This window comes from Lynx canadensis, chromosome E2 (genome assembly GCF_007474595.2).
Source record: "Lynx canadensis isolate LIC74 chromosome E2, mLynCan4.pri.v2, whole genome shotgun sequence".
Taxonomy (NCBI): Eukaryota; Metazoa; Chordata; class Mammalia; order Carnivora; family Felidae; genus Lynx; species Lynx canadensis.
This window is the reverse complement of record NC_044317.1, coordinates 45,822,561-45,894,649: the sequence shown is the minus strand read 5'-3', so window position 1 is coordinate 45,894,649 and position 72,089 is coordinate 45,822,561. Positions and strand designations below refer to the sequence as shown.

At 38.6% G+C, this 72,089-nt stretch overlaps 2 protein-coding genes and 1 long non-coding RNA gene across 5 annotated transcripts in view; all 3 read right to left on the bottom strand.

The window, feature by feature from the left end:
• Nucleotides 1-15,428, bottom strand: part of LOC115502511 (zinc finger protein 420-like) — a 19,468-nt gene extending 4,040 nt beyond the window's left edge. For 2 of the 3 annotated variants that reach the window (XM_030297959.1, XM_032591447.1), the window contains exons 1-4: nucleotides 15,232-15,428; nucleotides 9,894-9,976; nucleotides 8,016-8,142; nucleotides 5,307-5,402 (exon numbers count right to left, since the gene is read on the bottom strand). In XM_030297959.1, coding sequence (XP_030153819.1) covers nucleotides 5,307-5,402; nucleotides 8,016-8,142; nucleotides 9,894-9,902 — 232 coding nt within the window. In that variant the 5' untranslated portion in view covers nucleotides 9,903-9,976; nucleotides 15,232-15,428. The remainder of the gene's footprint in view (nucleotides 1-5,306; nucleotides 5,403-8,015; nucleotides 8,143-9,893; nucleotides 9,977-15,231) is intronic. The other variant, XM_032591446.1, reaches the window with a different exon arrangement.
• An 8,785-nt stretch (nucleotides 15,429-24,213) lies between these two features.
• On the bottom strand, nucleotides 24,214-48,117 carry LOC115502523 (zinc finger protein 573). Its single transcript, XM_032591475.1, has 3 exons — nucleotides 47,922-48,117; nucleotides 46,741-46,839; nucleotides 24,214-26,129 (listed from the first exon to the last, which is right to left on the bottom strand). Exons 1-3 carry the CDS (start codon nucleotides 48,088-48,090, stop codon nucleotides 24,418-24,420), a joined length of 1,980 nt encoding a protein of 659 aa, XP_032447366.1. The 5' UTR covers nucleotides 48,091-48,117; the 3' UTR covers nucleotides 24,214-24,417.
• Nucleotides 48,118-49,487: 1,370 nt separating this feature from the next.
• LOC116737810 lies at nucleotides 49,488-61,187 on the bottom strand. The gene is made up of 3 exons (XR_004343006.1): nucleotides 61,112-61,187; nucleotides 53,793-53,858; nucleotides 49,488-49,673 (listed from the first exon to the last, which is right to left on the bottom strand). It is a non-coding gene; the product is annotated as an uncharacterized LOC116737810 (long non-coding RNA).
• Between the last annotated feature and the right edge of the window lie 10,902 nt (nucleotides 61,188-72,089).

Genomic DNA, 72,089 nt, shown 5'->3' with positions numbered 1-72,089 from the left:
CCTGGGTGGCTCAGTCGGTTGAGTGTCCGACTTCGGCTCAGGTCATGATCTCATGGTTTGTGGGTTTGAGCCCCGCATCGGGCTCTGTGCTGACAGCTCAGAGCCTGGAGCCTGCTTCAGATTCTGTGTCTCCCTCTCTCTCTCTGTCCCTCCCCTGCTCGCGCTCTCTCTCAATAAGAAATAAACATTAAAAAAATTTTTTTAAATAAAAAATTTAAAAAAAAAAGACCTGTAGAGAGGAGTGAAAACCTTAAAAAGTAAACTACATTAGGGTGAGTTTCTTGCTATTTTCTTTTTTCTTTTTCTTTTTTAACATTTATTTATTTTTGAGAAAGCGAGACAGAGCACGAGTGGGGGAGGGGCAGAGAGAGGGCATTAGGGGTACACAGAATCCAAAGCAGGCTCCAGGCTCTGAGTTGTCAGCACAGAGCCTGACGCAGGGCTCGAACTCACGGATCATGAGATCATGACCTGAGCCGAAGTTGGCCGCCCAACCAACTGGGCCACCCAGGTGCCCCTCTTGCTATTTTCTAGATCACAACCTTGCCACACAGGAGGGGCCCAGTCATACTGGGGCAAAAAATGGGCTGTAAAAGCCCTGACGTATTTGTTGCTACAATAATCATGGCAGGAGCACCTGGATGGCTCAGTCAGTTAAGGTTCCAACTTCGGCTCAGGTCTTGATCTCCTGGTCTGCTGTCCATGGGTTCGAGCCCCACGTTGGGACCTGTGCTGACAGCTTAGAGCCTAAAGCCTATTTAGGATTCTGTGTCTCCCTCTCACTAGCCCTCCCCAACTCTCACACTCTCTCAAAATAACAAACTAATATTTAAAAAAAGAAAAAAAGAATCATGATAAGGAACACTACCAAACTGGAAAGTGAGAGAAGAAAACATTCTGAAAAAGCTTAGCCTAAACCTGAATCACACATGCATGAGAAGGACACAAACCAGTGTAAGCAAAGCCTCAGACAATTAAACTACTGCCCATAAACAGGACAGAATATATAGTCTAAGTTTTATTGCTTTGCTAATTTGCTAAAATACAGTAGCAATATCCTACTTACAATAGAAGAACCAGGCCAGTCAACAAGGAAACAGAGGGCTTGAACAACACTCTAAACAAACTGAACCTAACATACGTGTATATTCTGTACACAACGGCAGAATACACATTCTTTTCAAGTACACGTGGTACGTTCTCCAAGATACACCACATTAGACCCAAATCAACTATCAACAAAATTTAAAAGATTAAAATGAGAGTGTCTTTTCTGATCACAAAGGAACAAAATTACAAATAACAGAAGGAAAAGTAGAAAATACACAAACATGTGGAAATAGCACACACTTAAATTAGCAATAGAAATTACATGGGAAATTAGAAAGTATCTGAAGATAAATGGAAATGAAAACAATATACTGAACCTTATAGGATGCAGCAAACCCTGTGGTTTTCAGTCTGTCACCACTGGGTATGATGTTAGCTGTGGACTAACACAGATGGCCTTTAATTTGGTGAGGTAGTTTCCTTCTATTCCTGGTTTCTCAAGTGTTTGTCATGAAAAATATATTTTGTTAAATTCTTTTTCTGTATCAATTGAGATAACCCTGTGTTTTTCCCCCTTCATTCTGTTAATGTGGTGTATTGCATGCTTGATTTTTATATATGGCATCATCCTTGCATTCCAGAAAAAAACTCCATTTTCATATGCTGTTGCATTCAGTTTGCTAGTATTTTTGTTGAGAACTTTTGCCTCACTTAATATGCATCATGAACATTGATCTATGGGTTTCTCTTCTTGCACTGGATTTGTCTGGCTTTGATAATAGGGTAATGCTACCCTCATAAAGAAAATTTGGGAATGTTTCTTCTTCCTCTTCCAATTTTTGGAAGAGTTTGAGGGGAAGTGGTGTTAATTCTTTAACAGGGTTATTTTTTGTTATTTTTTTCTTTCCAAGTTTTTAAGTTATTTACCATACAGTATTCTATTCTTAAATGTAGAATTTAATTATTCAACATATGTACACAACACCTGGTGCTCATCACAAGTGCCCTCCTTAGTACCCATCACCTTTCTAACTTATTCCTGCCCCACATCCCCTCTAGTAATCATCACTTTGTTTTCTATAGTTAAGATTCTGTTTCTTGATTCCTCCCACCCCACCCCACGTTTGTTTGTTTTGTTTCTTAAATTCCACATATGAGTGAAATCATACAGAATTTGTCTTTCTCTGACTTATTTTGCTTGGCATAATACTCTCCAGCTCCATCCATGTCATTGCAAATGGCAAGATTTTTTTTTAATGTTTATTTATTTTTGAAAGAGCACAAGCAGGGGAGGGGCAGAGAGAGGGGAACAGAAGGTCTGAAGCAGGCTCCATGCTGACAGGCTGGCAGCAGCAAGCCTGATGCGGAGCTCAAACTCATGAACCATGAGATCATGACCTGACCTGAGCCAAAGTCAGACACTTAATTGATTGAGCCACCTAGGTGCCCCTCATTCTTTTTTATGGTTGAGTAATACTCGTGCGTGCGTGTGTGTGTGTGTGTGTGTGTACACCACATCTTCTTTATTCATTCATCAGTCAATGGACATTTGGGTTCTTTCCATGATTTGGCTATTGTTGATAATGCTGCTATAAACATTGGAGTGCATGTATCCCTTTGACTTAGTATTGTATCCTTTGGGTAAATACGTAGTAGTTCAGTTGCAGGATCTAGGATAGTTCTATTTTTAACCTTTTGAGGAACCTCTATACTATCTTCCACAGTGGCTGGGCCAGTTTGCATTCCCACAGTGTAAGAGGGTTTCCCTTTCTCTACATCCTAACACTTGTTTCCTGTGTTAATTTTAGCCACTCTGATAGGTGTGAGATGATATCTCATTGTTGTTGTTTTATTTGTATTTCCCTGATTATGAGTGATACTGACCATCTTTTCACATGTCTGTTTATTTTTGATTACTAATTCAATCTCTGTACAAGTCTGTTTAGATTTCTATTTCTTCATGATTCTGTATTGGTAGACTGTATATCTTCAGGATTTCCTTAGGTTACCCAGTTTGTGGGCATACAATTGTTCATAGTCCCTTCTTTCATTTCTGATTTTAGTTGAGTCCCCTCCTTAGTCAATCTAGCTAACATTTTCTCACTATGGTTGATTATTTTGAAGAACCAACTCTTGGTTTCATTGATTTTTTCCTATTTTTTTTCTATTCTCTGTTTACCTCTGCTCTACTCTTTATTATTTTCTTTCTTTTGCTATCTTTGGGTTTAGTTCGTTCTTTTTTACCTAGTTCCTTGAGGTATGAAGTTAGGTTTTTAATTTGAGAATTTTCTAATTTTTTTGTTTGTTTTAATAAACAAGTTTACTTACTTATAAATAAGTTTACTTACTTATTTGGGGGGAAGGGGCAGAGAGAAAGAATCCCAAGCAGCTGCCAGCATAGACCCGACACAGGGCTCGATCTCATGAACCATGATCTGAACTGAAATCCAGAGTCAGACACCTAACCAACTGAGCCACCCAGGCGCCCCAAGAATTTTCTTTCTAATGCAAGCTATAAATTTCCTTTTTAGTACTGCTTTCAACGCATCCCGTAAGTTTTGGTGTGTAATAAGTTTTGAAACTAGAAAATATGAATTCCACTTTCTCAATTTTCAAGATTTTCTGACTATTCTAAATCCCTTGCATATTCACATGAATGTTATGATCAGGATGTCAGTTTCTACAAATAAGCTGATAGGATTTGGGGTAGTAATGCCATTTTAACAATATATTTTTAAAATTTTAATGTTTATTTATTTTTAAGGGAGAGACAGAGTGCAAGCAGGAGAGGGGCAGAGAGAGATGGAGACAGAAACTAAAGCAGGCTCCAGGCTCTGAACCGTCAGCACAGAGGCCGACCCGGGGCTTGAACTCACGAGCCATAAGATCATGACCTGAGCTGAAGTTGGATGCTTAACCGACTGAGCCACCCAGGCACCCTGCCATTTTAACAATATTAAGTATTCCGATTTTAAAAAAATGTTATATGAAATGAAAAAAACATAAATCGGAATTAGAAAAACTGAGAAATGAAATGATAGAGCTCAGGAATACAGCAGAAATAAAGAAAAAATGATTTCAGAATGATTTCAGAACCTATAAAGAAAAAACTCCCAGTAGATTAATATTAGGATAAAACTTTTTAAAATAAAAATTAAGAAAGGAGAGCCTGGGTGGCTTAGCTGGTTAAGGGGATGACTTCAGCTCAGGTCATGATCTCACATTCAAGCCCCACATCAGGCTCTGCGCTGAGTCAGAGCCTAGAGCTGCTTCAGATTCTGTGTCTCCTTCTCTCTCTGCCCCTCCCCTGCTTGTGCTCTCTCTCTCTCAAAAACAAATGTTAAAAAAAATTTTTTAATATATTAAAAAAATAAAAATTAAGAAATACATAAAAAGTAAATGAGAGAAAGTGGAAAATCATTTAATGTTTATTTTATCTAGATTTCTAAGTCTCATAATTAGTAAGGTTTGATTTTTGAACATTGAAGATAACAAAAAATTTAATCAAATCATATCTTTAGAAATAATCTTAAAAACAACTATAATTTTTCTTAATGAATCACAACACAACATGATATGATCCCCCATAACATACTGACTTTGTTTTGTTAGTCACTATTCAATAACTCTGCTCTGATCTACCTGCTGCTTGTGAACAAACAACAGTCATGTTTTCTTTCAGGCCTTTGCATTTTGTCTACTCTTCTTGGAATGCTCTTCCTCTTATACTCAAATGGCCTGGGCCTTACCTTCCACATCCTACCTCCTCAGAAAAGCATTCCTGACCATCTTACCTTAATTTGTCTTGTCCTTAGTTTCCTTGACACTGTATTTCACTATGTGATGTTATGTACCTACTTATTTGTTTATATGTTTATTTTATGTCTTCCCTAATACACTATAAATTGCATTTCATTAGCCAGATATAGGAATGCATTTATCTTTAGGCAGTGAAGCCGTATATATAAGTCCAAGTGCACAAGAGGATCTGGAGAACAGTTGAGTCCAAAATACAGACGAAATGGTGCATGAGGAAGAAGGACAGTGCCCATTACTGAATTGGGAGGGAAATATGACAAGAGTAACAAAGGGAGTGGTTAAGGGGGTAAAGATGAAATTCACTGGGTAGCTAGCTCATGCAGAGCATAGATTTCCTCCCTAGATCACAAGTATGTTCTCCAACATGGAGTTTTCCAAGGTCTCTCCTTAACCACTTAGCTTTTACCTACACAGATATATTCCTTGCTCATACTTACCTGTACACCATCTTTTTGTGTCCTCCCTCACAACCATCCAGGGCTCTTTTCTTTGCTCCAATAATGTGATCACATCTGGCTTAGAAATGGAATGTTCTGCTTACAAAGAAAAAAAATGCACATGATATAGAACAAAACATTGCTTAGTTAAAATTATAGTAATCGGGGTGCCTGGGTGGCTCAGTCGGTTAAGCATCCAACTTCGGCTCAAGTCATGATCTCATGGTTTGTGGGTTTCAGCCCCACATCAGGCTCTGTGCTGACAGCTTGGAGCCTGGAGCATGCTTCAGTTTGTGTGTCTCTCTCTCCTACTGTCCCTCCCCACCTATGCTCTCTCTCTCTCTCTCAAAAATAGTATTTAAAAAAAAGAGATGCTTAAAAAATTATAATAATAAACTAAAGGTCAAAATGATGTTGAATAAGATTTTTGAGAAGAGAGGGTAAAGGAACTAAAGAACAAGAAATCAGGTATAATAAGTTTTGTTTTGTTTTTTAACATATACTCATAAATCCTCTTTTTCTTGAGAGAATGCATAATACCATAGTTTACAATACAGAATCTGGAGCTTTAGTTCAGTTCCTATCTTTGCTACCTTCCACCTATGTCTGACCTTGGGAAAGTCACTTAAACCCAGTGCCTTACTATCCTCGCTTGTAAAATGGGAATAGGGCTGTCAGGAGGATCAAACAAGTTGATACATATGTGTAAAACACTCAGAGTGTTGCCGATTATATACTAAGAACAATGTTAGCTATTAATATTTTACTGATATTGCTGTTTTTCAAAGAGTACACAAGAAGGGCTCTCTGTAGGATATTCTTTCCATTTTAAATGTAATGTTCACAGATTACAACTTTCAACCACAAAACAAAGAATTTCTTATGAAATAGAGTGTGTATGCCTCAGTTTTCAATGAATTCCATTTATCTAATGCACCACTATTTTGATTGTAGAGCTCTTGGGGTGCATGGGTGACTCTAAGCATCTGACTTCGGCTCAAGTCATGATCTCATGGTTTGTGGGTTCAAGCCCTGGTTGGGTTCCGGGATGACAGTGCAGAGCCTGCTTGGGATTCTCTCTCTCTCCCTCTCTCTGCCCCTCCCCAACTCACACTTACTTACTTTCTCTCTCTCTCTCTCTCTCTCTCTCTCTCTCTCTCTCTCTCTCTCAAAATAAATAAAATAAACTTAAAAAAAATTGTAGAGGCCCTTTTAGGGCAATGAGAGCAATTCAGGACCCTGTGTCAAGCTGATTTCCCTGCAAGTGGGTAATAAAATGTAATCTCTATAGACATTCTGAGCATAAATAAATAGGAAAACTGAATCATTTAACAATGGTTATAATAATAAATGCCAGAGAATTCTAAACAAGATCCTGTTCATAAAGAAAAAGAGGTCACTGCAAAGGAGGTATGAGTATCACTAGACAGAGAAGATGAAGATGCTGTAGGGGCCAAGGGCAGACCATCCCGAAACATGCTACTTTGGCATACTGGTTATTTTAAAAGTTAAATGCAAGGCTCCTGCAGCCAGTTGAACATATGACTCTTGATTTCGGCTCAGATCATGATCCCAGGGTCATGAGATGCAGATGTGTCAGGCTCCGGGTTGAACATGGAGCCTGTTCAAGTTTCTCTCTCTCCCCCCCCCCACCTTTCTCCCTCTGCCCCCTCTCCTGCTTGCATGCATGCTCTCAGTCTTAAAAATAAAATAATAATAAAATTTTAAAAAGGGTAAATGTAGGGGCGCCTAGCTGGCTCAGTTAGAGCATGTGACTCTTAATCTCAGGGATGAATTCAAGTCCCACACTGGGTATGGAGTCTACAGAAAAAAAAAAAAAAGGTTAAATGCAAAAATAACGCTATGATCCATACTTAGTCTCCAGAAAGCAAGAAATAAATCTCCTAATGGAAGGTACCCTTTCTGTATCAGAAGATAAAAAGACATCCTTATAACAGATATAGGGAATTCAGACCTCACAAGGCTATTATGAACAACCCTTGTTACTTTTTTTTTTTTTAATGTTTATTTTTGAGAGAAAGAGAGTACAAGCAGCAGAGGGGCAGAGAGAGAGAGACAGAGGGAGAGAATATCTGAAGCAGGCTCTGTACAGCACAGAGCCTGACGTGGGGCTTGAACTTATGAACTGTGAGATCATGACCTGAGCTGAAGTCAGAAGCTTAACCCACTGAGTTACCCAGGTGCCCCGACAACCAAATACTTTTTACTAATTTACCACCCCAGCCCAAATTCAGTTTAGAATTCCTTACTAATTGAAACTCTGAACATAAGTTTTCTTTGTCCTGTCAATTCTTCACAGGTTTGTCGTCTTTCTCTAAAAAGTGTAAAAACTGACTACTTTCATCATTTCTTCAAGTCTCAGTTTCATTTTTGAGACTCTGTGTACACATAATTAAACTCTGGTTTTTTCTCCTGTTAATCTGTCTCACATAAATTTAATTCTTAGACTAGCTAGAAGAATCTTGAAGCATAAAGGAAAATTCTTCCTCCCCAACGTTTAATGGAGCTACAATTTCCAACCTGACAAAACTCAAATCATTTATTTCTTTGCAAAAAAAAAAAAAAAAATAATAATGATAACAACAAAGAAATGTATCTAGTTTCCTAAAAGCAACCCTGAAAGTCATAGTGGGGAAAAAAATGCCTATTTCTAAATTATCTTAAATTACTAGAGGCTGATGAACATACCCAATGAGACCAAGTTATCATAGTTCTCCATCATCACATCCCGGTACAAGTTCTTCTGAACAGGGTCAAGATATTCCCACTCCTGCTGAGAGAAGTGTATGGCCACATCCCTGAATGTCACAGATCTCTGAAACGGCAAACCCATGTATTAGTGGGGAAATTAGAGGAATATTTTGAAGATGGAAGGAAAAGTACTATATTGCAGAAAGAAAGCAACATAGCAAATATGTAGGTTAAAAATATGTAATACAGGAGGGGACTGAAGCAGAATATATACATATTTTTGAAGAAGCCTGCTGGAATAGACCAAATTTCCTGGCATATTCTTAAATATCTGAATCATTTGAGAATAGACAAAAATAATAATCATTGACTATTAAATCAAATAGTGAATACAAGCATAATGTTTTTTATCTGTCACATAAATTCTCAGTAAACATGAGTTGAAGAAAATTTTTGCTTTTTAGAGAAAATTTAATCAAATATTTTTCAAAATGTAGTATGAAGTCTCAATTTTAGAAAACAGACTTTGTATAAAATTAAGAATTCCCTCAAGTATTAAATTTTCATTATTTCAGATCTTACCACAAATATTCTCTCTTGTTTTGACAAACCCATGTACTTTCTGGCACATGACATAATTCAGGGACATACTGGATTTAATCATTTATACAGGTAGGATGCATTACATTTGTAAGGTCTTCCCCAATTCTGTGATTCTATGTTCACCTACTACTTATGACATATAGTTTCTTCATTGCCATCTACCATCTGTCACTGAACAGCTAGCTTAGCTGAGTATGGTAGGCAGCTTCCATTTACGTTACCAGTGATCATCATCTAGTATTTATGCCCTTGTGTACTCTCCTTCACGTGTGTGGGCTGAGCTGAGTGACTTGCTTTTAATAAATAGAATATGACTAAAGTGACGAAATGTTATTTCTGATAGATTCCATATTGCTTGCCCTCTTTGGATGTCTCACTTGATCAACTAAGTGTGGCCTCCAGGCAACAGCCCATGAGCAACTGGATCCTGTCAAAACCCACTTGAGTGAGCTTGGGAGCAGATACACCAATGTTAGCCTTAAGATGACTTCAGCCCTGACCAACACCTTGATAGCCTTGTAAGAGATCCAGACAGGAGAATCCAGCAAAGCCATGTCCAGATTTCTGAACCACTGAAACTGTGAGATAAATGTTTACTGCTTTGAGCTGCTAAGTGTTGGGGTAATTTGTTACATAGCTAATAGATAACTAATACATTGAGTTAAGAATACTTAAGAAGGATGAATTATGCAGATGTCACCTAAATTTAGTATGTCTCATCCAACAACAGAAGAGTCTTCATATTTATCTCTAGAGATTTCCTGCCAAGGTCTATGACCAAATTTGCAAATCACAATCATATACCAATTCAAACCAAATTATGAGATTTTACTCTATACTGAGATTTAAGTCCTTTGATACCAAATTTCTATCCTATCTACCTGGAAATCCCAAATCTGGAAAATTTCAAAGTTTTCTCATGGATGGTCAAATACAACCATTATTTCCATTTGACCACACTATCGTGCAACCTCACATAACACAAATCTGTACCTCAAAGGGCATATCTCCTTTACTATTCCATTACTGCCCTTGATAAAAGAATGAACACTTAAGACATGTTGAATAACTCTGCAGTAATAACATGAACACTGGTTCGTTTAGAACAGGTCGCATGGAAAGGATGCTGGGTAATTTAGCATCACATTTCACCAGAACAAAAGATGGGTAAAAGGTTATTGGAGAGGCCTTTTCTTGGTAGTAAACTCTAGAAAATGTAATGAAAATACTCACATGACCTAAAAAAGGTCAAGGGAGGAAACATCAACTTACATGGGCCATGGTTTTAGGCCTACAAGAGTGGATCAGTCTTCAGGGTTCCTCTAACAGAATAGCACAGATCCAGAAAGCCAGAGCTGGGAGAAGAGAAAGATCTTAAGACCAGTTTTGCTTTAGTGTTCCCAACAGGACATAAACTAATGTTAGGATCTCCCACTCCAAGTTCCAAATCTACTTTCCAACACACACAATTTGGGTAGATTGGGATTATAGATAAGGTCATTTCCTTCCCCAAATCCCAGGGGTCTCTGATGAACAAAGTCAAGAACAGAAGCATATGTGCATTAAAGTCAGATGTGCACATATCAGCAGTTCTTTGGCCACTGCATCACTCTGGCGAGACAGATGCAGACCTAAGAGTGGGCAGTGCAGTCTTGCTCTGAGCAGATCCTCTTCCTTCTATTCTCATCTTCTAAGCCCTATATCATCTTAATGAGAACCTCTTTAGGAAATGGGTAAAGTTGGTTAAGACACTGGAGATGGAAAGTCAGTGTTCTGTACTCTAAGCCTAGAAAATCTTACCAGTTAAATAAATGACAAACCATCACTGTATTACAATACCAAGTAGACATCAAATGTGAAGTTGGGTAAAATATTTAAGGATATGAGAAAATATTCCAGATATACTGTCCAGAATAATTAGATTGGGGTGCCTGGGTGGCTCAGTCAAGTGAGCGTCTGATTTCAGCTCAGGTCATGATCTCACAGACTGTGAGATCTCACAGACTGTGAGTTCAAGCCCCACGTAGGGCTCTGTGCTGATAGCTTGGGGCCTGGAGTCTGCTTCGGATTCTGTGTCTCCCTCTCTTTCTGCCCCACCCCCACGCATACTCGATCTCTCAAAATAATAAACAAACATTAAAAAAAAATTTTTAAAACAGAATAGATTGGCCAATATAATTATTTTTTTAAATATATGAATACGTCAATCAGTGTAGAGAAAAAGTGATAGACAAATTAAAATCAGTAGATTAAAAAATCTGGAAGGTTATAAAATATTTTAACAGTGTTTATCTTTTTATTTTGATCTTTTTATTTTTAAATTAAAAAATGTTTAATGTTTGTTTTTGAGACAGAACTTTAGCAGGGAGGAGGGGCAGAGAGAGAGGGAGACACAGAAGCCAAAGCAGGCTCCAGGCTCTGAGCTGTCAGCACAGAGCCTGACACAAGGTTTGAACTCACAAACCAGGAGATCATGATCTGAAGTTGAACGCTTAACCAACTGAGCCACCCAGGCACCCCTTGTTTTTTTTTTTTTTTAAAGCTTACTTCATAATTACTGTAACAATGACCACAGGTTAACTTGAAAGATATGTGTATTCTTCCTTTACTTGTTAACAGGAAGATATCCAAAAAGAAAATTAAAAAAAATCATTTGTTATCTAAATTTAGACTGTCTTACTGAACAGCTTATCTTTTGTCTGCTTCCTTTGGATCTCACTATTTAAACTCATGTTATCATTTCTTCTCAGGCATGAGGGAGTTCTGTCTAGAAGATACAGGAACCCATCTCTGTGTAATCTCTTGTATGAATTGATGATCTCAATACAGCTTTATTTCAGGTCTTCTTGACAGAAGGGTTTATTTGGTTTATAAACCTGTCAGCTAAGCCATCATATCCCCCAGACAGCTGCTGCTTTGTGATATCCTATTAGTTTTACTGTGCATCTAACAAAATTAGAAGGAAAATGGTGAATATAAAAGTCATAGCACAAAATCCACTTATTACCATAGATATTTCATAGAATCTGTATATTTTGTTTATATCCTGACTGTTGCTGTAGATAGACTGGTGTGTCTTCCTGTGAATTCACAAGGCAGGTCACCTAAATCTAGCTAGTGGTCTTCACCACACACTGCCTTACAATTATTTCTATTCAGATTTTACCTCATTTTAGATAATAAGCATTTTAAAGGAAGCAACTATGTCTTTCCAATGATTACCCCAAATCTTACAATTTCTAGGTCTAGCATATAGTAGGCACTTAATAAAAGTCTGATTTTACCACAAAATTCCATTTCTAGGAAAATTTTTAAGGAAATAACTATAGCAGTATGTAAGGCATGGTGCATCAAAGAATAATTTTTGATAACCAAAAATTAAAAACATAACTATCTCATAGAAGGCAACAGGTTAAACATATTATGGTCTGCAATATGGTGACATACTGTGGCTTCATTAATAATCCATATGAAATAATGGAAAACAATACTAAGTCAGTGAAGAAGGCAGGTTTTAAAAGGTTTGCGTAATGTAGCAGATATCCTGTTGAAATTAAGAACACTAGCTCTGTTGTCAGATTTTAGGAATTGAAAATGAGCTTTAAGCTGTCAGAGTTAATAAAACCTCAGTGCCTCTGTTGATTACAAAATCAGCAAAGAAAAGTTAAGAATATTACCTACTACAGGGGTGCCTTGGTGGCTCAATCAGTTAAATGTCTGACTTTGGCTCAGGTCATAATCTCACAGTTCGAGTCCGGCATTCGAGTCCCAACTGTGCTGACAGCTCGGGGCCTGAAGCCGGCTTCAGATTCTGTGTGTGTCTCCCTCTCTGTCCCTCTTCCTGCACATGCTCTGTTTCTCTCTCTCAAAAGTAAATAAACTTAAAAATATATATAAAAAATGTTTAAAAAAGAATATTACCTACTACCTATGACTGTTCTGAAGAATAACAAAGCAATCCATATTAACACTAAAAAGTATAACAAGATGGCTAATGTAAATTATCAATCACTACTAAAGATCAAAGTCATTATATTACCCTTAATCCATTATTATACATGGAAGTTAATTCTGCTGCATCATGTTATTCTCATAGAAAATTTGTGCTTCTTGGGCTTTCTCTTTACTTTTAAAAAATTTCAGTTTCTATCTTTGAGAAAAAATAATTCTTCTTAATAAAATCATGAGTAACATAAGAGAGACAGAGAGATTACCAGGCAGGAAAAGACAGTATGTTTCTTTCCTCACTCCCTAGCTGCTATATAAACACACACAGGTGTGGTTTATGATGCTGAATGGAGTTTTTCTTGCTCTCTCTAGCTATTAGGGAGTGATAAAGGGTATATATTATTATATATATATCTATAATCGGAATGTGATAAAATGCAATCATAACAAATGAGTGAATCTTATTCTGCATAATAGGGGGACTTATATTACAATCTTTATTTTCTGTTATAATAACTACCTTTGGAAATATTATTTGTACTTGCCAGACACTAAATTAGAATTTAGTGCTATTTTCTCTGTAAGTAACCTTAAATCTCTAAATTATTATGATCAGCACAGGAATTTTGACTTGCTCTATCTCCGACCTGGACCAGTTCATCCCTCCTTAGGGAACATGGTGGTCTCCCATTCCTGGGAGGTCACATACTGATGCTGAAGTTACTGCACACACCCTATGGGCATGACGCACTACAGGACAGAACTACTGGGCTGAAGTGATCCTCCTAGCTCAGCCTCCAAAGTACTTGGGACTATAGGCACGCACCACTGTGTCCAGCACTAAATTATTAATTATGAAAGTATGCATTATTTAGTAATTTGGTGCTACAAGATTTTCAGTAACATTTGTCATATCTAAAAGGTGAAAATTTAATGTTATTCAAACATGGAGATCCCTGGCATTTCCTCCTCCCTAACAGAGGTAAAAGGAAACCCATGATTGGGCTAGATTTGTTTTTCAAACTAAGAGTAGGACTCTGCCTCTTTTGTTTCACCAATTATGTTTTGTCAAAACAAAGCCACACAGAAATGTTCACACACACATAATAAATTGGAAACACATACACCAAAATATTAAAAGCGATTATTTCTAGGCAGTAAGATTAAGGGTATTCTTATTTTCTTAAATTTCTTAGGACATTAATTTCTTTTGCAGTAATTCTGCATTTATTCTATCATCATAAATACAACATAAAGATATTAGAAAGTATTTAAAATATTTTAAGTCACTGTTATGGCAGATGCTATATTTTCATCGTTAAAAAAAATCTGTACATATGAGGCCAGCTGTGAAAAAAGTGATTGAAACAGCCACCATTTACCTGTTCTTAAATATCCTGTAGCTGTACTACACTGATGTAATCAGATATATTTCACTATAAAGATTTTTCCATTAACAGAAGGGAAATAGGCTTTGCAGATTAATAAGACTATGTATGTAAAGTAGGCAGGAAAGTTGAGTACGGAGAAGTTGTCCAATAAATATGACTATATACCTTCCATTATTCTCTGAATAACCAATTAAAATGTCATTTTGGATACAATCTTCCCAAAAGGGTTTTACAAAATTCTATTTTTAATTTTATTTTAATTATAATTTAACTCTAATTTCAATTTCATTCTATTTTAATTTTAATTCTATTTTAAAATTTTCTTGAATACTATTATCCATAGCTATGAAGATGGTTTAATTACTTAAATCTTTCTTTATAATGACTAATTCTTATAAACAGAAATTGTATTATCTGCATAATACTGTCTCACTGATGTCATGTGCTTTCTTAACCACTCCCATTCTCTTGATCAATCTCTTGATTTGTGCAAAATCGCCACAAGGTATAACAAAATTGTTCTTTTTGATTCTAAATAAAACCAGGTCTAAACCTTTTGAATCATGAAAATGAAAGTTTCCAAATATATGCAGCAATTATCTACAGAATTTCAGGGAGCTGTGGTTCCCTCGACACCCATAGATACAAAGGACGCCTGGTTAAGAACTCCTGTTCTCGGACACTTGAATTCTGGCTCAGTCTCTTGTAAACACACGTCACAATAAATTTCACGTTTTCGTTGCTTAACTACAAACACCTGAAGGGGAATAATCAGAGTCACCACAATGCTGAGCATTTCTCTTCTACTCTCCATGGCTACACCTGCCGTAACCTCGTACAGATAAACAATAAAGCAAGAGCGTCCACAGCTGGTTCTTGCCTAGAAGACTCAGAGAATGCGGACATTCTCAAACATGTAAACGAACCCCGGAGAACTCCCAGGAAGGACAGTCCCAGGAAGCAGCCGCAAAACTAGAGCCACGGTGTGTGAGAGACACTCACCACAGAGCCACCACAACCCAAGCTCACACGAAGGACACGCATCCTTACGTCTCCGTCACACGAGGGCACCCACACACCTCTCCTGGCCTTACCCTAGTATGCACCCCCAGCTCCGCCTCCCACATAGACACACTCGCTTCCCGTCTTTCTCACAGGGATACAAGCACCCTCCCCTGCTGCTCAAGCACCCACAAGCCTGAGCCCCGGGAAGACTCAGCCCGCGCTCCCGGCTCCCGTGTTCACAGCGCCTCCCGCAATCCCACTCTCACCTCCGCTCCCCGTCCACGTGGGCTCTACGCTACGTCTTCACAGCCTTTTCCGTCGCGACTCATGCCGACTTCTTCCTCAGACGGGGCCGCTCACGCGCGGCACGCAACAAGAGACATGCAAAGGAGCCCCGTGTCCAAGTTACCACACCGACTGTGGGAGCCGGAGAGCAGGGTCATTAAAAGTCCCGAAGTAAAGCGGCCCGCCCCCCGCCCGAGCCCCGGAGACTTCTGGGAACGGCCGCGCGGCCCGGGCGTGCGCAGGCGCAGATCACTGAACTGCTGGGGCCCCGGACCTGAGGTTGAGGGCGTGTTCTGCGCTGGTCCTGGCGGGGAGAGGGCGAGTCCCTGATGGTCCTGTACCAGGGAGTTTTGAGAAAGGGTGTGCGGAGCTCTTCCCTTCCGAGGCCTTAGGCCTGTGTGTGAGGATCCGCCTTGTAGAATCGGCGACGTGGCCCTGAGGACCGTGGCGTGCTTGCATGGGTGTGAACATCTGAACGTGGGCTCATAGTCTAGCCAAACTATGTGTGTACGTGTGTGTGTATACGTGTATGCATGCTCAGGTGTGTATCTCTCTACTAAAACCTCATTACACCTGAAATGTCACAGGTACTATTATGTTTCCATTTTAGAATTGAAGCTTCTGAGATAAAAGGAGGTTACATACTGTGTACAAGTTATACAGTTTAGTGGCAAAGTTTTGTTTCCAGGTGAGATAACGTGGATAATGTGAGGCTGTACTGTATAATGCCTTTTCTTTGTAGGGAAAGAGAGAGTGAACTTGGGTCCTTTTAAAGACTATCCAGAAAAAAATACTTTATTCACGTTTCACAATATTGTGCCCACCAGAAACGGACTTTTGTGACAGGGAATTTTTTCATCCCTTTCTGTTGTGTTGTGAATGATGTCAGCTTGACCGTAAAGAAGCCCATAGGTGAACTAACATCTTTAACTTGTGTTCCTGGTCATGAGAGCCCATTGAAAAATATTTTCCGTCTCAGGCAGACGGACAATAAGATAAATTTTGGCTACAGACTTAAAAAATCTAGAAAGAAGGCGCTATCATAAGAATCAGGGTTGTGTCGGGGCGCCTGGGTGGCTCAGTTGGTTAACCGGCCGACTTCGGCTCAGGTCACGATCTCGCAGTCTGTGAGTTCGAGCCCCGCGTCGGGCTCTGTGCTGACAGCTCAGAACCTGGAGCCTGTTTCAGATTCTGTGTCTCCCTCTCTCTGACCCTCCCCTGTTCATGCTCTCTCTCTGTCTCAAAAATAAATAAACGTTAAAAAAAAAAAAAAAAAAAAAAGAATCAGGGTTGTGTCCATATGTATTTAGAATCATAAGTTTACCAAATGGGAAATATAAAGTTAGTCAAAGGATGCCCAAATTTTATCACTATTACATATTTGAAGTATTTTATCACTATTACATATTTGAAATATATGTGTAGCAATTCAAAAGGTATTAACACGTTTAAAAAGGTAAGCAACCTTTCCTTATATTTATTTATCTCAGTCATACGGTAGCTCACGTTAGAGTCTCCAACGTTTTGATTTTGTTGGTGTGTATCCTTCCGGGGAAGTTATTTTCACATACAAATACTCACATTTACTATAAAATGTATATATGTATATACATATATACACACACAAACACATATACATAATTTCAAGTACATTTATATGTTATATGCATATACGTTTGTATTTTTCTTCACACAAATGTGTTTCCAAATCAGTACATAGTGTCATAATTTCCAACAGTTGCCTAAGGGCGCAAAGTATGGCTACACCCTAATTTAAGAAACAAGTCTTCTAAGTATTTTAAAGAATTTCCTTTGTTAAAAGCAATACTCTAATCAGTATTCCTACATATACATCAGTTTGCTTATTTTTAGGTTGATATGTAAATTAAATTCTCAAAAGTGGGTTATGTAAATTTTGACTTGTGATGTTGACAAATTTCTCCTTAACATGACTGTACCATTTTACATTTTCGCAGTAATGTATGGAGTATTTATTTCCATACTCAACACAACTCATTTTGCCTAGTTCTTATTCTAATGCTCCACTTTCTCCAAGCCTGAAAAAGCATCTATTTCCTTTGAATCAAGTTCAGTGAGGTTTCTACACCTGTAATTTTAGCCTCATACGTCTTATAAAGAGGACAACAGTGTAATAATATTTCTCTTAAATCTGTAGACTCAGCAAAATGAAACTTCAATCAAAGACCTATTTCTAAGATTATTTTAGGTAGCTCAACTTCAGACAACACATAAAAACTAGGCTGAGGACAGGATTTAGCATCTCTATTTGAAGTTTGAGTTTTATAAAAATCCTACGCAGTGTGGGCACAGAAAGCTCATGAAACAGTAGTACAAATGAGTAGGAAGGTGTTTTTTTTGGCCTCCTCCTCACTTCCTTGGTGACAGAAGTCCCACCCTAGGGTTCTGGAGATGTCTGAACACATGATATCTAGACACTGGATAAATGAGATTGATAGCAGTTTATTAATCATATATCCTCACATCCCAGGGAAGGACGACACCATATACCATGGGGGTGGCTACACTAGGGAGCAGAGTAAACCAGCAGGGGCTGTGGGAGACTGATTTTGTAGCAGCAAGATAGGTGCCCCTTATTTCCATGGGAAGATGTGATTGGTTTGCTTGAATAATTTTGTGGGCTAGTAGGGAGGTGAAAGCCATTAGGTTGAGGACTAGGGTGCCGCTGATCCAGCTAATATCTGGATTACCTGGCTGAGAGCTTTTCCTACTGACTGGGGCATCTCTGGTTAGAGCAAGGGAACTCATGGGTAGGCCTTTGGGGGTCCTGTGAGGCTAAGACATTAAGATATTAAAGATATTAAGACAACAGGTGAAATTTTAGGCCTTAAAATACAGAATAAAGAAGGAAGAAACATGAAATATTTGCTCTTTAGTAATTTCATTATAAAAATTAGTTTTTCAAAATTTGGAACTGAAAAGCAGATTAAATATTCATAATAAACCTGTACTATAAAAATCAGTATGATATTTTAGAGTGTTTTTTCCAATTAAAAAAATTTTTTTAATGTGTATTTATTTTTAAGAGAGACAGAGTGCAAGAAGAGGAGGGGCAGAGAGAGAGGGACGGAGACACAGAATCCAAAGCAGGCTCTAGGCTCTAAGCTGTCAGCACAGAACCCAATGCGGGGCTCAAACTCACAGACTGAGAGATCATGACCTGAGCCAAAGTCAGATGCTTAACCAATTGGGCCACCCAAGTGCCGCTTTTCCAATTTTTTGTTGTTGTGGTGGTAAAACAGACGTAAAATTTACCATCTTCACCATCTTTAGAGCACAGATCCCTGAAATTGACCAAGACTTCAACTACATCTTCAGTAGACTCCAGAGCTAGAAAATCATCACATCAGACAGATTCTGCCAGTGGAATTGTTCAAGTGGAGGGACAGATTCCTGGTGCTTTCTACTACAGAATCTTCCCAGAATACTCTAGTATGTGCATTGTAAGGATTTTTTGGCGTGCGTTAAAAAACAAAAACACCTATCAGTATGTAACATCTGCTTTGGCTCTCAGTATCCTATGTTACTATATCTGATTACCATTTCTTTTAATAATTTTGGACAGGGGTGCCTGGCTGGCTCAGTAGGTGCAGCACGCAACTCTTGATTTTAGGGTTAAGTTCGAGCCCCACATTGGGTGTAGAGATTACTTAAAAAATTTTTTTTAATAGTTTTGGACAGTGAGTCTTGAAATGCAATCACAAAGGGAATCATTGCAGGAGGGAAGGCCTGGAGTTCTAAAGATTTTAAGAACTCTGTTCAAAGTCAAAGAGAACCTACTCCTCTCTTATGTCAATTCTATTTTTTTTTTCTTTTACCCCTTTTACTAGTTTAAGTATAAAAGAAAGCCAACAATGAGTAAAAACCAAAAGATACTCATGGATTGCCACATCTACGTGATTATCTTTTCTGGAAGGGGCATATTATCAAGTCATGTTAAACATCAAGAGAACTAGATCTCATCAAGATTACATTCTGCTAGCTGGTTTACTTACTTCTTCCTTGAGCACCAGATAACAATGTGAGACTCAGATGCCTCAGTGATTGCTGGAATTGGAAAAAAAATCACCTGGAACCAAAAGGGGATATAGGGTAAATTCCATAACACTTTCAGCTGCAGGGGAATGAACAGGACAACAGACAGAAGCTTTATTAGGTTGATTTCAAGGTATTTGCCCAGCCCAGACTTCCACCATAGGGATAGTGTTCCAAGCATAAGAATTCCAAATACTTCTAAGTCATTTTGAAAATCTATTACTTATTTTGAAAATACAGAATCAGATATGTGGTTCTTCTAGATTAGAAACAGGACAGTTAACAGCAAAGCTTTTATACAGTTTGCTGAGGAAAACTTTGGTTCTCCATACCTTCTTAAAGAATTCAAAGCTGCAAGGAAACTCAATTTTCTTGTGAATGTCCACAACTGCTAAAAATATAGGAATTTTCTCTGATCGAAAAGTTGGAATGGCAAACAATGTTTCATGTTGATAAAAAGCAAAACAAGGAAACAATTCAGCAGCTGTCTGGCTTATATCATGACTAACACATGGGAAATATTTCTGTAAAGAAGATCTGGAAAAGGATGTAGCAGCGAGACCAGCATCAATATATGCGAGACTCTACGCAGGGACTTCACCTGTTTTTGTTTGTTTGTTTAGACAAATGTGGCATGCATGAATTTATATAGAAATCCTAGAGATTTAGGTACTAAGAAACTGAAGGAACCAAAAGCAATACAGAAAAAAATCCAAATTTAATGTATTTGTCTAAGACCAAGTATAGATGGTTTCAATAAATGACCTTTCTACTTCTTTGAAGAATAGCTTCCTCTTAAAACATAAAAATGTTCACACACATATATACTTCAAGTAAGGCATGGGCACTGAACCAAAAATTATGATATATTTAAATAAAAAAACTCTACCAAGACCAAAACAAAAACGTAAGCATTGTTAATATATGGGTTTATAACACTCAAGACTTCTTTGTCCTAGTTAAGTCTAACGGTCTGTAATTCTGCATTGAATCCTGCATACATTTTACAAATAGTATATAGCACATATAGTTTGTAACCTGATTTTTCTACTGACTTTTTTTCTGAGACATTTTCCATGTCCTCAATAATTTTTTTTCCTATCATTTCTTGCCTGGGTATTTTATAATGTATTTAAGCAATCAAGTGATTTGAATCAGAATGCTGAAAACTGCGATTGTACAATAAAGGATTATCCAGCAGATTCAGGGTGCTTAAACACTCTGTATTCCAAAGACAGACCTATGTTAAGGAAAACTGGCCCTTGACTGGCTTCTGGGAGAAAACCTTTGAGTCCCTGGAATAGTTGCCTTGATATGCTGTACTGGTTTGACCAGATAATTAATACTAACAATGCAAATTAGGGTGAATGCTTGCTTTTGTATGCCCAAAGCCCTCAGCCAGCATTGTCAGTTTGACCTCTGAGGAACTGGAGATTGAGAAGCTCAGGTCAGTCATGTGGGTACTGCCATGTCTACAAGAGCCCTAGTAAAAGCCAGGGACACAGGTTCAGATGAGCTTCTATATTTGGCACTAAGCGCGTTATCACACATAATTGCTGGAAGAAATTAGCACATCCTCATGTAATTCTAATAAGAGGCGACACCTAGAAGCTGACCTAGTGCCTCACAGACACTGCTCATCTTTTCCCTTTATTTAATCATTATCATTCACTCTAATAAACTTTAGACTTAAGTAGAGCAACTTTTCTAAATTTTGAGTCTAAATCATGAGTCCTTGTAGCAAATCATCAAGCCAGCAAGGTCTGAGACCAGTGGCACACCTCCAAAGATTACTTTCATCTTCAAATCACTAAAATGTACTTCTAGACGTATTTGTTATGCCCAGAATTCGTGATCCCCAAAGACCACCAGGGAGCTGAGTCCGATGCAAAAGCAAAGAGCCTTTATTCAAGCTAGCTCGAGCTCAGTCTCCTACCTGCACTGACGCAGTGGTGAGATGCCGGAGAGAGCGAGCGAGTTTCAAAAGCACAAAGGTTTTATTGGGGTCTAGGGGCAGTTGGTGAGGTAATGGCTGTGGCCTCAGCCGATTGGCTGGGGGTCGTGGCCTCCACTGATTGGCTAGGGAAGGGTCGGAGTCCTGTTACGCAGGTTGCCGGCGTGTTTTGATCGGGAAGCTACTCAAGGTGGAGGACACAGAACAAGATGGAGTCGGCCGGTGTAGGTCCACCCTTTGAGTACTCCTTGCTTTTCACAGGGAAAATGTTTGAAAGAATGCTATTTTGATTACTATCATCAAACTCTAATTCTTTATTTGTATCCACTGTTGCTTTATATTGGCTGAGAGTTTGTTAGTTTTCTAGCTTTGTACATTGAATGCTTATTCATCATTTTATCAATTTTACCAAGCCAGCAAAGTAACACGCATTGAATAGGTTTTGGAAATAGATTAGTGAACAGAAACAAAGTTCTATCATTCATTCTCGGCTCCCCACATGCCTTGAATTTCCAAAGAATAGGAGACTGGCAATTTCCCAACTGATACATGGGACTTTGATTTTCATTCTTCTGGCCCTAACTTCAATTTAAATTTCCCATTACTTCAGGGCATATACATGATATTATAAACTTTGAAAAGGAAGTGACAAAATAGATCTCTACGGTAGCAACATCTACCAGTCACCATTATAACCATAACACCTTGCCTCCTTGATACTGGAAAAACCCAACACTAATATACTTTTTAATGCATCACCTATGTAGTATCCTTGCCAAAAATTTAGCTGAAAATTCCATGCACGTTGTAGGCATGAAAAAATTGAGATTCCTATTTTTTTCCCTTGTCATTGTTTATTTATTTAAAAAAAATTTTTAGGGGCGCCTGCGTGGCTCAGTCGGTTAAGCGTCCGACTCTGGCTCAGGTCATGATCTCGCGGTTTGTGAGTTTAAGCCCTGCGTCAGGCTCTGTGCTGACAGCTCAGAGCCTGGAGCCTGTTTCAGATTCTGTGTCTCCCTCTCTCTCTCTGACCCTCCCCCGTTCATGCTCTGTCTCTCTCTGTCTCAAAAATAAATAAACGTTAAAAAAAATTAAAAAAAATAAAATAAATTTTTACAGTATAATTACCATAGTGTTTACAATTCTATACATTACTCAGTACTCATCATGATCTGTGTACTCTTGGTCCCCTTCACCAGTTTTATCCATCCTCCCCTACTCCCCACAGTGGTAACCATCAGTTTGTTCTCTATAGTTAAGAGTCTGTTTTTTGGTTTGTCTATTTTTTTCTTCATTTGTTTCTTATTTTTTTAAGTTTATTTATTTTGTTTTGAGAGAGAGAGCGTGTGCAAGCTGGGGAGGGGCAGAGAAAGAATCCCAAGCAGGCTCTGCGCTGTCAGTGCAGAGTCTGACACGGGGCTTGATCTCATGAGATGGTAACCTGAGCAGAGCTCAAGAGTTGAATGCTTAGCCAATTGAGCCACCTAGGTACCCCTTGTTTTGTTTCTTAAATTTCACATATGAGTGAAATCATATGGTATGTCTTTCTCTGACTTATTTCACTTAGCATTATATCCTGTTAGATCCATGTTATTGCAAATGGCAAAATTTTCATTCTTTTTTATGGCTGAGTAATATTCCACTGTAGATATGCCCACATCATCTTTATCCATTCATCAGTTGAGGGCCACATGGGCCACTTTCATAGTTTGGCTATTGTAAATAATGCTGCAATAAACATGGGGTGCATACATCTTTTCGAATTAGTGTTTTTGTATTCTTTGGGTAAATATCCAGTAGTGAAAATGCTGGGTGCTATGTTAATTCTATTTTTAATTTTTTCTGGAAACTCCATACTGTTTTCTTCAGTGGCTACACCAGTTTGCCTTGCCACCACAGCGCCTGAGGTTTCCTTTTTCTCCACATCCTCACCAATATTTGCTATTTCTTGTGTTGCTGATTTTAGCCATCTTGACAGTTGTGACATGGTATCTCATTGTGGTTTTGTTTTGCATTTCCCTGATGATGAGTGATGTTGAGCATCTTTTCATATGTCTGTTGGTCATCTTGTCTTCCTTGGAGAAATGTTTGTTCATGTCTTCTCATTTTTTAATTACATTGTGTGTGTGTGTTCTGCAAATTTTTATATTTTGGGGGTACTAACCCTTTATCGGATATGTCATTTGCAAATATCTTCTCCCATTCAGTCGGTTGCCTTTTAGTTTTGTTGACTGTTTCCTTTGCTGTGCAAAAGCTTTTTATTAAAAAAAATTTTTTTAATGTTTTTTTTTTTATTCCTGAGAGACAGAGCAAAAGAAGGTGAGGGGCAGAGAGAGGGAGACACAGAATCCGAAGCAGGCTCCAGGCTCCAAGATGTCAGCACAGAGCCCGACATGGGGCTTGAACTCACAAACTGTGAGATCATGACCTGAGCCAAAGTTGGACGCTTGACCGACTGAGCCACCCAGGCACCCCAAAAGCTTTTTCTTTTGATGTAATCTCAATAGTTCATTTTTGTTTTTGCTTCCCTTCCCTCAGGGGACCTATCTAGAAAAATGTTGCTACAGATGATGTCAGAGAAATTACTGCCTATGCTGGCTTCTAAAATTTTAATAGTTTCCTATCTCACATTTAGGTCTTGGATCCATTTTGAGTTTATTTTTGTGTATCGTGTAAGAAAGTGGTCCAGTTTCCCCAACATCATTTATTGAAGAGACTGTTTTTTTTTTTCAGTTGCATATTTCTGCCTCCTCTGTTGAAGATTAATTGACCATATAGTCATGGGTTTACTTCTGGGTTCTTTATTCTGTTCCATTGACCTATGTGTCTGTTTTTATGCTAGTACCATACTGCTTTGATTACTACAGCTTTGTAGTATATCTTGAAATCTGGGATTGTGACACCTCCAGTTTTGTTCTTTTTCAAGACTGCTTTGGCTATTCAGGGTTTAATTTGCCATTGTTTAAATAGTCAGATATTCCATTAAAACAGGAGTGACACTGAAATCATAACTATATTATGAATTCTCTCATTTGGTGAAGACATACCCATAAAGACTAACATTCAATAATTTCTCACCAGTGTGAACTGGCTGATATTAAAAAAGTTTGGGCCATACCTAAAGGCATTCTCACATTCCTTATGTTCTTAGAGTTTCATTATCTGTATGCATTCCCTGATGTGCTTTAAGGGCTGAACCATATCTGAAGGCTTTTCCACACTTCTTACACACGTAGGGTTTTTCACCAGTATGAATTCTCCCATGTTGAACAAGGTTTGAAGCACGACTAAAGGTCTTCCCGCATTCCTTACAATCATAGGGTTTCCCACCAGTATGAATTTTCTGATGTTGTGTAAGGTATCCATACATTTTAAAGGATTTCCCACATTCCGTACATTCATAGGGTTTCTTATCAGCATGGATGCTCTGATGTGCAGTAAGGTGTGAACTACGTCTAAAGGTTTTCCCACATTCCTTACATCTAAAAGGTTTCTCATCAGTATGAATACTCTGGTGTAGAGTTAGATTTCTATAGAAAGTAAAGGTTTTCCTACATATTTTACACTCATAGGGTTTCTCACCAGTATGAATTTTTTGATGTTGATTAAGATACCCATGCAAACTAAAGGTCTTTCCACACTCTTTACATTCATAGGGTTTCTCACCAGTATGAGTTTTCTGATGTTGAACAAGGTTTGAGCCAGTACTATAGGCCTTCCCACATTCTTGACATTCAAAAAGTTTCTTACCAGTATGAATACTCTGATGTCGAATAAGATTTCTATACAAAGTAAAGGCTTTTTTACATTCCTTACATTCAAAGTGTTTCACACCAGTATGAATTTTCTCATGTTGATGAAGGTATCCATATAAGCTAAAGGCTTTTCCACATTCCTTACATTCATAAGGCTTCTCACCTGTGTGAGTTTTCTGATGTTGAAAAAGTTTTGAGCCAGTAGTATAGGCCTTCCCACACTGCCTACATTCAAAAAGTTTCTCGCCAGTGTGAATACACTGATGTCGAGTAAGATTTCTATACAAGGTAAAGGTTTTCTTACATTCCTTACATTCATATGGTTTCCCACCTTTATGAATTCTCTGATGTAGAATAAGGTATGAGGCAGTGGTATAGCCCTTTCCACATTCTTTACATTCATATGGTTTTTTACCAGTATGAACACTCTGGTGTACAGTAAGTTGATGACCTCTTTTAAAGGCCTTTCCACATTTCTCACATACATAAGGTTTCTCATCAGTATGGATTTGCCCATGTTCAACAAGGTTTGAGCGCCTACTAAAAGCCTTCCCACACTCCTGACATTTATAGGGCTTCTCACCAGTATGAATTCTTTGATGAATTCTAAGGTGTCCACCTTGACTAAAGGCCTTCCCACATTCCTGACATTCATAAGGCCTCCCGCCAGTGTGGATTCTCTCATGCTGAATGATGTGTGAGGCATAAATAAAGGCCTTCCCACATTCCCTACACTGATAGGTTTTCTCACCAGTATGAAATCTCTGATGTACAGTAAGTTGATAACCGCTTTTAAAGTTCTTCCTGCATTCTGAACATTGATAGGGTTTCTCGACAGTATGAAATCTTTGATGTAGGGTAAGTTGATAGCCACTATGAAAGTTCTTCCCACATTCTTTGCATTCATAGAGTCTTTCGCCAATATGAAACCTGTGATGTAGAATAAATTGATAGCCACTACTAAATTTCTTCTGACATTTCTTACATTCATAGAGTTTCTCTCTGTTATATATGCTCTGATGTTGTGTAGAAGATACATCTTTTTCATAAGTGGGCATTTCTACATAGCTGATTACCTCACAATGTAAATCCAAATCTGAAAGAAAAGAAGAAAACAAAAAAATATTTATATTTCTTATACAGAGAATATGGGACTTCTGTGAAAGAAATATGAACCAACACTTGTAATAAATGAAGCACTTATTGAATTTTAAAATATGGTTATGAACTTTTTGAAAGGTCAAGAATTCAGAGATGTGAAGTTACATAAGATAGTGAAGTTTCTGAAATTTAGGTGTGGACCACGATCTTTGGCAAGCTTGTTATAAATCTGATATCCTGCCTGTGTCACGGACAACTACATTAGAAGTGAGAGAAAAAAAATACCTTGGATGGCATCTTTATTTTGAATCTATCACTGATTTAAATACAGATCAAAGGTTAAGAATTCATCCTAGGTTTGTCCAGTGATTTCTCTTTACTCTTGGAATACGATCCAAACCCCTTTCTGAGGATAGCAGGACTCCTCCTTACCTATATGGCATCATGTCCAAACACCGACCCCTCTGCGCCCTGTCTCCTTCTTTTCAGCATTTAGAATATGGTACAAACTTCCCTATCATTTGATGCTTTCCACAGACGATTTCATCTGACCAGAATCCTTAGACCTGAGTACTTTGTAGGTTGACCCTTCTCATCCTTTAGTCTCAGGATGAATATCCTACCCTTAGAAAGGCTGCATCTGCTACCTCTGAGTATTATATCCATGTCTCCCTTTTTATGGTCTAGCACTTCATTCCTTCCACCATCCCTTTGTTTCCAATTATGATATCATTAATTTCCTTATTTGATTTTTTTTTTAAGATACAAAATTTTTTTAAAATGTTTATTTTTGAGAGAGAGAGAGAGAGAGACAGACTGTGAGCAGGGAAGGGGCAGAGAGAGGGGGGACACAGAATCCGAAGCAGGGTCCAGGCTCTGAGCTGTCAGCACAGAGCCTAACGCAGGACTTGAACCCATGAACCGCAAGATCATGACCTGAGCTGAAGTTGGATGCTTAACTGACTGAGCCACCTGGGCGCCCCTCCTTATTTGATATTCTAAACAGTTCCTTAAACTTCCCCCAGAGCAGACACAATTCTTCCTTTTTCATCACTGAATTACAGGGTTATGATGTATTATAGGTGCTAAATAATTAATTGATCTTGCTTATCTTCAGTTCTGTTATTCCTTCTCCATTCTAAATATACTAAATCTGTGTTGGTTCATCTCCTTTACCACATCCTCTCTTCCTTTTCCTTATTTTCAAGACCAGCCATCCTTCTACTTCCCGGATAAGTATTTTGATATGTTTTCAGTCAATTCACAGATATGTGCTCAAATCAAATAAGAAATTCCTTCCACGTGGAGATGCTGGAGAGAATCAAGAAATTATAATATGGAGGAATATTTTGGGGTACCAGAGTGTCTGGGACTGACTGTTAAAAGGAAATATCAGATATAAGCTGGAAGATGGCAATCGAGATTCAGGAAAAGACTCAGGAGTATCAGTGCACAATGAAGGGGGCATAAGTCAAGGGCAAAGAGTATTCATCTGTGACTCAATTGTGGGATGTGTATAGCAGGTGGAATGATACATACTCTGACCTCAGAAAATAACGCTGAAAATAAGGGCAACATCAGAAAACAAAAAGCACTCCATCTAGAAAACTAAAGGCTCTTTACTAATTAAATGCTAGATCAATAAATGTAGTGGACAACCAGCAGAGGCAGAATGGATAACCACACAAACTTTGACTTGGATGTCAAGACTGATGATGACATGCATACGTCATGTAAGTGTGAAACGATTTATTACTCGTATAATGAGGCTTCCTAGAAAGAGCAGAGCAGGGGCGCCTGGGTGGCGCAGCCGGTTAAGCGTCCGACTTCAGCCAGGTCACGATCTCGCGGTCCGTGAGTTCGAGCCCCGCGTCAGGCTCTGGGCTGATGGCTCAGAGCCTGGAGCCTGTTTCCGATTCTGTGTCTCCCTCTCTCTCTGCCCCTCCCCCGTTCATGCTCTGTCTCTCTCTGTCCCAAAAATAAATAAACGTTGAAAAAAAAAAAAAAAGAAAGAGCAGAGTGGTTCTTAAATACATCTGAAAAGGACTTGAGTGATTGGAAAGAGATTGACTTAGGTGTTTTTTGTTGTTTTTTTTTTTTTATGCTGGTTAGGGTGTGGTGCAGGGCTGAGGGTTCCTGGGCAGGGGTTTGCATGGTTTGAACTTTCCATGGGGACCAATGTAGGGAGCTCTCAGGCTTTTTATCAGCTTCCCCAAAAGTGGAGCAGAAGGAGAGGTGGGGCTTGAAAGCTGTCAGCAGTCAAAAATAAAAAAACAGAGTCAGTATCTTTATTGTACTAAGGAAATAAACAGTGAAAGTAGAGAAATATAACCAGGCAAAAGATGAAAATACTACATTTCAGAAGGTACAACATTCAGCCCTAATGCCCAGAGAAAAGCTGTCACCTTGACACAAATTAAATAAATAATTTACTAATAAAAGCTTAGAAAAAACATCAAAGTAAGTGAGAGGAAAACAAACAAAAAGAATAAAGATAAAAAACCAAATTTTAATGAGTTTGGAAACAGAAAATCAACAAACAAATTCAAAAAGGTATCTCTTGGGGAAAAAAAATCAACATGTGATGGTACATTAGCTAAACTAATTAACAAAAGGGAGAACAAACAAAAAATTAAAATTGTGAAAGGGAAAGACAAACAGGAAAATATTGATCAAAAACTATCCTACAAAGGACAAAAATCTGAAACAGGTCAATTTTCATGGAATAGAAAAAAATGTCAAAAAGGCTAGTAGTTGGGGCGCCTAGGTGGCTCAGTTGATTGAGCTTCCAACTCTTGATTTTGACTCAGGTCAAGGGATTGAGCCCTGTGGTGGGCTCTGCGCTGAGTGTGGAGTCTGCTTAAGATGCTCTCTCTCTCTCTGTTCCTCTCCCTACTCACGTGCACACTCTCTCTAAAAGGAAAAAAAGGCTAGCATAGCAATCATCACCCTGATCATTTACACTGTCATCTCTAAATATCCAATATTATGATCAGAGAATCCTTAAAGAAATATTTATTTATTTTTATGAGGAGAGAGAGAGTGAGAGAGAGAGAGAGAGAGGGAGAGAAAGAGAGAGAGAATCTTAAGCAGGTTCCATGCTCAGTGTGGAGCCTGATTTGGGGCTTGATGCCACAATCCTGGGATTATGACCTGAGCTGAAATCAAGAGCCAGACGCTCAACTGACTGAGCCACCCAGGCGCCCCTAGAAATGTTTGATTCCAAGACCAAGGCAGGGAAGATACAAGATAATGCTCACAAATCTTGGGCTAAAAAAGTAAGGAAAGTTTAAAAGATTTATGGCTTTGTTGAAAAACACACGCTTCTGAATATTATGCTGTGTTTGGTCATAATTGTGAAAATTTAAAAAAAAAGCAGGAAAAGTGATCATGTTGGATTAAACATATTAAGTAAATGAAAGATAGATAAAAATATAATGATGGGGTGCCCTGGTGGCTCAGTCAGTTGAGCCACCAACTCTTAATTTTGACTCTGGTCATGACCCCAGGGTCATAGGAATGAGCCCTGTCTCAGGCTCTACGTGGAGTGTGGAGCCTACTTAAGATTCCCTCTCTCTCCCTTTGCCCTTCCCCTGCTCTCTCTCTCAAATAAAAAAAAAAAAAACATTATTTTTCAGATAACAGAAGCCATTTCCCAGTTATTTTTTCATTAAATAATGTGCAACTAAAAATCAAATATATTCTTTCTTTTTTTTTCAAATATATTTTCCTGTGCATTCCAATCAATTTATATTTCAACATAACCAAATAGCCAAATAGATCGTGTCAATAAAAACTGTAGAAATCATGATAGAATTGAAAGAAACAACTACCTTACAATTCCCAATCATATTAAGTATACTGTTCTTACAACTATGAAGAGAGTAATCACTGCAGAACTGATTGCTGTCATAATGCCGAAGCAAGATCAGAGGGACTTCTGTTCAGTTACAAAAGCAAAAAATATAACTGAATGAAGGAATCAAGCTGTTAGCTTAATAAAGTTTTAACATTCCAAAACTAACAGTGTAATCCAATACATGTTGTGTCTTTTGATAGAGTACCCATAACCGCCTATGATGTACTTGAGCCATAAATGTTTAATGTGAATCCCTCAAGAGAGAAAATAATTTCCAATCTACAAAAATACAAAGGGTAGAGAATAAACAAACTATACCACGGACAATACTGAGATAAGTTCAAAAGATGGCAAATTTTGCAATATAAAAGTGGCCTTGTCTCTTCAAAGGGTTAGTATTAGAAATAAAGGGAATGTTTTAGATTAAGAGGGATTTCAGTGATATGATAAAGAGACAATGCACAGTCTTGCATTGGGATACTGATTTGAACAAATCAGATTGGGCCAAATGGGGTAATATGAATAGGATTTGGGTTTTGAAGATGCAATAAAATAAAAATGTAATAGAAATATAAAATAGAAAAATCACTGATAAAGAAATCAGGTTATAAAACAGTAAGAATATGATGTCTCATTAATAAAAAGAGGAACATGTATATGCATGTATGTCTTATATCCACTAAGGTGTTAAAGTGGTAGGAATAAGGTATTTTAATATCTTGAAAACACTTTTGCCTGTCTCTATTTTCTAATTTTCTACAATGCACATGGAGGATTGCTTAATAAGGGTTATTAATTTTGTGTCCATCTATTAACACAGCCTGAAATAAACCAAATATTGACACAATCCAAACTCTGGGTGCGACATTTAATAAATGTGGACTAGAACTTAATGGCTATAAGCCAAATATTGCAAAATTCAGTTCCTTTTCAGTCACAAATTACTTATAAAAACAGACCGTAAACTGTGTTATAAATCAAGTCTCTACATATTTCAAAGGATCAAAAGCATACAAATTGTGTTGTCTGATCACAAGTTATACTAGAAATTAATATTATAAAAAATATATATTATCAACATATATTGGGAAATTAAGAAGTGCTTGTAGTTGATCAATGCACCAAAACAAACTGTGCCCTACGCTACAATAATAGTTATAAACTTTAAAAATCAATGTTTTGACTGAAAATTAAAAGCAAATGGAACTGCACATAAGCACTACCAAGTTAGTAAATTTGTTTCTCATGGGAAAACAATTCTGAAGCCTTGTTCCATGTACACTGGGGGTGAACAAATAAGTAAATGGATGATGGATGGTAGAAGCCAGTTTTGTCACTGTTGGAGGAGAAAGTTACAGATAAATGAGACAAGAAGGCTAGAATGCATCCTGAAATACTGGATGGGAGTTGCAGACATCAGTAAGAACTCATGTTTAGCTTAATGTAAATACAGACAGATAGATAATAAAACAATTACAGATACATGTATATATACATGGGTGACTATGCAGACATTTATTACCTAGTTAGGTTGTTTAGAGGGCATAGAAGCAATGGTATACCAGCAACAATTAGTATACCTAGTTCTCAGATCTTGGTTTCTAAATACTATCTTCCAGTAAAAGAAACCAGGGCTCTTAAGAGAAATGGCTGATTCTAGGACCAGGGAAGGGGAAAAAAACAAAATGAATCTGAAAACAGTACCAGGAAAGAAATCCTCAAAAAACAAAAGGACGGGGATATTATATGGACACAAGAACCAAACTAAAAGAGCTATCAATGTTCAAAGCAAAAGAAATAACATTTAATTGTAACTCAAAGTCTAAAATAAATATGGATAAGCCCACACTGAAATAAAGGGGGAAGAGACAAATCTTTTTTTAAAAATTTTTAAATGTTTTATTTATTTTTGAGAGAGAGAGAGAGAGAAAGAGAGCACGCACAAGCGGGGGAGGGGCAGAGAAAGGGAGACACAGAATCCAAAGCAGGCTCCAGGCTCTGAGGTGTCATCACAGAGCCCGATGCGGGGCTTGAACCCATGAGCTGTGAGATCATGACCTGAGCTGAAGTTGGACGCTGACTGAGCCACCCAGGTGCCCCAAGAGACGAATCTTTTATACAGAATTCCGGATAAAATATATAGATTTCCTACCCTACAGAAGCTTAATTCCCAATCCAGGCCCCTTGCCCCCCAGGGTAAGCTAGACTTAGTGAGCTGCTTCTAAAGAGTAGAGTATAGAAAAGGAAAAATAGTAACTTTGGAGGGGAGAAAGAAGGTTAACATCACCAGTGGATATCATGTACCCCGCACATGATGCGATGAAAAGGACATTTCACTTCTGCTGCAGTCTTTCTAAAAACCCCTATCTCCAGTGTAAGTATGAGAAAAACAACAGACTCAGAATAGGGAATATTCTGCAGGACCTGGTAGAGTCTGTCAAGACAGTCAAATTCCTGAAAGACAAGGAAAGATTAAAAAACTGTCACAAACCAGGAGAGACTGGAAGAGAGACTGGGAGACATGAAAAATAAATGCAATGTGGTACCCAGAATGGAAGGATCCTGGAACAGAAAAATGACATTAATGGAAAAACTGGTGAAATACACAAATAGAATCTAGAGTTTAGTTAATATGAAAGTCATTTTCTTAGTTTTGACAAATGTATCTGAATGATGTTGTTAACAATGATAGAAATCAGAAGAGATATATACAGAAGTCTCTCTACTATCTTTGTAACTTTCTACATCTAAAATCATTCTAAAATAAAGTTTACTAAAAAAATTTTACATACCACCTCTGTGGTAGTCTGGGTAAAAATGTTTAACCTTATTCTAATCATAAGAAGAAAACATCAAACCTAGAAAGCAGATATTCCATGAGAAAACTACACTGGATGCTACAAAATAATCAAACTCAAAGGGGAAAAAAAAAAGGTAGGATGACAGTAAGATACAAAGCCTCACATCCAAATACAGTATATGAGTCTGGAATGGATCCTGGAAACAAATTTTACAAATGGCATTTTTGGAGAAAAGTTCAAAAACTGAAATATGGACTCTATGTTAGATGTAGGGCTGAATTGCTATGATAATAATAGTGTGACTACATAGAAGTTTTTAGTTTTAGGAAATGCATACAGAAGTGTTTGAGAGGTAAAATTTAATGGTAACTGCTACTTACCATCAAGTGAGCCAAGAAGAAAGGTGCATATAGAGAGAGAAAAAGGCAAATGTTAATATCCAAAGTTAAATCTGTGTGAAGGCTAATTAACTAACATATATATGCACACACACACACACACACACACACACACACACACATACACATATACTTTTTTTTTTTTTTTTTTTAAGTAGGCTTCACACACAGCATGGAGCTCAACACGGGGCTTGAACTCATGACCTTAAACTCCTGAGATCAAGACCTGAGCTGAGATCAAGAGCTGGATGCTTAACTGACTGAGCCACCCAGGCACCTCAACTACATATATGTTTTTAATATTCTCATTTGGCTTGATGAATTTTAAAAACAAAAAGCTGGGAGAAAGAAAATAGTAGACCTAAGGTAGTATTTCCTAAACTTTTATACAGAAATTTTGAGCCAAGGGGTGCCTGGGTGGCTCAGTCAGTTAAGCATCTGACTTTGGCTAAGGTCATGATCTTGCGGTTCATGGGTTCGAGCCCAGTGTTGGGCTCTGTGCTGACAGCTTGGAACCTGGACCCTGCTTTGGATTCTGTGTCTCCCTCTCTCTCTCTCTCTCTCCCCCTCCACCACTCACTCCATCTCTTTCTCAAAAATAATAAACATTAAAAACAAAGAAATTTTATTTTTTTTTCAACGTTTATTTATTTTTGGGACAGAGAGAGACAGAGCATGAACGGGGGAGGGGCAGAGAGAGAGGGAGACACAGAATCGGAAACAGGCTCCAGGCTCTGAGCCATCAGCCCAGAGCCTGACGCGGGGCTCGAACTCCCGGACCGCGAGATCGTGACCTGGCTGAAGTCGGACGCTTAACCGACTGCGCCACCCAGGCGCCCCAAAAACAAAGAAATTTTAAACCAAATTATAATATCTTCATCCATTCCAATCTAATGTAGTTACAGTAGAAAAAATTTATACAACAGATATGCATACATGTGAGAAAACATGAAAATTAATCACCTAAACATTTATTGCAAGAAGCCAGAAAAAGAGCAACAAAATAAAAACAAATTAGAAAGAAAGATAAAAGTCATCTTACAAAATAGAGCCCACAAAAACCATAGAGGATCCACAATGCCGATATTGTATTTCAAAGCAATGTTACTAATGTGATTCTCTCAAGACTGATAAAGAGGAAGGAGACTGCAGCAATATCCAATGCAGGGATGTGAGCTAAGAGGGACCTCACTTATCGGCCCTCCACACCTCAAATGCAGTAAAATGACATCATGAAAAAAAACCCATTATGTTAATAATGTGGATGAAATGCATAAATCTCTAGAAAGTAACCTCTATAAAATCAACACACAGAAAACTTCAACAATTCTAGCATGGTGTAATCTGAGTTTTATTATTTAAAAAAACTTTTTTTTTTTTAAGTAATCTCTACCCACAGTGTGGGGCTCGAACCCACAACACCAAGATCAGGTGTCACATGCTCTAATAACCAAGCCAGCCCAGTACCCCAATCTGAGTAAGTTTTTAAAAAAAATCTACAATGGTAACTGAAGGCCCAGATGGTTTTTCTGGAATATTCATCAACCCAACCATGTCAAAAGGGGGGAGAAAGGGTACATTCTCCTAAACACATTCATAAAGCTAACATAATCATTATATCCAATCTTAAAAAGTAAGAATATAGTTTAATCTCATTCATGAAACGTAAAGGAAATATTAAAAATTCAAATCTAACAATATTGAAAAGGGATAATATATCAACACACCATGACTAGAACTGGATTCCAGAATTCAGTCAATAAACAGAATTCAACACAGTAACAGAACAATGGAGAAAAAAAAATCTCATGATTATGTCAATAAATGCATAAAGAATAATTCCTGAGAATAATTTTAGCAATTATATAAAACAGAACCTCCTCTCTGTGAAAAATATTTATATTAATTTTTAGACATACACCCTTGGGGTGTCTGGCTGGTTCAGTCAGAAGAGCATGTGACTCTTGATCTCTGGGTCATGAGTTTGAGCTCCATGTTGAGTGTAGAGATTATATACAAACATATATACACATACACTTAAAAAAAAAAAAAAGAAAAAAATACCCTTATTTGTGGAACTATCCTTATTCTCAGGAGACGTTTGCTGAATGATTCATGGGTCAAGTCATGATGCCTAAGACATGCCTTCAAATACCTCCATAAATGTAGTGTAGAGAGAAATAAAATAGACATGGCAAAATCTTATCAGTTGGTGATCTATGTAAAAATCATTTTCATGGTTATGCATTTTGAATACTAATTAATTTTACTATTATAGAGCAAGAAAAACCACCTTTACTGGGAGAGTGTCCTGGAGTTTTTAACTTTAGTCCTTTTCTTACAGATATCTGGAATTTTTGGTATCTTGCCTTAAAGATATGCTAGGATGTGGATTGTCTAGATTTACTACTTTTTCATTCATTTGTCCTTTTTGGAGGACCTATTGGGAGACAAGTCGCAGAAGGCCATGACTGCTTTTAGCTATAGAGCTAATGCTCCATAAAGTGTTCCAGGTCATTGAAAAAGAAGGAAAGCTTCCTAAGTCTTTTATAATTTTTATGAAAAAAATATTAATATCTAAACCTGATAAGAGACACTAAAAGAAAATATGGGCCAAAATAACTTCTGAATATCAAGAGAGACCATATAATATACTAACAAAGAAAAGTCCAAGCAAACAGGAGCTCAGGGATACTTCCACAACATAAAATACACACACACACACACACACACACACACACACACACACACACACACACTCACTCTTTCTCTCTCTCATTTCTAAAGCTAGTATCTTATTAGGTGGGGAAACATAGGATTTCTGCTGAGATCAAGAACAAATCGAGGAAGCTGACTATCTCTGCAAGTATTCAAAACTGTACTAAAGAGATGGCTCAGTCAGTTAAGCGTTTGACTTTGGCTCTGGTCATGATCTCATGGTTTGTGGGTTTAAGCCCCGGTTTGGGCTCTGTGTTGACAGTTCTGAGCCTGGAGCCTGCTTCAGATTCTCTGTCTCCCTCTCTCTCTGCCCCTCCCCTATTCATGCTCTTTCTCTGTCTCTCAAAAATGAATAAACATTAAAAAAAATTTTGTTTAACTGTACTAAAGATATTAACTATTTGATTAGACAAGATAAATCAGAGATAGGAAAAAGAGGTAAAGAACAAATAAAACTATCCCTATTTATAGATGATATAATAGTATACCAGGATATAAAGGGTAAAACTTTTAAAAAATAAGACCAAGGGTACCAATCCAGAAACAAAATTAAGAAAGAAATGCCATTTACAATTATATCAAAAAGAATAAAATATGTAGGAATAGGTTGAACAAAAGAAGCCTGAGATCTATACATTGACAATTTAAAAATACTGTGGAAAGAAATTAAATACCTAAATAAAAGGAGAGACCTCTCATGTTCATGAAGGACAATACTGCTAAGATTACAATGCTCCACAAACTGATCAACAGATGCAATGCAATCCACTGCATCAAAATGTCAACTGCTCTTGTCGCTGAAAATGACAATCTGATTATATAGAAATATAGGAGGCTCCAAATAGCCAAAATAATTTTAAAAACAAACAAAAAAGAACAAAATAACAGAAATCACACTTCCTGATTTCAAAACTTACTACAATGCTACAATAAATCAAGACAGTATGGTGCTGGCATATACAGATATATAGATCAATGGAATAGAATGCAGAGTGCAGAAATAAAATCTCAAATTATGATCAATTCATTACTGAAAAGGGAACCAAAAAAATTCAATGGAGTCTTAAGCAACAGTGTTAGGAATAAGTGGATATTCACACACAAAAGAATGAAGTTGGAACCTCACACCGTATAGCGCACATGAAAATTAACTCAAAATGGATCAAAGGCCAAATGTCAGAACTAAAACTAATAACTGCTTAGAAAAAAAACACTGCAGTAAATTTTTGAGACTTGGATAACACAATGATTTCCTAAGTATGATACTAAAAGCAAAGCAACAAAAGAAATAATAGAATGGAATATTATTCGGCCACAAAAAAGAATAAAGTATTGATACTTCATATTATGTTGATGAATCTCAAAAATATTATGAAAGAAGACATTCATAAAAGGCTACATATTACATGATTCTATGTATATACAAATATTCCTAATAATCAAATATTTAGAGACAGAAAGTAGACTAGTGGTTTATCAGATGCTGGGTATACAGAGTGACTGCTAGTGGGTATCAGGTTTCTTCATGGGGTGATGGGTTATACACTGGTGATGGTTGCACAAAATGTGATTATATAAAAAAACACTGACTTGTTCACTTTAAGGAAGAGCCTTTTTGCCCTTTTTTTGTTTTTTAAATGTTTATTTTTCAGAGAGAGAGAGCATGCAAGCTGGGGAGGGGCAGAGAGAAGGAAACAAGATCTGAAGCAGGCTCAGTGCTGTCAGTGCAGAGCTTGTTCTGGGGCCCGAACCCACGAACCGGGAGATCATGACCTGAGCCAAAGTCAGATGCTTAACCAACTGGGCCACCCAGGCATCCCTGACTTGTTCATTTTATTTAAGAAAAATTTGGGGGGGGCAGGGGGCGCCTGGGTGGCTCAGTCGGTTAAGCAACTGACTTAGGCGCAGGTCATGACCTCATGGTTAGTGAGTTGAAGCCCCGCGTAGGGCTCTGTGTGGACAGCTCAGAGTGTGGAGCTTGCTTTGGATTCTGTGTCTCCCTCTCTCTCTGCCCCTTCCCTGCTCACACACTCTCTCTCTCTTCTCTCTCAAAAATAAATGAATATTTTTTAAAAAATGGGGTGCCTGGGTAGTTCAATTGGACAAGCGTCTGACTTCAGCTCAGGTTATGATCTCACAGTTCGTGGGTTTGAGCCCCGTGTCAGGCTCTGTGCTGATAGCTCAGAGCCTGGATCCTGCTTCTGATTCTATATATCCCTCTTTCTCTCTGTCCCTCTCCCTCTCATACTCTGTCTCTCTCTCAAAAATAAATAAACATTTAATAAATAAACAAATGATAAAAACTTAAAAAAATTTTTTTTACTTGTTCATTTTCAAAGACTGATTACATGTTACATAAATTATATAGCAATAAACCTGTTGAAAAAATTGGGAGTCTTTCTACTGGAAAACCATAACTAGGTAAAGTACAAAATGGGAGAGAAAATGTGATTTATAACAGTAAAGAACAAGATTAAACATTGAAGAATAAAATTAATAAAAATACGTAAAACCTATTTCAGAAAAATTATAAACACTCCTGAAAGACATAGAAATAGCCTCAAACAAATGGAGAAACAACCCCTCTTCTTGGATTGGAAGACATTATAAAGACCTCAGTTCCTCATAAATTAATTTGTAAATTTAGTGCAATGCAAATAAAATACCAACAACTTTTCATGGAGTTAGAAAAGTTAATAATCAAGTTTACATGGAAAAACAAACATTCAAAAATAGGCAGAAAAACACTGAAAATCTAAAAGGGAGGACTAGCTCTAACAAACATTAAAATGTGCTACAATGTACCCATAATAAAAGCAATGCAATATTGGTACATGCATACACAAATAAAACAGTAGAACAGAATAGAAAGCTCAGAAAACAACCCAAGAATATATGGAAATTTATTATTTGATAAAGGTGGCATTTCAAATGAAGGGAACAAAGATAGATGTTTAAATAAATGGTGTTGGGACAACTGAGGTAGCCATACGGAAAAAGATTTCATTAGACCCATACTTACTTTCTTTATTTATGTTTTTTACTTATTTTTTAAGTTTATTTTTGAGAGAGAGAGAGACCATGCACGCAGTAGGAGGAGAGGGAGAGGGAGAGGGAGAGGGAAAGAATCCCAAGCAGGCTCTGCACTGTTAGCAGACAGCCTGACTCAGGGCCAGAACTCGTGAACTGTGAGATCATGACCTGAGCCGAAACCAAGAGTCAGATGCTTAACTGACTGAGCCAGCCAGGTGCCCCAGGACCTTATTTTACACACAAGAATAATTTCCAAATGGTTTACAGATTTACATGTAAAAAATAAAACCATACAAGTAATGGAAGAAAATATGTATATTTATCCTTAACCTTGAGATAGTTTCTAACCAAGACACAAAATTCGGAGATAATAAGACTGACTGATGAATTTGACTATATTAAAAAGTAAATAAACTCCCATAATCAAAATAAAAAAAACAATTGAGAAACTGGGAGAAAATATTTGCAACATACACTTCAGACAAAGGGCTAATACTCTTAATATATAAAATCACTCTCGGGGGCGCCTGACTGGCTCAGTCGGAAGAGCATGCAACTCTTGATCTCAGGGTTGTAACTTTAAGCCACATGCTAGGTGAAGAGATTACGTAAAAATAAAATCTTCAAGAGCACCACTGTGTGGCTTAGTCAGTTAAACATTCGACTCTTGATCTCAGCTCAGGTCTTGATCTCAGTTCAAGCCCTGTGTTGAGTTCCATGCTGGGCCTGGAGCCTACTTAAAAAATAAAGGGGTGTCTGGGTGGCTCAGTTGGTTAAGCGTCTGACTCTTGATTTCAGCTCAGGTCATGATCCCATGATTTGTGAGAGTGAGCCCAGAGTTGGGTGGGGCCTGCTTGGGATTCTCTTTCCCTCTCTCCTTCTCTCTCTCTCTCTCTCTCTCTCTCCCTCCCTCCCACCCTCCCTCCCTCTTTCTCTGCCCCTCACACACTTGGTCTAGCTCTCTCAAAATAAATAAACTTTAAAAAACAAAAAGAAAATGGGGGAGAGACACAAACCCAACAATTCATGAAATAGAAATCGCTCTTAAACATATGAAAAAATGTTTCACTGACTCATAAAGAAAATGTAAATTGAAACAAGATACCATTTTTTCCCTGTTGGGTTTGTAAAAAGTTAAAAGTATGACAATATATTCTGTTGTTGAGTTTTTATTCAGAGTATTTTTTTATGATCTGAACAATAGGTATGTTTACTGTTGTTAAGATACTCTCATACATGGCTGGTGGAAACACAAACTAGTAAAACCCGACTGGGGGGTGATTTTGGCAATATCATACGAAAACACACATGCATCGGGCACCTGGCTGCCTCAGTCAGTAGAGCATGCAACTCTTGAGCTCAGGATCATGAGTTTAAGCCCCACATGGGACGTGGAGCCTACTTAAAATAAAGATTAAACACACACACACACACACACACACACACACACACACACACACACACACAAAACACATAAGCAAGTATCTTTGGAACCAGAAACCACACTTCTAGGAATCAACCTGGAAGTTAAACTTCCAATGATATTACAAAAATACATATGGGTCAGACTATTTGCTTTTGTGTTATTTATAACCACAACACATTGAAAACAACCTAAAAGCCTAAACAGAAGAAAGTCACTGAATAAACAATGGCACATCCACATATAGGAGTACTAAGCAGTCACAAAGCAATGAGGAAGCTCTCTATCTGCTGTAAGAAGTAATTTCCAGGATAAATTATTAAGGGAAAACAGCAAGGAGTAATTGAGAATCTAAGATATGCTAAGGTTCAATGTAAGAATGGGACCTCATAAAAGTATCTATGTAAACGAAATCAGGAAGAATAAACCAGAAACTGATGGGATCACTTACTTTGAAGGAGTGGGAATAGGGTAGAAAAAATGAGACCAGGGTATCAAAATTGAAGGGGGGGGGTGGTGCCTGGGTGGTTCAGTTGGTTGAGCATACGACTTTGGTTCAGGTCATGATCTCGTGGTTTGTGGGTCCCAGACCTGCATCAGGCTCTGCACTGGCAGTGTGGAACCTGCTTGGGATTCTCTCTCTCTTTCTCTTTCTCTCTGGCCCTCCCCCACTTGCACATGCTCTCTCTCTCCCAAAATGAATAAATAAAAACAAAACAAAATTGAAAGGGCAACAACACTTCATGAGAATTCTTTTTTTTTTTAATTTTTTTACATTGATTTATTTTTGAGAAACAGAGTGAGACAAAGAATGAGCGGGGGAGGGGCAGAGAGAGAAGGAGACACAGAATCCAAAGCAGGCTCTAGGCTCTAAGCAAGCGGTCAGCACAGAGCCTGATGCAGGGCTTGAACCCACAAACTGTGAGATCATGACCTGAGCCGAAGTCGGATGCTCAACCGACTGAGCTACCCAGGCGCCCCATGAGAATTCTTTTCTGTATAGTTCCTACTCTTAGAACCACTGTAATAGTTCACATACACCTGAAATAAATAAATAAATATGAAACAGGATGTAGGGCAGGAGAGGTACCTAAAATAACAAATTGAACTAATTCTACAAAAAATGGATAATATAATCAAATTGAAGAGGATGAAGAAGAACTAAACAATTCTAGAACACATCATTTTGACTGGATACTGTACTGCTAAAGGCAAAGAGAACTGTGCAAATATTGTATTCTGGATAGTAAAATTTGCTTCCCATAGAAAAAGAGGTTGAAAATTTTGAAATGAGTCCAAGCAAAATCCACACTGGTGGCTACAGAAAACCGAGTGAAAATTGGAAGAGAAATAGGTTATCTGCATTGTCTCAAAGTTTCTCCCCCAAGATGTTTATCAATTAGAAAGGGAAAAATAGGAGGTGTCTGGGTGGCTCAGGTCATGATCTCGCAGTCTGTGAGTTCAAGCCCCGCATCGGGCTCTGTGCTGACATGCTGAGCCTGGAGCCTGCTAAGGATTGTTTCCCTCTCTCTCTGCCCTTTCCCTGCCTGCACTCTGTCTCTCTCTCAAAAATAAATAAAAACATAAAAAAAAAATTTAGAAAGGGAAAAATAGTCACTTTACAGTGGAGAAACCTGGCAGATAGTACCTTAACAGAATGTTTAACATTGACAGCAACAGTAACAACACATATGTCATGGACCCTCTAATATGCACTGAGATCATGCCATCCCTTCTGTGGGACTGTCACCAAAATTGAACAAAAATGTACTTATCAGTAAATAGCAGTCCAATAGCAGACTTCAGGAATATCTGAAATAATAAATGCAAGTTTCAAGGATGTGAAAAACCAGAAAGCCCATGAAACTGTCACGGATTGGTAAAGACTAGAGAAACATTTTGACTAATACCAAATGGCATCCTGGATTTGATCAGAGAACAGAAAAAAAGGCATTTGTGGAAAACTGGTAAAATCTGAACAAAGTCTATGATTAAATAGTATTAATAGTATGGTACAAACGTTCATTACTTAGTTTTGATAAATGTACTTAAATAAATACTGTCTTTAGAGGAAGCCAAAATACGGTGTTCTCTCCGTCTGGCCAGGTGCAATTCAGCAACTGGGTCAATTTTACCGTAAATAATGAGACTGATTAACATAGTCAACACATTCTGGTTTGTCTGTTTTTAAGGAAGCAGAATTAGAAGACCAAATCCTTATACAGAATGGGAAAGTGTTTTGTTAATCCTTTGCCCAGATCACCCAAGGGTTTTCATAATGTTGTAAGAATATTATAGTTTTTTGGGTTTTTTTGCAAGTAACCTCTTCATTCACTGAGATGTAGGTGTTTGTAAAACTTATCCATAGAAGCATATTGGAATGGCCCTGTGCTTAATTCACTGAAACTAAACTGGGCCCAATGTATCCTTCAACTAAAGTCTTCCTTAAGATATGTGTCTGTTAACCTAAGTGTAGAAGCATACGAGAAAAGAGCTGGCGCCAATATATAGTTTTACTGACATCAACTCTTTCAGTTTCCCAGCACAATTCCAACATGGTGGTGGAGAAGCACTCCCCTCCCTTCCTCCCCTCCCTACCTCCCATCCCCAGCACCAAGAATTCTCTGATACCAGCAGGGTGTCTGAGAATTCAACTCAATTCTGACACAACCTACCTGGAGATAGCATCAGATTCCACAGGTTAAGGGCTCAATCCCTACAAGACTGCTTTCCATCCCCCACTCAGACACCAGTCACAAGCCCCAGGCTGTTTATTACCTGTGCTTCTGACCAAACAGCTATAGATTGGAGGTTCCAATGACCTCCTCCTTAGGTTCTTTTAATTTGTTAGAGTGGCTCATAGAACTCAGGGAAATGTGTACTTATGTTAATCAGTTTATTAAAGGATAGGAATCAATAGTCAGATGAAGAGGTACATAGGGCAAGCTTGGAGCTTCCATGTCCTCTCCAGGTGTGCCACTATCCCCATATCTACACTTGTTCACCAACCCAGAAGAACACAGTCCTTCTGGTTTCTATGGAGACTTCATTGCATAGTCATGACTAACTCATTGGCCATTGGCTAATTCTACCTCCAGCTTCTCTCCCCTCCCAAGAGTCTGGGGGTTGGGACTGAAACCCTCCAACACATGGTTGGTCCTCCAGCCCCTGCCCTTGGGGTGGGATCCAGAAGTCACCTTGATTTTTTTAATTAAAAAAAATTTTTTTAATGTTTATTTATTATTTTTGAGAGAGAGAGAGAGAGAGACAGAGCTTGAGTGGGGGAGGGGCAGAGAGAGAGGGAGACACAGAATCCCAACCAGGCTCCGGGCTCTGAGCAGTCAGCACAGAGCCCAATGTGGGGCCTGAACTCGTGAACTGTGAGATCATGACCTAAGCTGAAGTCAGACGACCAACCAACTGAGCCACCCAGGCGCCCCATAATTTTTTTTTAATGTTTATTTATTTTTGAGACAGAGATAGAGGATGAACGGGGGAGGGTCAGAGAGAGAGGGAGACACAGAATCTTTAGCAGGCTCCAGGCTTTGAGCTGTCAGCACAGAGCCCCACACAGGGCTTGAACTCACAGACCGCGCAAACACATGAACTGGGAGATCATGACCTGAGCCAAAGTTGGACACTTAACTGACTGAGCCACCCAGGTGTCCCTACCTTCATTTTTTTAAAAAGCGTTTTACTTATTTTTGAGAGAGAGAGAGAGAACGAACGTGAGTGGGGGAGGGGCACAGAGAGAAAGGGGGCAGAGGATCCGAAGAGGGCTCTGCACTGACAGCAATGAACCCAATACAGGGCTCAAACTCACAAACCGTGTGACCATGACCAGAGCCAAAGCTGGACACTCAACTGACTGAGTCACTCAGGTGCCCATCACTTTCATTAATATAACAAGACACATGTCCCCTTTATGTGGTAAAGGAAAACACCACCTCTAAAGAGCTTTGGTAATGTCTCAGAGGGGGAACTGCCCTGACTTAAGAAGTGGGCTGCTCCACAGATGGTTACAAAGTCTGATGTAAGGATTCTCTAGGCATACTTTTCAGGGTGTTTGCAAGGACATGCTCCCCTCAACTCAGCCTAGACACAGAGAACTGCCAATCCCTGAATGTACCCTCCTGTCTATATTAACACGATGTAATTATCCCACTGTTTTCACAGCACAATTTTACTTTCCTGGAGTTTCTTATACAGGCAATTGGCTTGATTGTTCATTACCAGAAAGTTCATTACCAGGAAAGATCCATCAACTCTTCAATGGAAAACATCAACAGAATTTGTGCTCTAGGATTCTTTGAATCCTGAGCCTCAAAATTCTTATGTAATTTCCACTAATTTCCCACTGTTATATCTTGATCTTCACCCAATCCTAGTGCCCACATTGAAAAACTGGCCCTAAACAAAACTTCCATGTCAATAACATCCATCCTTGCCTTTCCCCCTTTGAGACACTACCAACTGAGGTCTGGAATTCATGACCCTGAGATCAAGATCTGAGCTGAGATCAAGAGTCAGATGCTTAACTGACTGAGCCACCCAGATGTCACTGTATTTGACTAACATTTTATTTAATTTTTTATTTTTTTAACATTTGTTAATTTTTTTGAGAGACAGACAGAGAGAGAGCAGGGGAGGGGCAGAGAGAGAGAGACACACACAGAATCCGAAGCAGGCTCCAGGCTCTGAACCGTTAGCACAGAGCCCAATGTGGGGCTTGAACTCCTGAACCGAGAGATCATGACCTGAGCCAAAGTCGGATGCCTAACTGACTGAGCCACCCGAGGCGCCCCTGACTAACATTAAAAAAATGATTTAGGGGTACCTGGGGGGCTCAGTTGGTTGAGCGTCCAACTGTTGATTTCGGCTCAGGTCATCATCTCATGGTTTGTGGGTTTGAGCCCCACATTGGGCTCTGTGCTGGCAGTGGGGGGCCTGCTTGGGAGTCTCTCTCTCTCTTGCTCTCTGCCCTTCCCCCATTCTCTCTCACTCTCTCTCTAAAATAAATAAACTTTTAAAAATAAAATTTTTTTAACATTTATTTATTTTTGAGACAGAGAGAGCATGAACGGGGGAGGGTCAGAGAGAGAGGGAGACACAGAATCCTTAATAGGCTCCAGGCTCTGAGCGGTCAGCACAGAGCCCAATGCGGGGCTTGGACTCACGGACCGCGAGATCATGGCCTGAGCTGAAGTCAGACACTTAACCGACTGAGCCACCCAGGCGCCCCAATAAACTTCTAAAAATAAATAAATGATATAAAATTTAAAATTTAAAAACAAGAATTAAAAAAAAAAGTTAATTAAATACAAAAAGGGGCACCTGGGTGGCTCAGTCAGGTGAGTGTCAAACTTTGGCTCAGGTCATGATATCACGGTTTGTGAGTTTGATCCTCACATCGGGCTCTGTGCTGACAGCTCAGAGCCTGGAGCCTGCTTCAGATTCTGTGTCTCCCTCTCTCTCTGCCCCTTTCCTGCTTGCACTCTATCTCTCTCTCTCTCAAAAATAAATAAGACTTAAAAAATAAATTAATTAAATAAAAACAGATAATATAATTGATTCTAATACTTATTATTTCTAACAATTCAAATCCAATAAAACCTCATATGATCTGACTCTTAACAGTAGTGTGGCTTCATTACTTATTACGCTCCCCTTAGGCATTCTATTCTGGTCTACAATGGTGCTGCTCAAACTCACAAAGCTCTCTCTGGCCCTCTCCCTCCAATCTCCTCATTCCTTTCCCTCACGGCCCCCAGCCACCTCTTGAGTCTTCTAAGCTGTTCATTTAGGTTGGAATATTCTTCCCAAACACATGTCCTGGGCCCTTATGTCATGTCTCCTCTCAAATGTTATCACCTCAGAAAAGTCATCCCCAACCACTTTATCTCAAATGGCCCAATCTCTTCTTACTTTCTGTCATAGCTCATTCCATTGCCTAATATTATTTGTCTATATACCTGTTTACTGTTATCCTCACTCTAATACAATGTAAATTCCATGAGAGCAGGGACTTGATAAGTCATGTTCACTATCATTGCATTGATATGTGTGTGTATGTAAAAGAGGAGCTGGAGAGCAGTTGAATCCAACATACAGGTAAAAGATTGCACTAATGAAAAATGAGATTCCTTGTCACTGAAAATGGGTTTGAAATGTAAGAGAAATAACGTGCTTGGTAAATAAAATTGAAGTTTCCTCTATAGTTCATGTTGAGACCTTTATTTCCTCCCCAGGTCACAAGCCCATGCTCCACAAGTCTTGGTGCCTTGGAGGGCTTTACAAACAACACAGAGATGTACGCCTCCCCATTACCATGTAGGCTGCTACCAGCCCTGACGGCCTCCTTTTGCCCTCCTTACCTGTGTACTGTCTTTGTGTTTCTTCCCTCAAAATCATCCAGGGCTCTTTTCCTTGCTCCAATAAGTCAACCACATCTGGCTTAGAAATGGAGTGTCCTGCTTGCAAGGAAAAAAAAAAAAAGGCCACATGGTATAGAAATATAAGCAAAACTCACAAAATCTTTAGTTTTCTTTAAATTTGTAATGAAATAGAGGTTAAATGTTACCGATACAGATTTCAGATAATAGAAGGATGAGATGATTTAAGGAACCAGGCAGGTATGATGAAATTTTATTTTAATTTAATACGGACTCTTCCTCTTAAGAGAACATTTAACAAAGTGATTGAAAAGTTAACAATGTTTGAGAACATTCTTTAGAGCTGAGGGCCTGAGCACAAATTCTTTCTCCTTTAATACCTACCAACCTTATGATTTTGAGGAAGTCATTTTAACACACTGTTCCACAATGTTGGCAAGTAAAATGGGTATAATACTATTATCACATGGTTATTTGATGCTTAAATTTGTATGTATGTATATATATTCCCTGCTCCCCCCTCCCAAGGAAGAGTTTCTGGGACATAATACCAATTATAATTATTTTATTGCCTTAAGAGGAAAGTAAGAAGCACCCTGATTCACTTATAAAATATTCATTCAATTATAAATGTCATGTTCATGAATTGTAACTTTCAACCATAAATCATATAAAATTGGAAATGAAATGTGTACTCTTCAGTTTTAAATGAATATTGTTTATCCAATCCACCACTATATAAGTTATAGAGACTCTTCTCATTGTCACAGCCAATTACAAATCTACATCTAACAATTGTCCTACTGGTGGAAGACACAGCAAATCTATAGCAATATTCAGTGTGAACATAATGGGAAACCAGGCTCTTGGACAATAGCTATAAATGGAATAAATATAAGGAATTTTTGTCCACCCCTTGGCCAGTAAGAAAGGGAGGCAATGACAAGAAGGGCCAGAGGGAGATGTGAATATCACCAAAAGAGAAAATGACCATGGTTAATGGCAGAGGCACTGACAAACTGACAGACCTCAAACCTTCCTCTGGGAACAAGAAAAAGGTATTCATTCAGCTTATGTCTTGAAAGGCAGCTTTGAAATTCACTGCGTTGAAAGTTAACATACCACAGGGCACATTCTAAATTTCTCGTGACAAATGAACTTACCCAGTGAGACCAAGTTTCTATAGTTCTCCAACATCACATCCCTGTATAAGTCCCTCTGAACAGAGTCCAGGTATTCCCATTCCTGCCGAGAGAAGTCTATGGCCACATCCCTGAATGTCACTAATTCCTGAAACTGCAAACCCATGTAGTATGAAAGTGAAAAAAACATTTCCAAGATGTAAATACAGGAGATTATAGGAATGAATTAGAGAAAGGGAGCGATAAGGTACAAGTGGGCTAGAAAAATCCAAGCGGAGTGTCTACATATTCCTGAAGAACCTTATTGCTACAGATAAGTCTTTGCAGGTTGTGAGCTATCACAATAACTCAGACTTACTGGGGAATGGATGAAATTAAAGTTTTCCTATTTTTTTTTAAATTTTTTTTTTCAACGTTTATTTATTTTTTTGGGACAGAGAGAGACAGAGCATGAACGGGGGAGGGGCAGAGAGAGAGGGAGACACAGAATCGGAAACAGGCTCCAGGCTCTGAGCCATCAGCCCAGAGCCTGACGCGGGGCTCGAACTCACGGACCGCGAGATCGTGACCTGGCTGAAGTCGGACGCTTAACCGACTGCGCCACCCAGGCGCCCCTAAAGTTTTCCTATTTAATAAAGTATAATGCATAATCATGTAGTCAGCTAGTTGCATGATGTAGAAATTCTCAAAAAATGTGAAGTTCTAAATTATTTCCCTATAGAGTTAAAAGAAGATAGGATTTTCCTCCTATATTGAATCTAAGAATTTCTGTGTTAAAAAAAAAATGCTTTTCAAAAAAGTTTGACATTTCTACAAGCATTGAGTTCATCTTTTGTCAGAATATATTGTAAGTATTTTTCTTTGTTTTGACAAATAAATTTTGGCTGTGTCACAATCCATTTTATTGTAGATATCTTAGATTTAATCCATCCCTGACATTTATATACTTGGTTGGACAAAATTTCAAAGGTCTTCATCAATTCTAGAAATCAACACGTTTACATTCCTTAGGATAATATTCTCATTCATTGTTATCATCCATCAGTTACTCAATATTTTTTCTTGTTCCTAAGCATACCCTGATGAAGGAGGAGCCATAATCAAATAAACGTTATCCAAATTCAACAGATCACATTCTACCACAAAATAGATATATCTGTCTCTCAATAATTTCTCAGAAAGATGCAGAATATAAAAGCTTCCAACCAATTGTACAATTCTCAAGAACATGAGATACCATCACATACTAAGAATGAGACCACCTTCCAATTTCCATCTCATCTGCCTAGAATATTCAGGTCTGTGGAGGATTTGAAAGTCTACCTGTGGTAATTAAATGGGATCAACATCTCTAATTCATCAAACCAGAGACCTATAAAGGAAATTCAATTATGTCCTTCATGGGACTTCACTCTCCTACTGCTCCATCATAGCCTTTGATTAAAGACTAAGCGCAAGAAGTGGATTGAGTAAATTGGATAATAAATACAAAAACACTGGATAGCAAACATTTATCAGGAGGAAACTGAGCTATTTGCTATCACTCTTTTTGATTTTAGGGCAAACCGTAGAGCAAATAACCGAATGAAGCCCTCTTAAGTAGGAAGGTTTAGGTTAATTAATGAATAAAGCCACATAGACTAACACTGTAATATTGAAAGGAGACAGGAATCATCAACTTACACAGGTCATGGTTTTAGAAATGTAAGACCTCATCAGCGCTCCTCAGTGTTCCTCCATTGGAAAAAAATGCAAACTCCAGAGAATTCAGAGCTGAGAGAAGAAAAAAGGTTTTACTGTTCCCAATACGACTTAATTTAATAAGGGCTTTTTGTTCCTCCATTCTTCTTCCAAAATTAGCCTCCAGTACTAACACAGAATTTAGGGAAAATAGAAGACGGATCTAAGATCTCTCTCAAGTCCCAAACACCAGACTACACAAAAGTAGTTGTAGAATAAGTCACTTCTGGCATTGAAGCCAGATCCAAACACAGGAGCAGGAGATCTGGACAAGGTCCCATGTTGAGAAGGCTGATCTAGGCCTGAGATTGGGCTGCTCAGTCTTTCCATGAGTGGATCTACCTCTTTCACTCCCACCTTCCAAGCTTGAGAAAAGGCTCATCATCCAAATTAGAGGCTCTTTTACGGCCTCAGGGTCAGTTGAAGTTGGTCCACATATGGGCAATGAACACAACATAGAAAGAATTATGTAGGCCTAGGATCTGTGTTTTGAGTCCAGCCAAGCTGACTAGTTAAATACCAAATATACAGGCAACAGACTATAAAGCAACCATTAAATGCTAAATAGGAGGGGCGCCTGAGTGGCTCCGTAGGTTGAGCATCCGACTTCAGCTCAGGTCATCTCATGGTTTGTGGGTTCGAATCCCACGTCGGGCGCTGTGCTGACAGCTCAGAGCCTGGAGCCTGCCTTGGATTCTGTGTCTCCCTCTCTCTCTCTGCCCTTCCCCCACTCACTTGCTCTCTCTGTCTTTCTCAAAAATAAATAAACATTAAATGCTAAATAGGAAAACATATTTAAGGGCATTTCCAAATATTATTAATAGAAAAATAAGTTTAAAAAATAGAACAACATGATTAGATCATTTAAAAAGAGACAGACATTGGGAGACAGGCATAGGATATCAACAGATTGAAAGGTTTGGTAATTTTTCAATTTTGTTATATTATACAATCCTATGTTACCATGACTATTTTTAAACAGATGTAATCTTGGTTTTCTTTTGGTTTTAAATATACTTCATAATTGGGGTGCCTGGATGGCTCAGTCAGTTAAGCCTGATTACTGATTTAGGCTCAGGTCATGATCTCAGGGTTTGTGAGTTCAAGCCTTGCCTCAGGCTCTGCACTCCAAGCTTGGGATTTCTCTCTGCCCCTCCCCCCACCCTCTGACTTTCTCTCTCTCAATACACATTTAAAAAAAATAATTAAAAAATAAATATACTTCATAATTATTTTAACAGTGGCCATATGTTAATTTAAAAATGTATACATACACAAATGTATGTGTTAAAAGAAGCTATTCTCCAAAAAGTAGAGACTTCATTTATTTTTAAAACACTCTCTTCTTGAGCTTGGAAAAAAACTCTTGAGTCTTCTTGACCCTAAGGAGGCTTTATTTTGACATTTAGCAACGATGTCTTTCATACAACTGCTGAATTATCATAGCCTATCACTCTCATTTTGCATCTAAACATCAGTTGAGGAAAAAAAATTAGAAGCCAAAGTTTACAGAAAAAATCCCACTTATCTTCAGAGAGATTCCATGGGCTCAGTATAACCTATTCCAACGTTACAGTAATGGCCCAAATCCAACCAATGTCACTTTCCCATGAATTCCCAAGGTATGTCACCTGACTGTCTTTTGTGGTATTTACTGTACACTGATTTACATTTGTTTCTATTCATAGTTTATGTCCTTGCTGGATTATTGGCATTTAAAAGTAACAGCTAAGTACGTTTAGTCATTTAATCAAGCCAAATGCTAATATTACAGGGTCAGACAATATTGTAGGCCCTTAAAATGTCTGATTTCTTATGTGAAAGTCCACTATTAATTTATCCTAAGGAAATAAAAATAAAAGTACACAAATTATATGCAGAAGAACGTTTTTCAGAGAAATTTTTTATAACAGAAAACTGAAAACGTGTAACAGTAGGCAACATATTAAAAGAGTTATGTTGTTGGAGCATCTATGTGGCTCAGTCGGTTATGTGGCCAACTTGGTTTTGGCTCAGATCAGGATCTCACAGGTTCATGAGATTAAGCCCTGTGTTGGGCTCTGTGCTGACAGCGCGAAGACTACTTGGGATTCCATCTCTCCCTCTCTCTCTGCCCCTTCCCACCCACGCTTTCTCTCTCTCAGAAATAAACATTAAAAAAATTATGTTGTAATACATTCTGGCATACTATGTGGTTATCAATAATTATGAGATTGGTTCACACAAGTGAAGAAAAGACACTTGTGATGAATTACTGAGTGAGGCAGAGAGCTTTTAAAAATAATCAATATTTGGGAGGTAGTCTCTTGCTGTAATAAATATAGACACTGTCAGACTTTTAGGACATGAATTTCAGATTTAAACTCTGATATTTACTAACATGCCAGTCCGTTGAAGTCTCATTGACAAATTGGGAAAAAATATCATACAGCATATAAAATAGTCTGAAGATTAAGTAATCTATATAAAATATGTAATAAAATAATTGCTTAAAGTTAGTTATTACTAATTGAAGTGGAGAAACTTCCAAGTTCCTTAATTTACTGTTTTAAAAGAAACACAATTCTGCTAATTCCATTTTTCCTTACAATAAAATTTAAGTTCCTTTGGTCTGCATTCTTACAATGCTAACTAAAAAATGTCAAAGCCTGGCTTTAAGCATGTAATTCTCAATACACAATATAAACAAAAAATATTCTCAAACACATTAGGAGAAAATATGCCTCTGCCCCAGGCAGTTTCAGAAAAACCATTTCAGTATCCTGAAGGAGTTGAGAGAATCTGATCAGGTGCAAATTAAAAATTTCATGAGTCTAAATACTGTTTTTTGGAACAATGTGGAGATTTATCTGATTATTCATAACTTTACTATCTATCCCATGTTTCTGTTAATATAAATCCATCATTGGAAATACTGTTCATACAACAGATATTTGGAATAATCCAGACATCAGATTTTTTTTAAGTTTATTTATTTTGAGTTTATTTTTGTGTGTGATGTAAGAAAGTGGTCCAGGTTCATTTTTCCACATGTTGCTGTCCAGTTTTCCCACCACCACTTGCTAAAGAGACTATCTTTGTTCCTTTGGATATTCTTTCCTGCTTTGTCAAAGATTAGCTGTCCATACGTTTGTGGGTCCACTTCTGGGTTCTCTATTCTGTTCCATTGATCTTAGTGTCTATTTTTGTGCCACTGTTTATTTATTTTGAGAGACAGAGAGACAGAAAACGGAGAGAGAGAATCCAAAGCAGGCTCCACACTATCAGCATGGAGCCCGATGCAGGGCTTGAACCCATGAACTGTGAGATTATGACCTGAGCCAAAGTCAAGAGTTGGTTGCTTAACCGACTGAGCCACCCAGGTGCCCCCCAGATCTTTTCTATGCTCTGTGAAATGATATTTAATCTCATTTTAAAAAATTGATTTTAAAATGCTGTTAGCTAATAACCCCATATTCTGGTAATTGATTTAAACTGACAAATCTATACTCCTAGGAGATGAAAAAAATCAGAAAGGTTTTTCAAGTAAGAAGGGAACCAAGGGCCTTCTCTTTACATGCACAGAGGCATAATGAAATCTATGGATTCCTTTTATAAATTGAGAGTTGGAAATTCTTTGTCACCTTACATGATCAAATCAAGATAAAAACTGGAAAAAATATATATATAATTGGTGATTAATGGTGGGGGGGCAGGGAGGGAGAAGGACATGATGACAACACACCATGGGTAATTTTATTTTTCTTGTTCATTAATTTAAAATTTTTTTTAACGTTTATTCATTTTTGTGAAGCAGGGGAGAGGCAGAGAGAGAGGGAGACACAGAATACAAAGCAGGCTCCAGGCTCCGAGCTGTCAGCACAGAACCCAATGCGGGACTTGAACCCACAAATTGTGAGATCATGACCTCAACCGAAACCGGACGCTTAACCGACTGAGCCATTCAGGCACCTGGCTTGTTCATTAATTCTTTAGGTTACTGGATTCTCCTGCAACAGTCAGATATAATTCCTACCTGGAAATACAGCATCAATATTATCCAACATATCTCTTAAAGTAAAATTATAGGGAGAATCTTTCCACTTATAAAGTAAACTATGAACTCTAACTCTGAATTGGAAAAACAACGTTATTGAAATAAATTTCACCTACCATTTCTGGGACAATCCTTGAGTAATATCATCAGTATAATTCAAAAGTTTCACTATCAAGATTTTTCTGTGGATGAACATAATTCAGGTAAGTGGAATTAGCAGAGTGAATGAATGTGTAAAAAGCAGATAGAAAAGAGTTTTATACACAGTAGATTCTCAATAAATGTAGATACAGATGTCTCCTTCACACATATATAATTAAAATGCCATTTTGGATACAAACCTTGCAAAATGTCTTATATAACTCTCTAGTGTTAAATGAGATTCATACATAATTTAAAAATGCTTTTGAGTAATACTTTTCATAGCTATGAATATTGCTTCATATTACCTTATATATTTTTCCTTCTTATGAAGAATCTTTATAAGTATAATTTCATTAGCTGTACGTTATTTTATCTCATGTATGTATATAGTATGTAGTGGGATTTACTCAACCATTTCTGTAATCTTGAACATTTTATACAAGATTGTACCCATTATTACCATTTTGTTTCCAAACCAATATTTCTGAATTATTTTGGTTATATTTACCTTTGATAATCAGTAAATACACATTTCTGAATACCATTTCAAGTGATCTGTGGGCCCCTGGAAAGCTCATAAGAGCAATCAAAGAATTGAAGATCAAGAACCTCTGTTTTTAACCAGTTGAGCCTCTGGATAATTTTCTTACCTTGCAAATAACCATCAATTACATTCATATTGTCGTTACTATTGGACCCTGAAGAGGAATCACCCAGAATCACAACAGTTAATATGTATTGAACACTCCTATGTTCCAAGCTCTGTTGCCATGAGCTTTACATTTTTATCTTTGTTATATCCCTATGATGTATGTACTGTTATAACGTACATCTGAGCACCGTGGAACACAGAGGCTGTGTGGACACACCAAGCTCATAGAGCTAGGAAGTGGCAGGGCCAGGATTCAAACCAAATATTGGATATTCAGGGCCCATCCTCCTCAATATCACACCATGTTGCCCCTCACAATCCACACAATGGTATACCTGAAAACACTCAGGCTGCCAGACCACAAGTTAACACCTGACTAGTACTACTAATTATAACTTAGAGATCACCTGAACACATTCCTTCCACCGTTGGCACAGATCTCTATCCTCAAATCCCCAATTATAATCCCCCTTCCAAAAGCTTCACAAAGCCGATGCCTTTGTCATTTGCTGATTAGTAGGCCTCCGCAGAAAATCAAAGATATCTGGTGTGTGATTCCCCATAAACCCTGCTGCCTTGCTTAATCACCAACTAAAATAAAGACCAACTGTATAATTCAAATGACATTCAATTAATATGTGATTATTACCTGGAGAAGACAGAGAAAATAAGAGCCACTGTTGAGGGAGGATTTACCTCGATGACTTCCAACATGGACTGGGGACGAGAGGCGTAAAGTTGTCTCCACCTAGCCCACTTCAGACAAAGAAAATCAAATGTTCCACACCCAAATACAAATTTTGTGGGGCACCTGGGTGGCTCAGTCGGGTAAGCATCCAACTTTGGCTCAGGTCATGATCTCATGATTTGTGAGTTCGAGCCCCCACATTGGGCTCTGTGCTGACAGTGCAGAGCCTGCTTGGGATTCTCTAATTCCCTTTCTCTCTCTCTGTCCCTCCCCCAAACCAGTCAAAAATAAATAAATATTAAAAAATTTTTTGTGTGTGAACAAGGAAACTCACCTGAAGTTTGATTTTTTTTTTTTTTGGCATCAACAATATTTAACGTGCATTACAATGCAACATCTCTTTCCTACTCCTTGTGTTGCTTCTTTTGGAGAATGGCAAGAATGGAGAAGTGAATCACAACCTCACATAAAGACCCAGAAACAGAAGGGGTGCTGAAACCTGTATTTGATTTCACCGTGGGTGCCTGGGGTCAGACCTGTGGCAATGCTGCCGTCATGGACTTGTAGCTGTTCCCACAGGCACCAAGGGCAGGGCTTCCACCAGAGTGTGTGACTCTGATGGCCCCATAATGTCTTTACAAGAGCCTGGCCTAAGGGGCACCTTGAGGCTCTAAAACTTACTACCCCAAGTTGAGGTGTGTGCTTTCTTGCTGGAAACCTTCATTTTATGCTAGTGCAAAATGTGACCTCTCTTAGGGTCATTTCTTTGTTGCAGCTGCACAGTGGCTGTGCAATGAGAGGGTAGAGGAGCCAGTACATAACCACTGGGCACAGAGACACGCACAGAGGCCACAATGCATGCTCACATAAAGGCCATTCTTCCTAGTCAAAGGCACACAATCACACACTCCTTCGGGGTCACAATGGCATAGGCCGTCACCGGAGTCCCACCCGGGCCTGTTACACGCATAGACACGCACACCGCACGCTCGCTCCCACCCTCGGTGACCCTGTCTCACAATCCCCTCTTTTGCTTCTCAGGCACATGCAAATGTGACACATTGTGTCTACCCACTAGGCCCTCTGACCTAGCGCAGCTCTAAACTTTCGACCTCTAATCTCACTGCAGGTTTAGGTCTGGCATCGACTATGGGTACAGGACATCCCGCAGTGGTTTCTTCCTTTGACACCACCATCGCACCTTGTGGCCCCATAATCCCCAGGGCACCACCCATTCCCAGCCCCCACCCCACCCCCCGTTAATTCGGCCTCAGTGACCTCTGGGAAATGTGGCCTTCAAGAGAATTCTTGGCTGTGGGCGCCTCATGTTCAAAGGACTTTACTGCATTTTGGACCCGCCCCTAAACAAGCCAAGCCGCGTCTGCAAAGAGCTGCTGGCGCTTCCTGCTGAGGCTGCAACAGTAAATCGGCTGGTCTTTCCAGAAAGCCAAAGGGGACTGTGGAGTCTGAAGCCGTGTAGGCATGTCTGGGGCCTCTGGCAGCTGTCCAGTGCTATCCTAATGACCAGGGGTGTGTGGGAGGAACCCGGAGTGTGGCGGCCATCCTCCAGGTGAGAGCCTCGCCACCTCAAGGTACTTACTGTATTTCAGTCTCTGGTGCTGCCCCTATTCCTGGACTAGGTGCCCTACAGATAAGGATTTTTCTCAGATAGCCTTGGATGGATTTATTGACTAGGAAAGCTCATTATGTAATGTGCCAGAAATTGGGGTTTCCCTATGCCTCTTGGGTACAGGTTTTTGACAGATTTCAAACCTCAAATCCAAGCCATTCCTTTATGTGCCAAGGAGTGTGACTGTGCAATATAAAAACATACTTTTCAAAAACATTGTCAGGGTTTAACTGTCAGGGTTTAAAGCGTGAAGGGCAGTGATCTTAAAGTTTACTTTCCTCAACACAAGGAACTGAATTCTATTATTATTCCTATTTTGTAGAAGTTGGTTAAATAACCTGCCCTATATCATACATTTCTAGTATGCTATGGAATCCATATTTGAAACCATGGCTGAAAGACCACAGCCTGACTCTTAATTCTTACTATGCATATAGAGCTTCTCAAATGTCCGTTGGCAAACAGCAATAGCACTACAAGTTAGGTGCTGTTTTTACCTCATTTCAGTGACAAGAAAACCAAGGCTCACTAAGGTTCAGTTAAATATCTGGAATCCTCCAAATACTAAGTGAGCACAGCTGGGAACAAAATAGTATCTTCCTAATTTCAGATACAATGTTGAGGGCAGTCAATACAAAACAATGACCCAACAACAAATACATGTTAGGCAGTTTATAGGGCCTCTTTTTTTTTAAAATTTCAAAAGGCTTGGGCTCCCAGGTGGCGCAATCAGTTAAGCTTCCGACATTGGCTCAGGTCATGATCTCATGGTTTGTGTGTTGGGATCCCTGCATCCGGCCCTGAGATGATAGCTCTGAGCCTGTAGCCTGCTTCAGATTCTGTGTCCCTCTCTCTCTGCCCCTCCCCCACTTGTACTCTGTCTCTATCTCTCAAAAATAAATAAACGTTTAAAAATTTTTTTCAAAAGGCTCTTGGAGTGTGGGTATCTGTATCTCAAATTTGAAGATGAGAAAATTGATAGATAACTATCAAGATCAAATCAGTGTTTAAGGATAGATACAGAATGGAACCCAGGTGTTTCTAAATTCAATGCACAGGTCACAGTCAGGTCTCATCCTTTCTCCTCATTCAGGAGAACTCAAATCTCTGCCATTATCAAGGCAAACTTTTAATTCACCCTTTTGTTTATATAAATGCCTAAGAATAAGGCTTCCCACCCCAGCTCCAACCTTAAACACTATCTCCACACATCTTCTTTCACTGGAACAGAGCCCCCATGAAGGCAGAGACTTTGTCTATTCCACCATTATGTTCTCATCAACTAGGATAGAGCCTTCTGTGTTTTGGGTGTTCGTTAATTAGATTCAAAGGAATTAACATTCCTGTGATTTCCCCTTCACCTCTTAACTATCCTCTTTCTTGCCCCCTGGCCTTCCAAGTCTCTGTATCTGGAATCCGCTCTGAGTGATCTCTCTCCATTTACCCACAGCTTGAGAAGTTCACCTGGATAATAATGAACAGATAACACATCAAAATTTGTGACATTCAGCTAAAAAAAAGGGGGGGGGGCTTAAAGGGAGTGGCTAAAATTCAAAATACTGAAAATAAGTGACAAGGATGTGGAGTCACTGGAACTGTTACACATTAATAGGAGACTATGAAATAGGTTTAAAAATTGGAAAACAGCTTGGCAATTCATTCTAAAGTCAAGTACATGGGGCACCTGGGTGGCTTAGTTGGTTAAGCTTCCGACTCGGCCCAGGTCTGTACTGCAGGTGCAGAGCTTGCTTAGGATCCTCTCTCTCCCTCTCTCTCTGCCCCTGCCTGGTTCGTGCATACACATGCGCTCTCTCCCTCCAAAATAAAATAAACTTAAAAAAATAAAATAAAGTCAAACACATAACTATCATACTACCTAGCAACTTCATATCTAAGAGTTTACCTAAGAGGAATAAAAACTTGGACCCACCCAAAAACTTTCACAGCAATGGTCTTAACAGCTTTCATTATAATAACACAAAACTGAAACAACCAAAATGTCAACAGGAGAAAGGATGGATACATTATGATATATCCATATAATGGAATACTATTCAACCATATTTTGGATTGAACCGATACATGCAACAACATGGATGAATCTTAAAATAATTATGCTGAATGGAAGAAATAAGACAAAGTACATATTGTTCAATTCTATTTACATACAAATCTAGAAAGTGCAACCTAATTTATTAACAGACAGTAGATCAGTCATTGCCTGGAAGCAGAGTGGGAGGGGCCAGGGAGGGCTGGGAGGGAAGCATTGCAAAGACTTTTGGGGACAGTGAATTTGTTCATTTTTCTGATTATATTCATTATCTATATATGAATATATACACATTTCAAAATTAATCCATTTGTACCTCTGTGTGGTGATGGATGTTAACCAGACTCATTGTAGTAATCATTTCACAATGTAAACAAATATCAAATCATTATACTGTATACCTGAAACTAATACACAGATGCTCCTTGACTTATGATGGGGTTACATCCTGATAAGCCCACTGTAAGCTGAAAATCTCATAAATCAAAAATGTATTTAATACACCTAACCTACTGAACATCACAGTTAGCCTACTAACTCAGAATACTTACATTAGCCTACAGTTGGGCAAAATCATCCAACACAAAGCCTACATTATAATAAAGTGTTGAATATCTCATGTAATTTACTTAATACTATATTGAAAGTGAAAAACAAAATGGTTGTGTGGGTATTGATTTCACACAATCATAAAGTTGAAAAATTCAGTTGGGAACCATGTATAATGTTATATGTCAATTATATCTCAATTAAATAATTGAATCCAACTGTATGCTTTAAATATGTGCCATGTACTACATGTCAATAGAGATGTTGTTAAAGACATGGTATTATAGTCTTGAATTAACATAGATACAATACATATGACAACTATAATATAGAAGATAGGGGCTATAAATGGACCTACGCATTGCAAAGTTCTTACACTTTATGTGAAGTGGTTCAATATTAACTCTAAGTAGACTGTGAATAGTTTAGAATATATATTTTAATACAGACAGTGACCACTAAAAATATGCACAAAGCATAGTGAAAAACAAGTTAAAATGGAATTTTAAATAAGTATTTAATGCAAGAGAAGACAAAGTTGAGACACAAGGGAACAAAAGTCAGATGGAAACAAACAAAATAAAATGGATTACTGTGTCAGTAATTACATTAAATGTAAATGGACTAAACACTACATTTGAAAAAAAAAAAAGACATTGTCACAAGGGATAGAAAAACAATAGTTTGAGAAAACTAAGGGATGTCTTCAGTCCTCAAGTTCTTTATGTTAAATCCTATCACATAGTTTTCTTGTTTTGACAAATATTTTGAATGACTGCATAGCATTCTAACTTAAGAATTATAATTAATCATCTTGAGATGATACACATCTTGAGGTGTATGCATTAGGTTGGACAACATTTCTAGGGTCTTTACACAGTTCTTGATCTCTGTTAACTTACTAATTATGATTTTATTCTCTTTTATGGCCATCAACAATCCCTCACTTAACACTCTTCTGGTTTCTGAGTTAGAGGATACTAAGATTGATCCAGAATTATATCAGTCACTTAGTTTCAGCCTATCTAGTAAGCAGTAGTCATGATATTTATCATTTAGAAATTTCTTACTAAAACCCATGATCTACAGGTGCCTGGGTGGCTCAGTCAGTTGAGTATCAGGCTTATCATCCACTGACAGCGTGGAACCTACTGGGATTCTCTTTCCTTCTCTCTCTGCCCCTTCCCTCCTCATTCTCTCTCACAAAATAAAATAAAAACTAATAGTAAAACCCATGATCCATATATTTGCAAGTTCTAAATCACATGTCTATTCAATTTTAAAAGCCTCACAAAGTATTAATCTCAATCTACACTAAGACAGATACCATTTATTACCAGGCTTTGTCACATGTACCTAGAAAACTCATGTCTGTGAGAATGTCAGAATCTTCAGAAGTTTGGCCATATGGGATCCTCATCTCTAATTCATCAACTATAATCCTGACTTGCAAAGCTCAAATCATTTCTTTACAGGACTTTACTTTTTCATTCTCCCTTCACTGCTCTTAAAATAAGTTAGGCACAGAGGAGATAATGAATACTCTGGTCAGTATATACATAAACACTGGTTGGAGGAGACTGGGCCACATATGGAGAACATGAGGTTATCTGGAACCATTGTTCATAATTGACTGGGGTTCTTTTAGGTAGGAAGCTTCTAGGACAACTAATGAAAACATTTATATCACATTATTTCAACAAGAAGAAAACACCAACTTACATATGTCATAGCTTGATGTCTGCAAAAACTGATCCGTTCTCCTACGGGTTTCCCTACTGGAGAAAAACAGAGAATCCAGACCTGGGAAAGGAAAAAGAGATTGTGAGAGCAAGCATGCTTTAGTGTTACTATGTAACAACTTAAATGTTTTGCTTCTCCATTCCATTTTATTTAATATCTCCTTCAGCACAAACACACACAACTGCAAAAGATTAGAAGGGTTTTAGATAAATTGAAACTCTTCCCCTAATCCCCAGGAAATCCAGATATTTCAGCAGATAGCTTTCTGGTCAGTGCTCCATTTTGGGAAAGCTGTTCTGCACCTGAGACTGTGCTGCTCACTCCTGCCCTGAACACATGCTTCCCCCTTCATTCACGGCTTTCAGGACTGAAAAGGACCTACATCATCCAAACCACACCTTACTTCCTGGCTTTGGGATCAGGTGAGGGTGAACAGGTTGAAAAAGTATACAGGTTAGAAAAGACATTAAATTGGGTCAGGCAGGGTACAACAATCCAGAAAAACTGCTGAAATATATCACATACCAAATGTGAAGTAAGGGAAAAATAATGAAGATACGGAAAATATTCCAGAAATACTGTCAGTAGAAAAATCACATTATGAAACCATATTTACACTACATTATTTGTAAGATACATGCACACTTCAATATTGAAAGACTGACAGATCATCAGATTTCAGTAGACAGAGAAAGTCCAGAAAGCAAAACACCCATACATTAACAGTGCTTGTCTTTTTCTCTTGATCTTTTTTTTTTCTTGAAAAGTAATAATTGCCTACATACAAGAGACAGGTTTCTTTGCTGTTTCAATGACATATATGTTTGAAGATTTCTTTTGATGTACACATTTCATAGTACTGATGAATAGAAGAAAGGTGAAGCTCACATGGTTAATCTTAGCCAAAGTGTATGTGTGTGTATATATATGTGTGTATACGTGTGTATGTGTCTGTGTTCCAAAATACTGTTATATTATCTGAATCATAAAATCTCAAAATTTCACCAGGGATCAAATAACTAGATACTTAGAAAACAAAGCTGACAGAAAATACCTAAGGTAACCTCAAGAAGGTCGTGCCTCAGTAACCACTTTTTTGAGATATTATACTGTTGCATTAGACTTTAACCTAAAACTTACATATTTTTTGACAGATAACTGACATACGACATTATATTAGTTTCAGGCATATAGCAGGATTCAAAATTTGTTTATATATTACAAAATGATCACCTCAGTTAAGTCTAGTTAATATCCATCACCATACAGTTATTTTTTTTCTTGTGATGAGAACTTTGAAGATCTGCTTTCTTGGCAATTTTCAAATATACAATATAGTATTATTATTACAATACAGTATTAACTATAGTCACCACACTGTACATTACATCCCCATGATTCATTTATAACTGGAAATGTGTACCTTTTTCCCACCTTCACATATTTTACCCACCCTCCAACCCCCACCTCTGGCAACTACAATCTTTTCTCTGTATCGGAGTTCAGGTTTTTTTGAGGGGTGGGGGATTAGATTCCTCATATAAATGAGATCATACAGTATTGCTACTTGTCTTTCTCTGACTTATTTCATTTAGGGTAACATCCACCCATATTGTTGCAAATGGTAAATTTTTCTTTTTAATGTCTGAATAATATTCCCCTGTGTATATATACAATATATTTTGATTTTGATGAGAATTTAAGTATATGAAGTTATCAGTTCAATGGCCATGTCCTAAAATATATATGCATTATGAACATTTGTTATAAGTGGAAGCTGTTTTCCAAAATGTGCAAAGTTCATTCTTTTAAACAGTGTTTACTTGGTCTTGGAGGAGTACAGTAAGTTTGAATTATTTTGCTAAATGGTTCTTGTTTTCTTCAGTTACCAGTAATATGATGTTCTATAAGATTTTTATGTATGCTTATTGTTGGATTACTACCTAAAAATATGGATAGTCTCTGAGAATAGTCTTGTATTGATGCTGGTCTCACTGCTATATCCTTAGGGAAGTTTACTTTACAGAACTATTTCCCACTCCATTAGTCACATGCTCCAGAAAGCTGCCAAATGTAACATCATAAGAATAAAACATGTAATGAAGGAGATACCATGTGATCCAGCAATTCCACCCTTAGGTGTATACCCAAGAATAAAAAATACATTCACACACACACACACACACACACACACACACACACAAAACCTTTTACACAAATGTTTGCATTTATGACAGCCCAAAAGTGGAAGAAACCCAAATGTTCATAAACTGATAAAGAAAATGTGGTATGTACATGCAAGGGAATATTATGCAGCCATAAAAATGAAGGTTATTTTGATACCAGTTACAATGTGGATGAAACTTGAAGACATTATGTGAAGTGAAATAAGCTAGTCACAAAAGGACACATATTGGGGTGCCTGGGTGGCTCAGTCAGTTAAGTGGCCGACTTCAGCTCAGGTCATGATCTCACGGTTTGTGAGTTTGAGCCCTGCATTGGGTTCTGTGCTGACAGCTTGGAGCCTGGAGCCTGCTTTGGATTCTGTGTCTCCCTCTCTCTCCTCCTCCCCCATTCGCGTTCTGTCTCTCTCTCAAAAATAAATATTTAAAAGAAAAGGATGGGGGTGCCTGGGTGGCGCAGTCGGTTAAGCGTCCGACTTCGGCCAGGTCACGATCTCGCGGTCCGGGAGTTCGAGCCCCGCGTCAGGCTCTGGGCTGATGGCTCAGAGCCTGGAGCCTGTTTCCGATTCTGTGTCTCCCTCTCTCTCTGCCCCTCCCCCGTTCATGCTCTGTCTCTCTCTGTCCCAAAAATAAATAAACGTTGAAAAAAAAATTAAAAAAAAAAAAAAAAAAGAAAAGGACACATGTTGTATGATTCCTCTTATATGAGATTCTTAGAATTGTCAAATTCATAGAAACAGAAAGTGGATGCCAGGGACTAGGGGGAGATGGGGGATGGGAAGTATTTAATGGGTAGAGTTTCAGTTGGGGAAGATGAAAAAGTTCTGAAGATGAATGGTGGTGATGGCTGCAAGAACAATACAAATGTACTTAATGCGACAGAACTGTGCATTAAAAATGGTTAAAATGTCAAATTTTGTTAGGTATACTTTTTTTAAGTTTATTTATTTATTTTGAGGGAGAGAGAGAACACAAATGGGGAAGGGACAGAGAGAGAGGGAAAGAGAGAATCCCAAGCAGGCTCCGCACAACCAGTGCAGAGCCAGATGCGGGGCTCAAACCTGCAAACTGCAAGACCACCACCTGAGCCGAAGTCAGACGCTTAACCGACTGAGCCACCCAGGTGCCCCAAACTTTGTTATGTACACTTTACTACATAAAAAAACAAATGAAGTACTTATACATAATTAATAGTGGCACATTAACAGTGGTACTGGTTATACAACCCTGTGACTACATTAAAGACTACTGAATACACTTGATCTCCACTCAGGTCTTGCTCTCAGGGTTGTGAGTCCAAGCCCTGTGTTGGGCTCCATGCTGAGTGGGTGGATGGGTAAACAAACAAATAAATGAAAATAAGGTGTATTTTAAAGAATTATATCTATTTAAAAAGATAAAAATTTATAACAGGAATTCCTTACCATCACAGTGCTTTTTAGGTCAGCATAATTTGATAGTAAGCGGACGGTGGTGGCTACTCTGAGTAACATCACTGCCTTATGAATTCCCAAGGCACAGCATCCAAACCTCCCTAGTGGACTTAGATGCATTTATTTCCATTCAGTGTTCACCTTACTTACTAAAAGGAACATAAAAATATCAACCATGTCATTCGAGTCTTTTTATCAACCCAAATACTAAGATGGTATGGTTAGGCATATCTTAAAAGCATTTAGTAAGAATCTGATTTTTTTTTTTAAGCACACTTCAAGCCCAGCATGGAGCCCAGTGTGAGACCAGTACTTACCACACTGAGATCAAGACCTGAGCTGAGATCAAGAGTCAGAGGCTTAACCGACTGAGCCACCCAGGCACTTCAAGAGTCTGATTTTTTTGTCCCAAATTCTATTCCTAGGAATTTATATTAATTAAATATCTACACAAAAACCTAACAGTAGGTAACAGGTTAATTTGGTTCTTTATATGATGGTATACATACCATTATTCATCATGATATCAGTCCAGGCTTAAAAGAAGTATACATAATGTAGGAATTATGTATCCAAGGTAGGTATCCTGTTGAATTTAAGACAGAATCTATTCAGATTTTCTAAATGTGAAAATGTTCTTAGAGTCTATGAGATTTGATTGCCTTGGTTTCTCATTGTAAAATCCAGAGTATGAAAATCACCTACTAAATATGAATATCTTGGAGAAAGATAATCTCTATAAAAACTTAATAATATGCTGTAATACTATATTAATATGTTAGCTATTTTACTGAAGAACATTTCATGTTCTCTAATTCATTATTACAAAAGAAACAATTCTATCTCTTTTTTAGAGTAAAGTTGTGCTTCTCATCTCTGCTCTTCTAACACACACACACACACACACACACGCCCCCCATGCCCACACACACACACACACACACACACACACACACACGCCCCCCATGCCCCCAATCTGGCCCCACCGGTACACACCACCTTCCCCTGTGGTGCTTGAACCTCAGGCCTGAGATCAAGGTAACAACTAGTCGCCCCTACTACTGGCTTCCATACTTCAAAGACTTCCTCCCACACCCTTCATGAACTTGGTTGTCCAGAGCCCAGCCTGTAGGCACTCCGTGCCTCTTACATCCCGAGGGGAGTTCAACTCACCTTGCACAGCTCCAGAATGGCACGAAAATGGAAGAGAAGCCGGAGATCCGCTTGACCGCTGCCCTCTGGGAAATGTAGTTCTGGCCTGCTTGTCCGTGGCCGTGATGGCTCATGGGAGAAGTACCCCAAATCCCAGCAGCCTTGCTAGAACTTTAGTCGGCCTAGGGAACCTCCCAGGCCGGGCGACGCGTCACGCGAGGGCGGTTAGGGCTCGCCTGGAAACAGACGAGGGCGCAGTGTGCGAGTCTTGGTGGTCCAGATTAGGCTAGAAGGCAGAGAAGGGCGATCCGGAACTGGCGGCTGTCCGAAGCCTCAGGCCTGTGGGTGCAGAGCCTCAAGGTTGGGTCATTGGTTGCGGCCCCCAGGGCCAAGGCGGGGATCTGGTGTAGTGTTCCCTAAGGTAGCTGCAACCTGGTGATAACATACAGGAAAGTAACTTTTGATATTGCCAGAAATGGGCTGGCTTTCTCACTACATCGTGTTAGCTACATTTAATAATAGTGAGTAGGAGTGAAGTAGTATTAAGTTAATACTTTTCTATTCAATGTGGACTTAATTAAATGTAAAAGTGATCTGGTGAAAATTTTGTATGTTTGTAATATCGGTGGAGGAATAGTTTTTCTAAGCATAACCAAAGAGAAATGTAACATATATATATTAAGATTTGACTGGACGGTTCTTTGTCAGACCTTCCACTTAGTTCTCATTCCGTTTTGTATTGGGTATTCTCCGTCTTTTGCCTCTCCATATAAACCTTAATATTAGTTTGTCGATATCCACAAAGTAATTAGGAAGGGTTTTGTTGTTGAATGTTTTTATGATGAAAGGGCGTTGAATTTTGTTAATAATTTTCTGATCAGTTGAGATAATCATCGGTTTTTCTTTGTTCAGCTTTAATCCTATTTTTACACATGAGTCGTGGCAATGTAGGGGTTGGGGAAGCATTTTAGACTAGTATGGTTGGGTCTTCCTTTCTCAATTTGCCTGCGACCCTGAGCTGGGACCTGCACAAGTTCTTCTCAGGACCACTCCTCCCCCAACCAGTTAGGTGACACATGATGGCTAGAGGGGGCTGGGTATTTCCCTTCTTTTACATTGGTTAGTCTCTGGTAGTTTCCCTTTGATGGGGTTCTTGAGCAAAGGGCTAAGAAAGCATCCTTAAGATGTCTTTGGTTCAAAAGGTGATTTTATTAAAGCATAGGGACAGGACGGGTGCGGGACAGAAAGAGCTGCCCTGGGGTTGTGAGGAGTGACAGATTATATATTTTTAGGTTTGTGGGAGGTGTTGGGGGGAATGAGATAAAGTAAGGTTCTAAGGCATTTGGAAGCAAGGCTTTCAGGACCTTGAGGGAGTAGCTGCTGCTAAGATAAGGTTTCTTTTAGTCTTTAATGAAACAAAAACATGAAGGAAATAAGGCATCCATGAGGTGCTTGAGGAAGGTCACTCTCTGCTCTGCATGTTTCAGGTGTCTGTCAGTGGGTAAGCTGTAAGGAGGTTAATTCATGCTACTTTTGTCTTTGTTTCTCTCATCACCTGCGGGCAGGTGGACAACAGAATATCTAGAAATATTTCAAAATGGTTACTTTCCCCTCTGCTAGAAGCTTGTGGGGAATTTCCTCCGATTTTCTCTCTGAGAAAGTGGTGGTGTTCTCAGAGGTCAAACTCAAGACAGTGGGGGCCTGTAGAAGTTTTTAACTCTCAAGCTGGTCCACACTCAGTTGGTGTTCAGTTTGCTTAACATTTTGGTGCTGTGAGGGTAGTAGTGATCATTTATAAGCTCTTTACATTTTGGAGCAAAACAGCAGAAGCCCTCCTGATTTGGTAATAGTAATTTCTTTGATGTGTAATATACATACCTAAAAGGCACATACAGCCTAAGTACTGTCGGATGGATTTTTTGAAACTGAACACATCCATTTATTTCACTATCCAGATCAAGACACAGGACATTTTCGGCATCATAAAGTATCCAAATTTCTAACAGCAAAAATTGGCTTGGCAATCTTTTTATTTTATATTAATGGAATTACACAGTATATACTCTTATGTCTGAATTCTCTTGTTCAACATTGTGTGATTCACCCATTGTATGCTGTTGCGTGTAGTTCTAGGTTATTTATTATTCATTTTTGTGTCCTAATGCTACATTTATTTTTCCTTGTATAAAACATGCCACATTACTTTTCCATTTCCATCAGATGGGTAGAGAGACAGAAAGAGTAAGAGACAAAACTAGGGTCACTCCGAATCCTGCAGACATTAAAAAGATAATCAAGGGGCGCCTGGTTAGCTCAGTCGGTTAAGTGTCCAACTTTTGCTCAGGTCATGATCTCACGGTTCATGTGTTCAAGCCCTGCGTTAGGCTCTGTGCTGACAGTTCAGAGCCTGGAGCCTGCGTCAGATTCTGTGCCCCTCTCCCGCTCATGCCCTATCTCTCTCTCTCAAAAATAAATAAACTTAAAAAAAAATAATTAAAAATGCCAAGAAGAAAGAAGCTAATTAATAAAGAAAGGATTATGTCACCATTTCATTTTCTTTCTAATCAGTACATAAATAAAAATTTGGCCCATCAAAGCATGGAAGGATTCCAAAGGATGGAATCTTAGATCTGCTGGATCCAAGGATAGTGTTTAAGTCTCAAAAATCAAACTTACAAACTACTCTTTGAAGCTTCTAACATGTGTGCAGTCTCAAATCCTAATCATCTCATCCCCAATTTGACAAAACAAGAAAAAGCATCACACAGAGCAGTATAGCAAAAATATAAACATGCCTGCAAGTACATGATCACTCAGAACAATGCGACCTAAGGGCATATGCCAAGGCTAGGGCCAAACACCCACCAGAATAAAGCTCAGCCAGGAAGCAGCTGCCATAGAAAGTGCATGTGCATTCTGAGTGAGGGCCAGAATTCTCCAAAGCTTCAGGGACCCAAGTGTTAAATTCCTAGGTCTTTTTTGTGTTGGGAGACTCACGCCAAGAGTGACATCTCTCTCCAGAACCTACACATGTACCCAATCCATGCCTGCTGAAACTGTTTGATGTTTCTGAGACTTCTCTCAGTTTGAGTTTATGTTCTTAGAGGCCATTGGACCTGGAATTAGCAGGTCAAGAACCTCTTCATTTGTATCAGTTGTGAGGTGGGCCAGGTCCACAGAGAAACCTCTGAGTGTGATGTGGGAAGCTCTCTGCACATAGTTCACACTGTGATTATTGTCTCTGTAGGAATGGAGGGCATGGGATGAAGTGTGAGTTTGTGGGGTGAAGTCAGGGTTAGGGGATAGATTGATACAGAAGGGGGTGATGGTGTGAACAGGGGATGCTCTCACAGTCATCGTTCCACAGGGTGAGATTAACAGCCAAAATTCATTAGCCCTGAGCCACAGCTTTGTTCTTGGGTTAGAATTTTAGAGCTGAAGGAGACCCCATATCAAGGAGAGACACCTGAGGAAGAGTGGATCCTTCTGGGAGCTCTATAGAAGAAATTATACTTCCTAGAAACCCTCCCAAGACAGGACTGCCCCAGATTGATGTCTGGGACCTCTGAGGAGTTTGCAGCCCTGGTTTTTGTAGCTTCAACCTTGACTTTATTTTTGACATAAAGATGAGTAGAAGATGCTAGTGTCTCTCTGACCTCATCTGTTAAGTGGGCAGAGGGCATGGAGAACATGTCTTAACAAGTATATTACTCTCCTGTTCCCAGTTCTTTATCAAACCACTACTACTCTGAGGATGATATGCAACATAATATGTCCATTTGATATGGTACCTTTTAGTACATTATTGGACACTGGGGGTGTAAGGTGTGTTTCCTGGTCTGAAGAAATATAACACAGTGGTCTCAACTGATACAGTCTTCTATTCAAGTTCTTTTATAGTATTTTGAGCATTTACATCTACCATGCAAAGTCTAGTCCAATGTTTTGTGTCTATTCCTATCAGGACCCATTTATTGGCTCTCAGGGCTCCCAGCAGCCATCGGACCTTAGCTATTCAGCCTGTAGACCCATAGAGACCAAATTGTTATGGCCCAAGTTCTTCGGCATATGAAAATACTTTATCAGGCAGGCTATTATAAGGGCTCAGAAATTACCTTCCAGGAAAAAAAAAAAAATTACCTTCCAGGAACTAGTCAAAGGCTAGTCCTTTCTTGGGATGCGTATGGTTTGAGCTGTCCTAACCTGCTGAGTTAACCCTTTACTCTACAGAAGAATGTGGTGTTTAGCATTTATAGAACTAATGGATCTTAACGGTCATGCTTTACTTTGTTTGCTTCACTACACGTCTGACTCAGAAGTTTCCCACAGTAGCAGGAGGCTATATCCACACCAAAGCACAGTGATATTCAACATAGATGTATTAATTTCCTTACTTCCCCTTCCTGTATTTTAAGGATCCCATTCCAGCCTATTGTTTACTATAGAATCCCTCCAGGAAAATGCTTTTTTATATTCTTATTGTTGATCTGAAATACAGGGTTTTTTGTTTTTGTTTTTGTTTTACTATTAGAGATGTTACATGGATTTTTCCTTTCAGGGTTTGATGACATTCAAGGATGTAGCTGTAGACCTCTCAAGAAGAGTGGGAATGTCTGAGCTCTGCTCAGAGAGACTTATACAGAGATGTGATGCTGGAGACTATAGCAACTTTGTATCATCACTGGGTAAGTTCATTTGTTCCCCTATAATTCAGAAAATACAGTACTCTCTCCATTGAAATTCTAAGGCTGCATTAAATATCTAAATTTATGTTCCCTATTTTAGAAAATTGGTTTCAGCTTTGTTGTGTGGAATAACATCTCTCTCAGTCACCTATCTTTTATCTTTTATCACTGACTTTCACACCTTCCTCTGGCTCTTTATGTATGTAATTGACTTTCCTACTTTAATTATAGAAATTTTATGGGGCGCCTGGGTGGCGCAGTCGGTTAAGCGTCCGACTTCAGCCAGGTCACGATCTCGCGGTCCGTGAGTTCGAGCCCCGCGTCGGGCTCTGGGCTGATGGCTCGGAGCCTGGAGCCTGTTTCCGATTCTGTGTCTCCCTCTCTCTCTGCCCCTCCCCCGTTCATGCTCTGTCTCTCTCTGTCCCAAAAATAAATAAACGTTGAAAAAAAAATTAAAAAAAAAAAAAGAAATTTTAGGGAAACACATACCATGGTATTTTTGTGTTTGAAAGCTACATTCTAGGCATTTTGCACTTAATATTAAAGAAATTTCACAGGAAGAACCATTAGTTATGTCGTGAAACCTCTTGTTTTTCTTACCAAAATAACTAGCAATAGAATCCATATGTATTTAAATTTAATGGACTGAGCCACCCAGGTGCCCCATGTATATTTAAATTTAAATAAGACCTTCCTCCCATGGTGTTTTCTTCTTTGTTCTGGTGATTCTTTTTTTTTTAATTTTTTTAACATTTATTTATTTTTGAGCCAGAGAGAGACAGAGCATGAACGGGGGAGGGTCAGAGAGAGAGGGAGACACAGAATCTGAAACTGGCTCCAGGCTCTGAGCTGTCAGCACAGAGCCCGACGCAGGGCTCGAACTCATGGAACACGAGATCGTGACCTGAGCCGAAGTCGGACGCCTAACCGACTGAGCCACCCAGGTGCCCCTGTTCTGGTGATTCTTAAATCAGCCTAATATGACGACATTCCAACCCTCTCATTATTTTTTCATCTAGAAGCTTTTCTGAGGCCCAGGTCTTAAACTTTATTTTTAAGTTATTCTAGAGTTAGAACTAAGCCATAAGCAAAGACTCTACATGCGCTTCAGCCAGTTTCCCCTAATGATAACAATTCACATAAGCATAGTACAATGATCTAAACCAGAAAGTGCACTTTGATACAATATTGTTAAATTACCTGTATACCTTGGGGCACTTGGATGGCTCAGTCGGTTAAGCATCCGACTTGGGCTCAGGTCATGATCTCACAGTTCATGGGTTTGAGCCCCGAGTCAGTCTCTGTGCTGACGGCTCCGAGCCTGGAGCTTGCTTAGGACTCTGTCTCCCTCTCTCTGCTCCTCCCCTGCTCATGCTCTGTCTCTCTCTCTCTCTCTCTCCCCCAAAAATAAACATTAAAAAAAAATTAAAAAAAAAATTACCTGTATACTTTATTCAAATGTCACCAGTTATCATGGTAGTGTACTTGTACTGATCCAGGATCC

What these genes read in the sequence shown, in the direction of transcription:
- LOC115502523 (XM_032591475.1), bottom strand. Translation starts at nt 48,090, where the DNA reads ATGTTTTTTTCACTTTCATACTACATGGGTTTGCAGTTTCAGGAATTA. An exon ending in TAGAAACTTGGTCTCACTGG is followed by an intron (nt 46,840 to 47,921) that starts GTAAGTTCATTT and finishes TTTCCTTGCAAG; the next exon opens with CAGGACACTCCATTTCTAAG. An exon ending in AACACAAAGACAGTACACAG is followed by an intron (nt 26,130 to 46,740) that starts GTAAGGAGGGCA and finishes CTTTTCTTTCAG; the next exon opens with ATTTGGATTTACATTGTGAG.